This window comes from Odocoileus virginianus, chromosome 12 (assembly GCF_023699985.2).
Source record: "Odocoileus virginianus isolate 20LAN1187 ecotype Illinois chromosome 12, Ovbor_1.2, whole genome shotgun sequence".
Lineage (NCBI taxonomy): Eukaryota > Metazoa > Chordata > Mammalia > Artiodactyla > Cervidae > Odocoileus > Odocoileus virginianus.
This window is the reverse complement of record NC_069685.1, coordinates 56104538-56175087: the sequence shown is the minus strand read 5'-3', so window position 1 is coordinate 56175087 and position 70550 is coordinate 56104538. Positions and strand designations below refer to the sequence as shown.

The window sequence follows — 70550 nt, the reverse complement described above, 5'->3', positions numbered from 1 at the left end:
CACAATCACCCGCCACCTTTGCCTCTGATGCCAGGGGGACATGGATCCAATAAACCAGAGCCTGAGAGGAAGAAACCTAATAATCCAAATTTTAGAGCTGGGTTCAATGCCTTCCTTCCTGTTCTTTTCAAAGCCTCTTTTGACTCAAAGAGAAGAAAATATTAGTGGTCTTTTTTTTTTCACCACTAAACATGACTTATGAATGAGATTTGAGTCCCCTGGAGGGATTATCAATACCTCTAAATAGTTTAGTTTTTCTTTGGAATTACTCAAGAAATGTAAAAAAAAAAAAAAAAAAAAAAAGACAATACCAAGGCCAGAGCCTGTCCCCAAAACTCTGATTCCACCAGTCTGAGGCTGAATACAAATCTGATGTGTGTTTGTGGAGATGACGCTGTTCCAAATGAGAGGTTGTCATAGATGTGAAGTCATCAGAGATAATACATCTGCTGGATTTTCATCATCTCTGCCTGTGTTTTGATCCACACTCAACATTTGTATCCTCCTTTGAGCTTGCTGACTTGGTCTTGCTTTTTTTACTGAACACTGAGTTCTCTGGCCCTGAAATGGCTTCAGGTCCTGACATAAAACCTTGACCTTCCCGGCCCTTCCTTTCCTTATCTCTAAGTGAGGGGTAAGCCTGCCAACCTCCTGCTTCCCCGAGTGGCGTGAGCATCAGCGATAAATAAAGAAAAGAGGCAAGAAGCTTATGTCCTCGGGGGCTCCTGGTTCTACTTGTTGTCACCGGACCCCAGCTTGCCTTACTCCAGACTCTGTTTTCTTTTGAAGTAAACAACCGCTGTCTATAAAACTTTAATGCAGGGATTTCCCATTGTTGGGGTGTCCCTGAGGCTCAGCCTTTCTGATTCACTGTGTGTATATACTGACCGACCAGGAGAACTGACTGGGAGGTCTGGAAGTTGTTGGTTTGTTTCTGGAAATGCACGGGCTTATGTCCACTTTAGCAGACAGTATCTCAGACTCCATCCCTGATAATAATGGCAGGCGGGCATTGGACTGACTCCATGTCAGTCCCGCACTCTCTGTTGTATCTATATTATCTCCCAACAACCCCATAAAGCAAGGATTACTATCAATCCTGTTTTAAGAGCAGAGAAATGAAGGTTCCCGGAGCTGAAGCTTTTTTTTTTCCTCCTAAGGAAACTGGAAAGGGGGTGAGGTGGGGGGATGGGAGGGACAGTGGAGGGTTGGGAGGGTGGGGGGTGGGGAAAGGATGGGGGAGTGGAGGGTAAGGATGGAGGAGGGGACCAAACAACTCCACGGTTCATTTTCTTCTTCTAAGAAATTAGAGAAGGTTTATTTTCAGTTTTTAAAAACTCCTCTACCATTTCCTTCAGACAAATCCACATGATTATCGATTCCAGTTTCTCAAAGCCAAAACTCTCCTGTCTAAAGATGACAAGGGAAAAAAAAAGATCTCAAGGAAACTAGTCTAGCAAACAAAAAGCAGAAAAGAGAAAGAAAAAAGTCCTCCTTTTTGTGCCTAACGGGCGTGCACTCACTCAAACACAGAGGTGTGCGAACGCTGTTGTGACTTTGATGTTGCCTCTGTGGGGAGCGTTTCCACTGTCAAATTGCTAGGGGGTGGAGTGTGCCTCCTGGATGGGGTTTTGATGGAAACACAAAGGTTATTGACCTCAAACACAAATTGGCTTGGCCCTCTAGAGTTCGCCCGGCTTCTAGCCCGCTCTCCTTAGCTACCAGGGCCCTGTCCTACCCAGGACAAAACAAACAGGGGCTGTCGGGAGAATTGCCTCTTCAAGGGCACAATGAGGAGGAGAAGTGGAAACAATTACGCCAATAATTCAGACCGGGATGTTAAAACACTCACCACACAGCCCCGACGTTTACCTAAATTATCTGGGTAATTGCCTCCATTTTCAGCTTGGATTTGGGCTCTGTAAATCCTGGGGCTTCCAAATGATAAATAAGGAGGCTCTCCTTGAAGCCAAAGCTGACAGAGAGGGAGGCCTCTCTCATCATTGTAGAAGGAACACAGGAGGAGTCCCCGAACTTCTGATGAAGTCACCCCTTGGATGCAAAAACTTGGGCTCAACACTGAAGTTCTCGGAGCCTCTGTTTCCTCCCCTGACCCTCAGAATGAAGGCTGCTATCTGGAATAAGGTGGAAGGAAGGAAGAATGGGAGGGAAGGAGAGAGAGAAATGGTTGCAGCCTCTTTTGTGTTTTGAATCATTACAAGCTGTGGGGAGGAATAAACATGACCTTATGGCGCCCCCATTCATACCAAAGCAAAGCAAATCACAAAAAAAGTCATTCAAGGCGAGCCTCAGCCTTTGTCTCTTCTCCGAAGGCCTCCTGCTTTTCTCTTTCCTGAGTGTGAGATCTGAAACAAAGCTGATTCCACCTTGAGTGTACACAAGCCCGCACCATGCTCTTTCCTTAGACTCTGATGATCTGTTATTTTTAAACTTTGTCGGAGATTTTTAAAACCAAAACCGTCTTACTTCACTTTGTGTAATAGGCTCTAGGTTCATCCACCTCATTAGAACCGACTCACTCATATATCTATACTAATGCCAATATATGAAATCTAGAAAGATGGCACTGATGAACCTATTTGCAGGTCAGGAAGAGAGACTTGGACATAGAGAACAGATTTATGGACGGAGGTGGGGGTGGAGGGGGAAGGAGAGGGTGAGATGCTTAGACAGAGTAGCATGGAACGTCTATACACTACCATATGCAAAATAGACGGCCAATGGAAATTTGCTGAATGACTCAGGGAACTCAACCCGGGGCTCTGTAACAACCTAGGGGGGTGGAAAAAGGAGGGGAGGTGGGAGGGAGGGTCAAGAAGGAGGGGACATATGTATATTTCTGGCTGATCCGGGCTTCCCAGGTGGCTCAGATGGTGAAGAACCTGCTTGCAATGCAGGAGACCCAGGTTCCATCCCGGAGTTGGGAAGATCCCCTGGAGGAGGGCATGGCTACCCACTCCGGTATTCTTGCCTGGAGAATCCCATGGATAGAGGAGCCTGGCGGGCTACAGTCCAAGGGGTCGCACAGACACAACATGGCTAATTCATGTTGATGTATGGCAGAAATCAAACCAATATTGTAAAGCAATCATCCTTCAATTAAAAATAAATAAAACACACACGCGCGCGCGCGCGTGAGCAAATTAAGAAAAAAACAAACGGAAACCGTCTACATCTTGCAACTGGTGCGTTTTCTCCAGGATCCTGTGCCCCTGTCCCGAGGAGGTGACCTTATTGAGAACCTACTAAGTGCTGGGTGTCTCCTCCTGTCGCAGTTCATTTCTATTTCAAAGGGGTCACAAAGAGTCAGACATGACTGAGTGACTTTCATTTCACTTCACTTCAAAGTCCTTCAGACTTTCTCCGGATTTGTAGCACCATTTTCCATTTTGAAAAATGAGGGGCTAATAGCCAACCTTTCCTTTAGACGTGAGGCCAGAAAACTTTTTCTGCAAGAAGCCACAGAAGGAAGATTTCTGACTCTACAAGTCACACGGTCTCTTGTTGAAACAATTCAATCTGGCAGCTACAGAGAATGTGTAACTGAATAGGTGTGGCTGAATTCGATGAAACTTGATTTCTGAATACTGAAATTTGAATATCAAGTCATTGGCACACGAAGTATTCTTCTTTTGATTTCCCCACCCCCAACTATTTAAAAGTGCAAAAACCATTTCTAGCTTACAAGCCACATGAAACACGGGTGGCTCACAGGACCTGGTTCTTTCTTCTGACCTCTTTGTTCCCTCTGTATCTTATTTACAGGGGATGGCTATGAAGCTAGATTTTCTGGGATGCAAATCTGATGAGAACAGAGATCGAGTCTCAGACACAGCTACTTGCTTAATAAATAAATGGATAAAGAATGAATGACTCATCCTCCCTGAAAGTCTTGAAAAAGCGCCCTGCACTTCCCACAATGAGCCAGCAGATGGCGGCAAAGGAACGGCCAAGCAAAGGCGCTGGCGCGGTGGCCGTGAGCCGCTTCTATTTCTGATTCTCCCTCCCCTCATCTCTGCAAAACAGGTAGCTCGATTTTTTTTTTCCCCCCGCCCAGAGGAAAAACCAAGAGTTAGTGTTGATTGACTGTGCAGTCCTCCCTTCCTGTTTGCGCTTCCTCACCTTTGCTCTAACTCAGAGACCAGGGTGTATCAAGAAATCGGGGGAAATAACACTAGAGAGGCTTTTATGTCAAAGAAACCCAGCGCAGAAATGGCCTGTTTATTAACAAATAGAAAACAAAAACGCTGCGTCTTCATCTCCCTGAGTCAGGTCCAGGCTTTTGCCAAACGCTGGTCACACCATGCATACTTTTCTTGTTATTTTCCTGCGGGAAAGTCTTGGGGCAAAGTTTGGAGTGAAGTTGGGGCGGGGGTTGGGGGTTGTTGATTCAGGAGGGCTGAGCAGGCATGGGTGGAGAGAAGTAACGAGCCCTTGCTTATATCACCTCCTATGAAATCCATCTTGTCTTGACGCAGGGAGGAAATCCACCTCTAAGTGGCCAAGTACCACCAAAAGGCTTTTTTTTGGGGGGGGGGGCAAAACTTGGGAGTGGGGATGGGGGGGCTCCCCTGGAGCCCTATTTTATCAGAGAGGAGGAAACAGGAGTGCCCTCCCCTCTCTCCTCGAACATTCTGCCCTGTCTAGAAAGTTTCTTTTAAGTGCTTGTGAATTTTCATGTGTGCTTGGTGTGTTTGCCGAAATAAAACAAAAGAGGGAAGCATGACAGAGGAAAATGCAGGTGACGTTCGTTTTAAAATGTTTCCACTATAACCTCTGCCTTCTAAGTTAATGGGGTTCCTGAGCATGTTTAGGCTGGCCTCACACACAATTTGGGTAGGTGCCTACTTTGTTCTAGGCTCTGCTGGGCAGTAAAGATAAAGGGAATTTTCTGCAGTGAAAAGAGGTCCCAGCCTTCCCCTTGTCCATTATTTCACCCAGGGTGGGGGGGGGTGAGCTCTGGTGACCCCCAGATCCTAAACACTCAGATCCCTCCCTGGTCAACACATACACATCTATCTTCCAAAATTTAGGTCCCTGATTCCACCAGGTGTGGTTTTAATAAAAAATTTTTTAAAACACACACATGAAAAACTAAGCCCTTCGCAAGGTCTAAATAAAGATGAAATCTGCCAACTCCCCATGATGTACATGGAGGTGGCTCTAAGGGGGTGTAGATGCAGGGGGACTCCTAGCCTGGACCCCAGTGTCCTCTCCCCAAAGGAGACCCCTCTGCAGCTCCCCTTGCCCTGGATCTTAAGGTGGGAGGAGGGTGTGCAGTAAAAAGCAATTTTGTTTTATGAAAAGTGGTTTCCTTTTATTACCTGTGATAGTCCAGTGGGGGGTGACCTTAGCAACAGGAAATTAACACAGAATTCATTGGGAGTGATAATGACTGTTCATAATCATTGGGTTGATAAGTTAATATCATTAATTAGTCAGCTAATTAGACAATGCCTGAAGCCTTCCGGGTCTGGAGGCTCAGCTTCAAAATAAGCCAGGAAACTGTCCTTGCCGAAGGTGAGCAAGATGGACACCCAGAGAGATGGAGCTGGTCCCCAAAGCTACATTCCAAGTGACCAAAACCAAACTCTCCGAACAAAACCAGAGTCTCTAAACTCTGGAGGTTTTCCTCCCTCAAACCACCCCCCATTTCTTTTTGTCCCTCAAGCACCGAGTGCACCTTAATTTGCTTGGGTTCATATACCTCTGAGAAGCTGAGAAAAACTGTAGGGGTTTCCTCCCTTAAATCTGTATATATACAAAGTACGAAATTTTTGTATATGATTTCTGGGGATCGGCTGAAGTCAGGAGCCCTGGCCTCCAGTTAAGAGCCCTCACCCTAGAGAATGCCCACTAGCTAAATGGTGCGTGCTTTCTGGAGAAGGGGTGCCGGGGCAAGGCCTGGTGTGGATTGGGGTACACCACTGGCAGTCACATGACTAACAGGCTCCTACCCCGGGACTGGGGCGTGGGAGCGACTAAAATAACTGCCCCCGACAATTGGCGCTCCTCAGGAGCTCCCGAGAAAGCGAGGGGTGCCTGGTTCCGTCCGGCACAAAAAGAAGGGGGGAAAAAAAAAAAGAAAAAGTGACGTCGAAGAAGTCCGTGCTGGGGACTGGGGTGGGCGGCAAAGCGCAAAAGCAAAAGCGGGAGCAAGTCAGTGCCCCGAGCGTCAGTTCCGTGCCTGGGTGTCCTTGACACTTTGGGGACCGTGAAAGGAGCCAGGGGACGCCCCGGCCTGGGCCCCGCAGCGCCGGCCGCCGGCGGGAGGAGAGCCTAGACGGTGGGGGGCGGGGGGGGGGGGGGTTGGTTGCTGGCGCGGGCCCGGGAGAAGCAGCTCAGCTCCGGGTGCCATTCGCTAGCCCGAAACCAGAGCCCCGGTCATTAGCGGGAAACCGAAGTGGCGCGGGGGATCGCATTTCAAAAGCTCAAATTGACTGACTGACTCGGATCGTTGGACTAGGGAGGGCGAGGGGTTGTCGAGAGCCGGACGGCTCGGACGGGGCCAATGTCCCTTCTCTAAGTTTCCCCCCCCCCTCGTACCCCAAACTCTCACCCCCACCCTAACCCAGAACTGGCTCAAAGTTGCGGGATCCGAGGGACACAGGCCGCCAGACTTCATCCCAGCCGCGGGGGCAGAAAGCGCCTTGCATCTGCGGCGCACGGAAGAGGGGTCCTTATTCCCTACCCAAGCCGAAGGTGGGGGTGTTGTGTCCACCCATCACCCCCGCTCCTGACACGTCCTCGCCCAGCCTCCATCCAGACCCCTGCCTCGGTCCCCTGGGTGCTTGGGGCCTCCAGATGCCCAGGCTAGGGAACCTGGGCCACGCTGTTCCCTAAGCAGACACCCCCTTTCCTGAGCGGGGCCGTGCCCTCGGTAGTCCCCTCTCCCTCCTCTCCCCACCTGCCAAGCCCTTGGCTCCCACCTGGGGCCAAAGAGTTCAGAGAATGAGAGAAAGTAAATTTGCTTAAGTTCCTGGAAGTTGATCAGGATCGAATCAGGAAAGAACAGAAAATGATGCCAGCGCCGGGAGTGTCCCCACCTGCGGTCCCCGGCTTCGGCGCCCGGGCAGATGGAGCATCGCGAGGGCTAGGGTCGCAGGTGAGGACCCGAGGGCGGCGGAGAAAAGCCCGAGTCTCGCCCTCCCACCCGGCGGGAGAGGGAAACTGGAGTTAGCGTGGTCACCCCGGCGCACGACCGCGCGATTGTAACGCGCTGTCCCTCTGGATCCGGACCAGAGCACGGTATCCACTGGCGTGCCCCGCCTTGTGCGTCTGTAAGTGGGTTTCGTCCCCAGCCCACCGTCGCTGCATCCGCCTGGGAACCAGGGCCCCAAGCGTGCGGTCTCCTCCCTTGACCCGGGAGACAGGGCCAGAGAATGAGACCCCGAGATAGAAACTGCACTTTTGCCCTGCCGGACAGACGCCCGAAGAAATGTAAAATGGTCTCTCGTCTGAAAACCCGGCGAGACACACACCAAAATACTACACACACGCCCATAGATTTCTCTACATCCGGGATATACGCACACCTCCACCTGAACTAGATAGACTGAGTGGTTCAAGTGGATTCCCGGGCCCACTTGGTCTCAAATGCTGGCTCCACAGTTTCCCCGGGCGCTCCTGGGTCAGTGGTTTCACGGTTCTGAGCCTCCGTTCCCCCTACTTCGTAAAACAAGGCTAAAGGTCGTCCGCGCACACCATAGGGTTAATTGTGAGGCGGCATTAAAGGCGATCTCTTTTGTGGGGCGCTGAACCCAGTGTCTGTCTCTTGCACGTGCCCCGGTCTGCCAGCTCATTTTATTATTGTTGTTCCGTGTACTTTGAACGCCGACATCTGCAACATATACATCTTGATTATACGCATCTTGATTATAAAACAACCAAAGGCATCTACATCCGGAACTGTCTTGCGCAGCAACTTCGAAATACAAATTGGAAGAGACATCTCCTGGTGGGGCACGTACAAGTCCACGCGGGCGCACACGCATCTACTTCTAACACCTGTAGCTCCTGGCCCCAGAACGCCCAAAGAGTTACCCATAGGTACGAACTTTCTAGAGCTTTGTCTCTAAGAGCCAGGTCGCGATCGAGGCCTGGCATCTACATCCTAACAGCCACTCTCTTGGCTGGCTGCCGTGAGGTCAAAATTGGAAACCAGCGAGGCAGAAAAGCGCACGGACGCGAAGCGTTTCAAGCTTCTCGAAGAGCCCAAAGGCGGCTGCCTGTCTGCTGGCTCCTAGGAAAGGTCAGCACCAGGGTTTTCCTTTTTGGATGGAATTTTTGGAAGGGCCTACCCGCCGGGAACTTGCCCCACAAAGGAAGGGTGGGTTCTAGGACAGCTCAGATTCAGAGGGAGGCTCTACACAGAGACACACACACACACTAGCACACGCACGCCCGTGAGCGCACACGCGGTTCCATCGAGCTTGTTGGGACCCGGGAGGAAGGAGCGCGGGGTCGTGACCCCGGCCTCTGCTAGAGCGCGCCCTTCGGCCCCCGCAATTAGCGCCGGGAGGTCAGCAGGAACTCGGACGCCTTCACCCGCGGCTCGGAGCACAGCGGGGAAAAAAAAAAGAAGGAAAAAAAAACTAGCCTGCCCCCTCCCCCGCCGCCAGTCTCAGACGCCCGGGCGCAGCCAGGCTTGGAGCCGACCTTCCCAAGGGGCGGGGGCCGAAGGGCTCAGGCTGGCACCCGCATTTGTCACCTTAAATCTACAAATCACGAAATCGCTCGGCCCAGCAGGCTGCGGTAGCTGACCCCAGCCCGGGCCCTTTACGGACTGCTGCTCCCACAAGCCGGGTGCCCTTCGTCCCCGTAGAAGCGACCAGGGTAGAAACCAGGAAAAAAAAAAAATCCAGCGTTGTAAAGTAGGGAAGAGATAGCGCATCAGACACAAGGGAGTTGCGTCCAGGGGAGATTCTGAGTGGCGTGTACTGCGGAGCGGGGATCCTTTCTCTCATTATCTACCGATAAAGTGGTTCTGGTTATGCCCACTCCAACAGGGTCGGGGGAATTAGTGGAGATTTCTACACGAATCAGAAAGGTATTTGGCGAGAAAATAATGAGAGAGGGTCCCCTTCACTGAATATCCGAAGGCTCTTGGAAACCCAGAGTCGGGAAGGACTGTTTTTCTCATCTGAGGCCCAAACAGGAGTGAAAGTGATATTCAGGAAAGAGATGACGGCGGCTTCTTCCGATGCTGGGGTGTGGGGGGTGTGCTGAGGTGGGGGGCAAAGAAGGAGGGGAGCCCGGGCTGGGGGTGGAGAGAATGAGAAGGGGCAAAGGTGAAACGCCCCAGCTCCGGAACTCGGGAAGCTCCGGGGAGTCGAGAAAGCGGCCGCCACCGGGGCGCATTCGTGGGCCAGACAGATAGGTGGCACTCGAAGCTCGGGGAAAAAAAAAAAAGGCCAAGGCGCCGGCCCCGAGTGGCCTCCGCAGCGGCCGCCGCCACCATAAAGCCCGCGGCGAGATTGCGACCGGCGCCAGGTGAGTAATAGGCAACGAAATCCAGAGAGATTGCGAGCCGCTCACCCCCGTCCATCAGCGCCACAAGAGTTACTCATTAACATCACTATATACAAATAAGATACACGGGAGATTAAATTAAAAAAAAAAAAAAGGAAGCACTGAGGTAGAGAGGCTGGCCTCACGTCTGAGCACCGTCCGAGAATTTGGGGGGTGGGGTGCGGTGGGGAGGAGGTGAGCAAATCGGGACCGAGAAAGAAAAGCATTCGTTCCCTCTTGGGGCCGAAGCTGTTTTCTGCCTCTCCCCACCCCGGTTAGGGAGAGCGCCTCCCGGGCACCCCCAACTGACTGCCACTTTCCTGGGGCGCAGGCACTGCACTTAATAGTTGGGTCAATAAACAGCCCCGGTCAGCTGCAGCCTCTGCGCCTAGGGCGCGCGCCCTGGAAATCTTCCGGCCCTTCGGGGAGCTAGCGCCCCAAAGATCCCCGGGCCCCGCAGAGCTCCCCCACGCACCCACCTCCTACCCCGGTGGTTTTCCCTCCCACCCTGGGAGACAGCGCTGGAGAGGCTGTGGGCTCCCCACGTGCCTGGCTGGAGATGGAAGGGGCTATGCCCCCTCTCCAAAAGGTCTCGACCTCGATCTCCTTCCAAGTACAGGATGGGGCGGGCGGGGCGGGGGGGGGGGGGGGCGGTTCCTCCTCTCCGGCCATTCAAGAGGCCCCGAAGGTGACAGGGACTTGGGGCCGGGCTGGCGGGCTCCAGGGAGGTGGGGGGCGGGGGGGGATGGAAAGGCAGCCGCCAGGCAGGCTCCGGCTGCGTCCCCACATCAAGACCCCCCCGAGACAAGAGACAAGAGAAGGCCTGGAGAACCTTCCCGTCCTCCAACCCCCGCGACCCCCACCCCACCCGCCCCCCGCCCCAGCACACTCACTTACACACACCTCCGAGGCGAGGCTGGGGGTGGGGAGGCCAGGAGACCAGAGACTGTCACGGCCTCACCATTTTTTATTGAATGTTTCAAAGATAAATCGAACTTCAAAAGGCAACTCCCCAAACAGCCCCGGAGGCTGGTTGGAGGGAAGAACTGGAGGAGGGTGTCAGCCTCCTGGTGACTTTTCCCTGGGAGGGGGTCAAATATGTGCCCTGGAATTACCTTTTGGAAACTGCCCTCCTCCCTCGCGGGGCACGAAGTTTGCGCAGAGCTGGCCGCGCGTCGCACGCACAGTCCGGGCTGAGGACTCGGAGGGGTACCTTGGGTCAGCCTAGTCCAATCTGAGACACCGGGGACTCCAGGGGACATCGAGTTTGTCCCCTTCTCGGGCGGCCTGGAGGATTGCTCCTTGCCAGGCCGGAGCTAGCCGCGGGGAGATTCTGCTAGTGTTTTTTTTTTTTTTTTTTTTGCACACTGGGGCAAGAAAAAATTGACTTGGATGGCTCAGATTGAAGCGCAGAGAAAGAGCGAACCCCAAACGAAAACGTTCGCGGTCCTCGCACTCATTTTTGATCGGATTCGGCTGGGAAACACTGACTTAGGGAGCGAACATTCTTTTTCCATTAAAACTTAAGTATCTGCAATTGCGAGTCTATCCAATTCTAATCAGCCCCCCTTCCGCCTCTCGTTTTGCTTCCTAATTTCAAGGAAAAGTAATTTCAGATTGAAGCGGCTCCCTTCCGCCGGCCGAGTAAGGGACTTTTGTTTTTAGCTTTGTAACTTGAGTGACATCTCTTTTGGGTTCAGTCGGGGCGGTCTTAATTATTTAAAGGCAAAGAGAAGGGTTAAAAAGGAAGCTAGGGAAGAAAGACAACTTCACTTTCAGGAAAGGTCCCTAAACAAAACACTTAACAGGAGGCCCAAAGACATTTCAATAAAAATTTATTGAAATTTCAACGAGATTTTTAAAGGGGGGGGGGGGAATACAGAAAACCAAAGAACTCATCAACAATTATAACACAAAATATACCTTCATGAAATTTTTGTCTTTAAACCATCTCTCAGCACCTGACTTTTTAACTGTGAATATTTCTCTCTAGAGGCACCAATTCAAAACATCAACACTGAAGACAGTAAGTAGTCAATTCCACTTTGTTTTGAAGAAATCAGAGACTAGCAAATACAAATAGGAAAGAAAAATTACAAAGTCAAACCACAGCCTCTGCACTCCCCTCCCCCCCACCCTCCCCAAGCAATCTCAAAAACACTCTTAGGAATTTCAGGTGGGGCTAGGAAGTGGCACCACCTCCCCAGTTTTCGGTAAAATAGGCAAATAGCACTTTTCCCCAGTTTTGGACATTAAAAAAGAAATTTTCTTTGCAGACGACTCTTTTGAAAAGTGTGTTGGTGTCGGTGCAGAAAGTGTGTTTTCTACTTTTAAAAGCGATCCTGTGACCTTGAAATAAAACTGACTATAGGAAAACAAAACCACAAAACCTGACAGCTGCAATCCTATTTACATAGAGCTATGTACAATGTCAATAAATTAAAGTTTAATTTTCCGAGCATTCATATTCCACCTATTTACAAGAGTTATCAAATAATTACATAAATACTTTGTCTAATAGTCTCGCTTCTTTATTTTTTTTTAAAAACCTTGTTATTGCATATACAGGAAACAGAAAAGAACTGCCAGAGGGACAACATGAATCCTGCTACAGAACTTAGATAAAATAAATTCATTTTTGGTATCTTCCCCATCCCTTCCTTTTAAGTCATCCCCCTTGGGGTTGTCAATGATCTAGGAAAAGATAAGGGGTCATATTTTCTCTCTAAAAGCAAGCATTCAAAAATAAAACCCACAAATACATTACTGTGGAACATGCAAGAGACCTAGAGCTCTTAAAACATCACAAGAATTATTAAAAAGACACAGATTTCCTTAATAGAGACTAAACAAGGATGGCAGAGACTTCCCTCCCCAAACAATGCTGCCCAGTAATTTATTTAGAACTGATAAGCACGTCACTAGAAAGTTTTTAATCTTCACGAACAGAATCATGTTAATGTATCCATTTGTCCCCAGTATTTTTTTTTTCAATTTTGTGTTTCCACTTGGGACGGTGAAGGAAAAAAACGCACACACACACATATATATAGATCTTCACTGGGGGAGAAACTTTTCAACACCTCCCCTCCTGGGGCCTGGCTACCTCGGATCTTCCCACAGCTTCCAGACCAGCCCCCAAGGAGGTGCTCTGGCCGCCAAGGCTTGAACTCCTACCCCCAACAGCTCAATGCAACTGGGACGTTTCTGAGCCAGATCCCGGATGTATAAACCACAGCCAAGAAGACAGGGCCTGTTTCTAGCACATTCTCTCCAGGGAGTCCAGCACCCCTTTCCCAGACAGGGCTGCACAAAAAAGGGCTGACCTCACTGCAGGCCCGCGGTTTATGTGACATCCAACAAAGTGCACTGCAGACTGGATTGGACTGGAATGAAGAGACTTTTCTGGGGAGGGGTTTACGGGGAGGCGCTGCGGGACCTGTCGGGCTTGGCCTCCAGGCCGCTGACCAACCGCTGGATGTTCTGCAGTTCGCTGGTGGCCGCCTCCTTCTCCGGGCAGAGCTTGGGCGACAAGGACACGGAGCTGGAGGAGAGCGTGGAGGAGCGGCTGTTGAGTTCCGAGCCCGAGTCCACGGCCACCGAGGCCGGGCTGGCGGCCAGGGCGGCGGCCTTGCCGTCGAGGGGGCCCGCGGCGGCGGCGGCGGCGGCGGCCATGGACGGCAGGGCGGTGGTGAGCAGGCCGCTGCTGTCGGGCACCGGCACGGGGATGGAGTAGGGGCTGTAGCGCAGCCGCGGGCGCATGGTGTTCAGGTTCAGAAACGGGTGGCGGTGCACGGAGCTGGAGGCCGCCGCCGAGGAGGCGGCAGCTGCTGCGGCCATGTACGTGTAAGGATAAGGAAACAGGCTTCCGAAAGGCGACATGGCCAGGCCCTGGGCGAGGAGAACAACAGGGCAGAGTGAGCAAGCGGGGTCTGCGCGGTGGGGAGGAGCCGACCTCCTCCACGCCCCCCTCCACCCGCCACCGTCCCCGAGGACGAGTCCTTAACCTCACTCCCTGGGGTGTTGCGGGCGAGGGGCGGGCGGCGAATAGGATGCAGGACGCTCCAACTTCTGCGTCTAGACCCAAATCTGAGCTGTGTTACCCTAAGCCAAATTACTCACTCCCTAGGCCTCAGCTTTCTTGTATGGCAAAAAACGGAAAAGTTCACCAGTTCATATTCTTTTGGGGGACTCTGGGGGTGTGAAATGAGCTGCTGCTGCCTGCAATATGCTTCACACAGGGAGCCTGGCCATCAAGACTGGAAATTCTCCCATCAGTCAGTTGTTCCACCTGTTAAATGGGGCTACAGTCTACCCCACAAAAGTAACTGCTGAAAAGCAGAGGGCATAAACTATTGGACATACATTTTCCCCCCCATTCTTGTTGCCCCACCTCACAGCCCTCCCATTCCATTTTAGAAGTTTCTAAAAAAATAAATAAATCTGGGGAAGATCCTTAGGCAAAAGGAAAAGGGGAAAGGGCAGGTTGGAAGGGGAGAGAGTAAAGGGTATTTGCTATAAACAGAGACAGAGAAATCACCAAGCCCCAGATATTACAAGTGGAGAGACTGAGGTAGGCCCCCGGGGTATAGGAAGTCAGTCAACTAGCAAGTGGCAGAAGTAGAATTAAAATCCTGGGGCCCTGGCCTGGGCTGGGCTAGCTCTCTTGGACCCACTGCCTCAAGTACTGTTACTACTTGTTGATCCAGGCAGCCCCTCAGCCACCTGTCACCTCCCCACCAGTGAGGTCTCCAGAAAGGGCTAGACCAAGAGATGGGAGGGATGGTGGAAGGGCAGAAGCCTTTTCTGGTTCCCTCCTCCCCAGAGGGGAGGAAGCCAGTCCTGCCTCTTGGCTCAGGGAAGGGAGACGAATGTGCTCAGACAAAACAAAAGGCAAGGGCGTGCAGAAAACCCCATAGAATCTTGTTGCCCGGGTTCAGAGCACTTCCAGCGGCCTGAAACGTCTCTCCAGCTGCTGGGAGCCCCTACACAGCTGTCTCAGCCTTACACAGGCTGCTAGGCCTGCCATAGCCCCAGTCTGTCCTCTGACATGTCCCACGTGTGCACAAACTATTAACCCTTTGGGGAGCAGGCTGGCCTGCTGGCAGTGGGGAATGGGAGGGGGCCGGGAAGTAGTCGCAGGGAGTCAGTTCCCAATCCCAGGCCGCGGCATCTCCCTAGTCTTGGGGGAGGGCTGGCTGTAAAACATTTAAGAGACTTTTCAACTCTGAAGCTAAAATCACAGCCCTGGAAAAGGCCCCCAGAGCCTGAGTGCCTAGGGCTAAGAGAGGTCCACCACCTACCTCCACCACCTACCTACCCAGCCGTGTGATCTTGGTTAAGTTACTCAACATTTCTGAGCTCTACTCTTTCATTTAGAAGGTGGAGGTGATCATAGGATCACCGAAAAAGTTAGAATAGATCAAGCACTGAGAAGAGAGTGCCTGGCACAAAGGAAGTGCTGTGAAGAGTTACTATTATTATACCACCTAGTTACTCTGCTAGACACAGCCCTTAACTTAGGGGAAATTTTAAGTTTTGAGGGGGGAGTATGAGTTTATGATGAATCAATGAGATAAGCCTTGCCCCTAGTAGTAATAATTTAGGCAGGGAGACTCGGTGAGGGTCTGGTTCTAAAAGGCAGGCAAAGGAGAGTGGATGGAAGGAGGGGCTACAGAGGCAGCTGATAAATACCTGAGAGGCCAGAACGTGCTGCTGGAGATGGAAGGGCAGGGTGGCCGACGCCCCCGACAGTCCCTGCGCCGCGGCAGCCGAGGCCATGGCCGTGGAATCCAGGCCCGAGACGCCGGTGGAGGCCCCGGACACGGTGGCCAGCAGGGGCCCCATGCCGGCGGCCATGCTGGAGAAGGCGCCCCCCATGGCGAACTGGCCGGGGTGCAGGAAGAGCGGGTGCCCATTGAAGAACTGCTGGCCGGCCAGGCCAGGGGCGAAGCCGAGGCCAGGAAGGGGGCCCTGGCCCAGGTGCGCGGCGGCCGGGTCCGTCTGCACGGTGAGCGGCGCGAAGGCCTCCTTGCCCGGCAGCGCGCGCGCCTCCTCCGCGGCCTTGGACGTGGCCGCGCTCTCGCGGCCCGGGCTCCGGCGCTCCTCGGCGCCCAGGCCGCGGGTGCTGGACGAGATGGTGGCCGGGCTGTGACGCGAGTCGGGCGATGCCTTGTCAAGCCGCCCGCTGTCCCGGGGCCGCCCGCCGGGCTCGGCCGCGAAGAGGTGTGCCTTGACCGCCGGGCTGCCCTTGTCCCTGCACGGATCCTCCGACGTGGTGGTGGATATCTTGGCCGCGTCACAGGCCTCGGGGCCGTGCTCCTCTTTGCTGTCAGCCTCGGCGTCGCTCTCCCCCTCGCTGGGACACAGATCTACCGCGGGAGGGGGAAGACAAGCCAGGCGGAAGGGCGTTAGCTCTAAAACCTGGGCCAGCAGAACTCCAATGCCCCACTTGGAATCCCCAGCTCGGCCACTTCCCAGCTGTGCAACCCGGGGAAAGCCTCTTAACCTCTCTGCACCTCAGTTTTCTCATCTGCAAAGTGGGAGTGTGACAATACCTCAGACTTTAGAGGAAGGGTTCCACCAGCTAGTCATGTATTTCAAGTCTCTAACTAGAGCTGCAATCCTCCCTGCAACCCTCCCCAACGGAGTAGGGAATTTTACTATTTTATACATGTGGACTGATCTACTAGGTCAGACAAAGCCTTTACTGTCCTTGTCCCCCCACTGGATTGCAAATTCACTTAAAAAAAACCAAACTGATTTACACTAAATCTCAGGGCAGGAACACCTTCTGGTTACCAGCTTTGTTCCCTTAATGATTGATTTCAGTCCCTTCCACAGATTTGTGGACTTTCAGGAAGACTTGTTTGGAGAGAACCCTGAGGTCTGAATCGTAGTGGCAGACATGAACTCCCCTCCCCCAACACACACACACACTCCAAGAGCCTTGTCTGTTTGCCTCTGTCTCTGCAGACAGAGATGGGTGATGGTTGGGGGCGGGGGGGGTGCCCACTCACTGCCTGGAGACAATCATAGATTCTCTTTTGCTCTCACCACACCCTCTGTGGGTGTCCTACCAGAAAAAAAAGAAAAAAAGAAAAACCAATCCCATTTTGTGTTTAAAGCTTAAACAGATTGAAGACATAAAGGACTTTCATTTTATTTCACTTAAAAAACAGGTTTCTTCCCCTTGAGAGCATGTGTGTCTTTCCAAATAAATAGTTCTTGCTCTTTAAACACAGGAGATCAACTGAGGATCTGGACAGCTCCTCCCCTTCCACCCCTGCCCTCCCCAGCTCCCACTCTCAGGGCTCCATCTCCTATCACAGGTCTAGGGTGGCTCTAGAGCTGAATTTTTCTCAGCCCCCTTCCCTGTTCCAAGCGGCAGAGAATCACCTGCGTTCCCCCTCACCAGTCCAACACATTTTAAGCTAGAGTTCAAAGATATTAAAAAAACAAAAACAGCTGTTACTTGGTTGGAGGTACAACAGAGAGGGATGCTCCAGCCCCCCACCCCCAGAGGGGACACAGGAAGAGAGACCACCCCCTCATCCCTGCCAGGCCAATGTCTGGGAGAAAGGAATCTGAGAGCTCAGACTAACTTTGAGGGGCTGGGGGCACCCCTGATCCCCCTTGGTGAGATTTGGCTTCTGTTTTACAAACTTCTAGAAGGATCGGAAGCTTTGCAGGGGCAGGTTCCCTGGAGGATGCTCCCAGCTCCCAACTCTTCATTCAAGCCTCCAAGACGTGGAGAAATCTGAGGTCAGAGGTGGCCAGGCTCACCTTTGAGGTTGGATGTCCCTACGGTGGACACGGCCGGGGAGGAGGACTGGGCGAAGCAGTTGAAGGCGGCCTGTTCGCTGGAGGAGTCGTCTGAGGTGCCGTTCTCCTTTTTGTGTCTGTCATCAAACACCCTCATGGACTGCAGGGTGAGTTGCTTTCTGTGGCAGAAGCCGACACCCAGCATTATACAGGATGTTCCCCCCTCTCCAAAAGGTTCGGGCACACACACCTCACCCGCCCTGCATCCGGGATGACACTAATTCCCAGAAATCTCTATGCCCCGGGGGCGGCCACAGGGATCCAAACCTTGCTCTGGACCCGGGGATGGGGACGGGCTGAAGACTGTAGCCCAGGGGGAGGGAGGAAGAAGGCTTGTATTCCAGACCAGAGGGTTTCCCTAGGAAAGGGGCGGCTGGCTGGGGCTTGCTCTTTAAAAGCCAAGAGCAAGAGGGGAGATGGGAGCTGGCCAGAGATCCGCTGAGCAGCCAGCCTCACAGACCAAGGAGAAGAGAGGAATCAAAGTAGTGAACACAAACAGCAGACCAGCTCTGGACTGGTTGCTAAGATTGGGAGGAAGTGGTTATTTCATGGTGCACTTTACTGTAATCATTTCACCAACACATTAATCGGACTAAAAAAGAATCTATTTCCAGGTGAGAAATTATTTTTTAATGCCCACCCACTCCCCCAGGGGATAGGTTAAAAGTTGGGGCTGATTTTCTAGATTTTCAAAATTCTTTGAAAGCAAGTGGAGGAGGGGAGAGCTTCTTTTATTTACCATCCAGCTGTCAGCTTAATGCAAAATGATACATGTCCCCACAGAAGGAGGGAGCCATATATGTCTCCAGGGGCCTAGTTTCTGTCTGAGGGTATTTGCAAGACAAGATTGCAAAAATTCCAAAGCGTTTTTGTGAATGGCTTAGTCCTTTCCTGGGACCTGCCCAGAATAAACCTAAATTAATTAGGAATTAATAGGCGTCTGTATATAATCTGTTATCCCTGATACTTTTCTTCCAGAGACATCTATGGGGGTGGCCTAGCTGACTTTCTTTAAGGTAATATGGAGAAAGAAGAAAAAGTAGTGTAGTGAAATCTGTAGATTCTTGATCAAGGGGGAGTACATTGTTTTCCACCCTTCCACCAGCCTTCTCAAGATAAGGGTCTGCATCCCACTTTTAACAGCTGAGTCCTAGGACTCAGAAAAGTGATTTTCTAAATTGTCTGAGAAATGACTGCCACAGCTCACCTTTTTTCTCTCCTGCCATTTCCAGTGTCCCGGAAACCTTTTGCAAAAGGGTTGTTGTCTATTTTTAACTGAGTTATCTAGAGGAGACACAAGCAAGAAAGAAACATTGGCCTCATTTTCTAGAATGTTCCCAGAGTGTTGTCCCCCAACTCAAATGATCCACGCGAAATCTGACTTCCAACTGGAGAAGTCATTTGGACATGCCAGGCTAAAGAGAGAGAGGAGATCACAGCAGAAGTTTGAGGAGGCCTGGGGGGAAAAACCAAAGGAAACTGCCATGGCTGGCGTTGCCCATAGGAGGCCAAACCAGGGATTCTGGGCTGCAATGATCCTGCCTGGGCAGACAACAGCATGGGCTTAGAAATGGAAAAGTTGTCAAAAGGGCAACCTGTGGATCTTAAAATTATGCCTTCATTTTGATTTTTATATATATATATATAGTGCAATTGATCATAAAATATGTTATGGTATATTTCCTGCCCAAACACGTGCACACACATTCACACAGCACACCTTCCAACTTTTTCTGTACATCTAATAAAATGATTTATGGGGTTTCACTACCTTTGTGCTGGACTGGGTTTGATTTTTTTTTGCTGGGTGTTGGGGATGTTTGAGGAATTACAATATTGACAATTACAGATTTAAAAGGACAGAATGACCGCTGGAAACATTTGTTTTCATTTATATGCCCCTGCCACCGCCATTAGGTGGAGAAGGCCCGTGGCTGCTTTGATCAAAAATGCTATATTTTATTATTCCATTAACAACTTAGATTCACAGGGTACTGGGTCTAGGATTGTGCATTTTACACACTAAGGAAAAATCGTATGTCGTCTCTCAAATCCCTTTCCAGGGATGGAGGCAGAGGAAGGGGATGATGTATACAGAGTTTGCTGGAGGTGGAAAAAGGGCCCCCTGGATGGATTCTTGCTCTTGGAGTCAATTCGTCTGCACTTCTTTCAGGGAGAGGAGACCCTGATGTCTTTAGTCTTCAGATGAAGGAAACATACCTGGAACACCCCATCAGCAGGCCACAGAGGACCCACCCATAGTGAGAGTGAAATCAAAATGTAGGGCGGCGTTGTCCGGTGAGCTGGATTGGCACTGAGGGCCAGGGTTCAGAAGTTGAAGGGCAGGGGTCTTCAGGTGCCCCCTGCCGCCCTCACCCCTACCCCCAGTAACTGCCTGCTAACAGCCATGCTGGAGACTGGTGGCCTGGCAGAACTTTCTCTGTGTTGCTCTATGCACACACCCATGACCTTCAGGCCACTATAGCTTACATACCAGGTGCTGTCTGCTCTTCCATTTGGGGGTACTCCTAATCCCCGGCCTCAGGCCCAGGGAGGGGAAAAAAAAAGCCTTCAAATGAAGTGGTGACTTTGGTCATCTCATCTCAAAAGACTCAGACAACTCAATTAGCATGACCCTGTGATCAGAATAGGTTTTTTCTAAACACACACACACACACACACACACACACACACACACACACCATAAAAAACACAGCAGCATAAAAGGTAATAAAAACCAGACCAGCTACTCAGGATTTCTGGCTAGGGGAGAAAATCTGGTCTCCGCTGAGACTCCCCTCCCAAGATCCTTACTGGGTTTTGCCTTCAATTTTTAGCTGGTTCCCTTCGAACCTGATTTCTGGATCCTTCTTCCTGAATGCAAAGAGGATGAACCTTGAAACAGACAGGGGAAAGCTCGGGGTGGGGGTGGGGCAGGCAACCTTAAGGTGGTTACAGGAGCTTCTCACTGGCAGCGTTAGTTTGGCCTTTTTTTTTTTTTCTCCCCACTCAGCATTGGATCCCTAGCTGGTTAAATTTTTTTAGTTTTCCTTCTGCCTCTGCTATGTGCCAGTGCCCGCTTTCCCCCAAGCTCCACTGAAGGTCAAATCACAAAAGAAAAATCAGACTCCCATGGCAATGCTCCAGTAACTTTCTCATCCTCACCCAAAAGCAGCTTAAGGGATGGAGGTGAGGATGGGGAGGTGTTAATATCACCATTAAAAAGGAAAGCAACTTTGGTTACCTTATCATTCTGGTATGCAGTCACAGCGATGAATTCGGTTTCGGGGAACAAGTATGTCCGAAAAGTACTATAAGGAAGTTTTAAGATGTCATTGGCTCTCACGATGTGGAACCGGGGCTGGTATTTATGCATGGAGTTCAATATAGTCTGCAGGGGCCGGAAGAGGAGAGACACACATCACAGGAGGATTTATCGGGGGACCAATGCGTTCCTAGGACCCCTGCCAGGCTGATGTCTACCCCACCAATGGCACCGGGGAGCCCACCTTCTCGGAGTACCTCGGTGGGAATCTTCAGCTCCCCACATGTTACATTCTGGAGAATCCAAATTGCTCCTCAGTTTCCACAGGGTGCCCTCCCCCCCCCACCCTCACCATCTAAGGTTGCTTTGTTGAACCCTAGCCTACCTGAGTACCAAAACTATAATTCCCCTGCCACGTTGCTTGATCACTTGGGAAGGCCAAAGTCTTAAAAGATAGAGAAAAACATGCATTTTAATTTACAAAATGATTCAGTCCTTTAAGCGCCCACTAATTGATGAGCCCAATCCACTTAAAGCCCTGAAAGGCTGAACTCTAGAGAGGAATATTTATGCCTTAATCAAATCAAGGGCTTCAAATGCAATTCCTGCCCGCTGAAGATATGTCCGTGCCATTCATGTCTTCCTGGGCCTAATCTTTCCGCTTATTCCTCACTTATCACTCTGTTTATTTTATTGAAATGTTGGGGAGGCGTAGGGGCAGGGGGCAAAAGGTCCCTTGCTTGACTTTTATAAGCAATCTAAGTTCTCTGAAAAGTTTCTAGGGACTCCCGTGCTAAATCCATACATATACTCGCAAACACATGCAATTTTTGTACCGGGAGATCTAGGTCTCATTTCAGGTAAACCTGACCTTCACCTGAGCCCGATTCCTTTTTAGTCCAAGGGAAGAAAAATCTTTCAAAATCTGTACCCACACCGTCTCACCAACGCAGTCGAGGTTTCGAACTTTAAAACCCTCCCAAACAATAATACTATGACTGGTTTCAAAATAGAATTATGATATCGTAAAACAAATCCTTTATGAACATCTAAATTTAATGTTGATTTTCCATCTTCACGATGGGTTTTTAACTTTCCCGTCAGGTCAAGCAGTCACCAAGACCTGGCCTCGCCACAGAACAGGAGCCGATAAAGTTCTCTCGCCCCTCACTAATTTAGAATGCCAGGCCTTCTATTATCCGAAGAGAAACACCCCGGAATTCTCTGTGGATCGAACAAGTTTTCTACGCTTTGTAACTGAGAGTGAGGGAGAAACTGGATTTTACCTGGAAGCGGAAAGCACTGCCTTTGCTAGGGAGAAGACAGGAAATTTTAGGAAGGCAAGCAGTGAAACTTACAAATCCATGTTTGTCCGAAATGTTGTTGGTGAGTTTCAGTTTGTGGAAAGTGACAACTTTGGACATCCACTGTTCCCCAGTAGCAGGGCTGTCCGGGTGAATGTACATTCTCTTCGGCATTTCAGGATCAGCCTTTCCTGCTACCATCCACCGGGAATTGTGAAATTTATAGCGACAGTCATCCGCAGCGATAATGTCCATCAACAAAATATATTTGGCTTTTTTATCCAGCCCAGAACACCTCACTTTAAATGGAGGAAACATTCGCCTACGAGGGAGAGAGGAGGGAAGAAAAGAAACGGGAAAAAAAAAAAATCACTCAGAATTTTGGGTTTGATCCCCTATGCTAAAATACTTCAATCAAATTTAAAACTTTGTTACAATTGATGATCTCCTACCAGTTCAGAGAAGGACGACTGGGTGCAAAATTGCTTCCTTCAGCAACAGAAGGATTAAATACGCTTCAATATCTCAATTTTAAACAGCCCAAGATTCAAAACAAGTGAGTAAGGGCACTGGGTTTCTCTACATTGTCTAATAATTTCTTTATAATTTTTTGGTCTCTTGTATGACTTTTTAGGTTGCCCTCCTTAGAGGGAAATTCTTGCTTCTGTCTTTTCCTGCGGGTGTCTAGTTCTAAACAGCTTGGGGCAGGATTTTAGTCAACTTTGGTTAATCAAGGCTAGAATTTTCCACCAGCCGTGGATGAGAAAATGTTAAACGGATCAAGAAAAGAAATGTCAAGTCGGGACCCCTCTCCGCTGTGGAACAGTAATCCCGCTGCTGGCGAAATGAAACTACTTCGGTGAGTTCTCCAAACGAATTCTGCAGACTGGGGTGAACTCAGAGGCCTCATCACCAGCCTGCCTAGCTCGCTGCTAACCACGTTCCCCCCACTGCTTGGGGCCAGACCCAAACTGCAAGACTTCACCACCAAACTGGTCTTTATTTCCCTGAAGTGTTAGCATTCGGTACTTTTGACTTAAAAGGGAGCAGGGAATGCATCACTGTGAAACTGTCTTCTGGGCTGGAGGATAAGTGGTAAACTTTGGCCTCGTTCAGCTTGGAAAGACAGAGAGCTAAAGATGAGAGGGATTTTCCTTTTATGCCTTCAACTGTATGCCTTGATAGACTTCAATGCCATTAAAAAAAAAAAATCAGTGACTTTAAATGACAGGCACGTTTCAGTCAGGCCAGGACCTCTAAACAGTATGTAAAATATAATCGATAACATACATGAAACAGCAGTACGTGTCTCCCTGCTGGCTCGCTGGGTCTGCAAACACAATCTGAATCATCCAGAGTTGCCTGTTGAGCTCTCCCTTTGATTACAGACACAGGAACTAGCATGGACAAACCCCAAATGCCCTTCGATTTCTCCCTAACCCTGGCAGGGGGCAGGCTCAGGCCCCCTCCAGATCCAGAAGCTAGGCTGGAGGGTTGAAAGGGCAGGGCAGTTTCTGCCAGGCCTCCCACTACCACACAAACAAAAAGAGCTGTTCAGTGTTTCTCTCTGAAAACAAAATGAAACAGACAAAAATACAACATCTACAAAGACACAGGGATGGTCCAGAAAGGTTTGCACAGTGTTTTCCTGCAATGGGGGTGCTTTTCTTTCTTCCTGCAGAAGATGTGTGTGTACCACTGAAAAATTCTATCTATCCCATAGAGAACCCAGTATGCAGACCAGGTAGGAAAAACCACAGGCTGCAGACGCCCAGGTAAGCTGAAATTTCCTATCACTGGGGCAAGGCCGGGGAGCTTTCTGTACACAGTTCTGGGCGGGGGCGGGGGGGAGTACTAAGTTTTCCTCTAAGTCAAATAACTGGCAAACCGACTGTTCTGGGAGAAGATAAATAAAAGGAGAAAAGAAACCTCCAGTCGCTTAGGGGAGCTGTGGGGGCGGGGAGGGTGCGTGGCTTGCTTACCTTCCCGACTTGGTAATGACCATCTCCGTGCCCCGCTTGTGGAATTGATCCCAAAGTTCTTTGGCCTCCAGGTGTACCTTGGGGTCATCCTCTACTTCTTCTTCGGGTTCCATGGTCTTCAGGGGCCTCAGATGGGTCTGAGGTCCCAGGGACGAGAATGGGATGCCGGTCTCGGCCGCCCCCACCAACTGATCCATGATCGGCTTGGCCAGGGCGCCGGGCAGCGAGAGCGCCGCCGCGCCGTTGGGAGGCAGCGTCAGAGCGGGGAAGAAAGGCGGCTGATGACCCAGCACTGCGCTCATGGCGAAGTCCGGCGCCCGGTGAGGTAGGAACGGATGGTAGGCCATGCTTGTCCCAGGAATGACCGGATCTCTCATGGAGAGGCTCATCCACTCCAGGCGGGGCGCTGGGCTCCAGCCGGGGACAAGTCCGCAGCTGCTGTTTAGTTTTGGTTTGGTTTGTTTTTTTAACAGCAGCGCATAGTTTGGAGGGGGTAAAAAAGCGAAAGAAAAAAAAAGGCGGTGGGAGGATCACAACTAAAGCACCTCAAAGTGAAGAGGGGGAAGTGTCTTTGGGGCAGGGGAAGGCCGCTTTTAAAGAGGGCAAGGCGAGAAATCAGGAGACATAGTCGCTTGGGTGACTGTCCCGGTGTCTGGCGTTTCCAAAAAGCCACTCCTGGAAGTCGGTTTCCGAGGCGAGGGGAACGAGCAGGGTCTGGACTCGCGCCGGAGCCCAGCCGCTCGGCTCGAAATAGACACGCCTGCCCTGGGTCCCGGCGATTGCTCCCCAGCCCCCAGTTCTTTGTTGCCAATGCGGACGGCTCTCCTAGGAGACTTTTTTTTTTTTTTTTTACCTTTTCTTCTTCTTCTTCCCCCGCCCCCCCGTCTCTAGCCTTTCCCCTCGGCTCGCGGGAGGCGTCTGCAGTTGCGCTAGACCGGCTGGAACTGCGAGCGAAGAGAGCGAAAAAAGAAAAAAAAAAAAGTCTCTCTCCTTAAAATAAAAAAAAATCTCTGATGGAAGCCCTCTTCTACCAGCGCTATCAAAACTTGAACTGCAAGCGGGCTTCCGTTCGCCCTTCTCCTCCGCCTTCCTCCGCTCCGAGCCTCCGGAGGGTGTCTGGGTTTCAATCCGAATCTTGCTGTGTGCTCTGCTCCCGCGCCTCTCTTCCTTGTCCTAAAACGTGAGCGAATTCCCTTCCTAAATCTGCGTCCAGACGCGCAGGGCTGGGAGGATTTAGAGGTGGGGGGAGGAGGAGGGGAATGAAAAGAAGGGAGAGAGAGAGAGAGAGACGGAGTGGGAGAAGGAGCGCCAGGAGAGGGAGGGAGCGAAAGAAAGCCAGCGAGAGCTCCTCGCCACCCTCCTCCGCCTCTAGAATTCCCCGGGCGTCTGCTCGGCGGTCTAGAAGGTCGGGCTCTGCTGTGGGCTGCGGGGAGCCGGAGGCCTCTTGATTGGCTCTTTGACGCTTTCGGACCAATTGTGTTGCTGCATAGGCGTGGTTTTCACAGGTCGAGTGCTGGGGGATAGAGCCGAGTTATAAAAAGAAGGTGTCGGAAACTGTAACGTCGCAGCGCCGCAACGGTACTACTGCCTGTCCTGTGAATATGTCAACATGATCAGAGGGAGGGCGGGAACCACTGGGGAGCGCGCGCACAGAGTCGCCTCTAGGTGGCTTATCGAGAGATCGCCGCAGCCGCGGAGCTCGCTCTCTCGCTCTGGCTCAGTCCATGTCTGAAATGCCTCAGTCATCCAGCCCGGGATCGAGGGAGGAGGCTGGGCTGGAGGGAGCACGGGGGAGGGAGGCGGGAGCTAGCGAGCCTGGCCAGGAAGGCGGAGAGCGCGCCGGGCGCCTGGCAGGGGCGCTCGCCTCTCGCGCGCTCGGCTCGCCTCTCCGGCCGCCGCGGCCGTTTCCCTCTCCCGTTCACCCTTTTAACCCGGCTCCGGGCGAGCCGAGCGGACGGCCCCGGCTTCCGTGAGCTGCCATCCCGCCGCCGGGCGCGACAAAAGCCGGGCGCCGCGGAGAAGCGAGCGCCGCCGAGTCTCCAGGCTTGTGCGCGCTCTCCAGCCCCACGTGGAGCCAAGCTCCTCCCGGCCGCCGCTCAAGGGCTCCCGAGCTCGGGTGTTTCTCGTTGCCGGTCTGCCCGGGCAGCAGGGCTCGCGCGCGGGCTCCCGAGCACGCGGGTGCGGCCAGATCTCAGCCCACGCGGGTGGGGGCTCCCTCCCCACCGCGCCCCACCCGAAACTATGCGCGGAGACCCAAACACCCCCAGCACATTTGTACGCGAACACGCAGCAGTCCACTAGGGCTCAACCACCCGCGAAAACCACATACACGCAAACACTGACCCAGCCTGCACGGCAGTCCCGGGTCTGCGCTCAACTCACTCCGGAGGCGGACTCGGGCTTTTTTCAAATGCATTTACCAGCCCTTTTAGATAGATCTCGTCTTCCTTTTGGACTCGGACTCCCGGTTTTCCACCTGAATGTGTGTGTGAGAGCAAAGGGGGTATCTGAACAAAGTGAGCAGAGCGAGGGACTAGGTTCTGGGCCTGTCCGCGTCCAGCCGCCGTCCTCCCCTCGGCGGTCGGCAGGGTGAGGAGCTGCTGGAATGGGGTGGGCGAGCTGGTAAGCGGAGGTGCTCCAGGCCCGTATCTTCTTCAGGCATCGCAATTATCTCTTGGTGCCTCAGTTCTTTTCTCCACCCGGGGACTTATCTCGCCAGAAGTCGGGGGTGAATTTGTAAAACAAACCGTGAAACGCCCCCACCCCAGAGGCGAGGTGACTGGCTCCATTTCAGGTGTGTGTGTGTGGGAGGGGGTTTGCTCAGCAAGGGTGAAGGGGAGGGACGCAAACCGGATCTTACCCACCAGACCTGTCGCCGAATTGGTAACAGTTACCGCAGGTCCCTGTCCGGGTCAGAGGACTCCCCAGACCCACATTTCCCGATTCTAGGGGCCAGTGAGTCGGGCCATCCGTGCTTAGACCGAGGAACGTCTTGGGGACAGTATTCTTTTACCCTTCCTAAGCTGGGAACCAAGAAAGGACTGATTGCGGGGCCTAGGGGGTTAAGAACCGCCAGGCTCGGGTTGTTACGTGTGTGACTGTGTGTAGGTAACCAGCAGAGCCCTCATGTACCCCCTAAACCCCCAGCTCCCAGATTCCGAAGTGGGAGCAAGTGGGGGGGTTGGGTGAAAAATGCAGTTCCATTGTGGGCCAACCGCGCCGAGATAGGGGCGGAACTTTTGAGGCGACGAGATTTTTCCAGCCTCGCATTTTTGACGCACATGGTTAAGAGCGCTTGGCGCCAGCGCTAAGAATTCCCTGAAGTCACCAGAGAGAATAAGAGTGGTTCTGCGAACTCCGTCTGGCTTGCCATCTCGCCCCTTTCTCTCCCTTTCGGTCTGTCTTTCTTCTGGCCGTTCTCTCGGCCTTTCTCTGCGGTGATGGAGCAAGAGCGGCGAGGGGTCAGGGTGTCGGCTCACGATGCCCCCTCCCGCGTCCCTGGCGGCCAGACCCCGGAGGGTGCGAAAAGCCCAGGCCTTTCCCCTTCTGACACCGACCACCGAGGTCACCACAGGGTTTTCACCAGTCTCCGGAGGCAGAAACCCGCCCTTCCCCCACTCTGCTGGCTGCCGGAGCCTGGGGCCGCACCGCTGTGCTTTCAGCAGCGGCCCCAAACCCGGGGTCTGGTTTTGCCTGCACTCGCCGGCCAATCTCTGCTCCTACGCACCGAAGAGAAGGAAAGTAATTCTGCAAGCACGAGATGACCCCCCCCACCCATACCCACACCCACATCCACCCAATCGGTGTCCTAAGCGTCCAGATGCCCAGGAAGAGAGACATTTCACTCGGTCGTCCGCATGCTGGCCTCCCTTCGGTTTCGGACTGTGTGGGAGGGGAGCTTGCTGATTTCACTTGTAAATATCTCGACTTGCCTTTGGCCTCAACGGTGGAGGTGGACTTAACCGCGATTTCGGCCCCTTCTCTCACGTGCCTGTTTTTGCCCATAGCTCCACCTTAACCCTGGGGTCACCCCAGTTGCCACTCCAGCGCGCCAGAGAGGAAGGCGGGAGAGGAAAGTTTGTGGGGTTCTGAATCGAAAATGTCGACATCTTGCTAATGGTCTGCAAACTTCCGCCAATTATGACTGACCTCCCAGACTCGGCCCCAGGAGGCTCGTATTATGCAGGGAGGCCTCAGTAACTGGGGATCAAAAGCGGGAAGGTGCGAACTCCTCTTTGTCTCTGCGGGGCCGCCGCGCCCCCCTCCCGGTGGGTGATAAACCCACTCTGGCGCCGGCCGTGCGCTGGGTGATTAATTTGCGAACAAACAAAAGCGGCCTGGTGGTCACCGCATTCGGGTTAAACATTGGCTAGCGCGTTCCGAAGACTTGTGCCAGGCCTGGCGCCTGGGACAACTTGTAGGCCAGCGCACCACGGCCCGGGCTTTTGGGCTCTAGCTGAGGGCTCTACCAAGGTCATTTTTTACCCCCCTCCATGCATACCCCCTCGATCTTCTCGGTCTGTCTCCCCCACCTCATGTTCAACAAAAGACAGACGGGGAAATACTGAAGCAGCCTAGCTTGCCCCTGGGCAGAGCCTGAGAAACGGTGCTTTAAAAGAGCGGGAAAAGGAGGCCAAAATTTGAATCCGAGAGGATGCGCCGAACTTCTGGTATCCCTTCAATATTCCTCCGTCTTTTGCAAAGAGTATTCACCTAATTGTAGCCCTGATTTTTTTTTTTTAATCTCTGCAAATCTGGGATGTCTGAAGTGTTTAAGGTGAAGAACAGTATGAATGTGGATTTTAAACTGGGCAAGGGGCGAGGAGGAGCCTCAGAATAAATGTATGTGCACACGCGCACACACACGCACGCGCACGCAACCAAATCTTCTATCCTCAGGTCAGGCCACGCAAGAGGCAGAGAAGCCCCCCCTTGCCGAAGAATCTCCCCCAGGAAGCCTCTGAGGCTCCCACTTTTCCCTAGAGCATCCTCTGTCTCCCACTCGAAAGGGGGGCAGATCGACCCTTTTGTGACCTAATGGTGTTTATCTGGAGTTTACAAAAACCCGGGGGGGGGGGGAGGGGCGGTGGGATGGAAGGGGAAAGGATGGTGGGTAGGCGGGGTCGTTTACTTTGGCAAGTTTGCTGTAAATATTCTTTTCAGCATGTGTGAGGTCTGGCGAGGGACTATTACACGCTTATTCCCCCTTAAACTTTCACCCACTGTTTGCTGCGCAGAGCTGTTTTTCAGTCCGAGGTGTCGCTGAACTGGGAACTCTGTTGACAGAAAGACATCCAGGGGTTTCTCCGGGAGGGTCTGGGGTCTAATTAAGGAGTTTACTATGGAGGTCGGTCAAAATGTAAACTTTCTCTGGGGAGGGGCTTTCTGGGTAGAGACGGCTCCGTTTCTGGCCAGGGCCCCTGCCCATGGGATCCCAGGCTCTTTTGATAGTGATAGACATTGAAACTGACTAGGTGTCTGCTTCAGAACTCCCATCATCCTTTGTATTCAATTCCCCAAACCCAGGAGGTGATTTTTTTAGCGGGCACCTCAGGGAGGCAGCTCCCTGGGGTGAGTGCCTAGGTTAAGTTCCTCCAGCAGATAGCAGCCAGCACCGTCCTTTCCACATTAGCACCCCTGTGCCATCCCAAACCCTGACTCACACGCAGCTCTGAAGTCAAAGGAGGACTTCATGGACCTGGGAGGCTTGGTTTTCCTCCTGGAGTTTCGCATCTTTCCCTGCCTTCCCCCTGCAAATTTGCTTTAAGAGCCTAGTGCCTCTCAGGTCTGGAGGCTTCAGTATCAATCTTTTTGATGGAGAGTCAGTTTCTCCATCTTTGTTTTCCTCCAGAGGTAGGCACAAGAGTCTTGGTTGGACCAGACAGGACACCCATTTCTGTTTCTCTTTCTTCTGCTTGGGCTATCCTCTCTCTCTGTCCATGTCTTTCAAAATTCCATGACTGCAGATCTGTGTTCTCTGTTCTGTTTTCTTCTACTTTCTCTTCTCTTTCTGGCATCTGTCTAGTTCTTGGCTTCTGTGACTCCTCAGTCTCTACCTCCCAGCCTTCACTTCTCTCATTCTTTTTTTTTTTTTTAATTTTTATTTATTACCTTTTCTGTTCTTTCTTCTCCTCTTCCCTTTCTATTTTCTCTGGCTTTCCTGGTCCTCTCTGAATTCTCTTCTGCCTTTCTGCGTTTCTGTATTGCCTCTATCCACCCCCAACTCTTCCTCTTTTCCAGAAATCAAGATAGGCTGGAGTTACCTCTCCCTGGGGTTCAAGCAGACACCTTCCCCTCATATCCCTGGTTAGGACGATAAGGTGCCCTCCAAGATAGAAGAATGCTGGGCCCATTTGTGTAGATTTGAAGTCTCACTTTCTGCTTTTAGTATTCCCCAAACCACCCTTTACCCAGGGCTGGCCTCTCACCTCTACTCCTATGCTCTAACCTCCCATCCTTTCTCTCTCCCTCTCCTTTCCAAGGCAGGAGCCCAGGGTGAAGGGCAGCATGGCAGGTTCTAAAGCCCCAGTTCCTAGCCTCTGTCTGGCCCCAGCAGCACAGGGCTTTCCTGTAAGGCACATTTCCCTGTCCTCTGACAGCCCTCTAAATTATTGATCAGGGCGATTCAGTGCAAGAGCCTGAAGCACGTGTGTGTGTGTGTGTGTGTGTGTGTGTGTGTGTGTGAGAGAGAGAGAGAAGAGTGTCAAAGTTGTCTGGCTTGGGGGGGGAAGCAGTATTTTTAGTACAGAGGTTGACTTTGGCGCCAGTTGGTTTATGCTGTTTCTAGAGCATCATTCGTTATATACTTAATCCATGCTTATCATACCTCCCTTTAATGTAAATATGTTTTTGGCAGAGGCAGAATGAAAAGATTTCACCCTCTGCATTATTCTTATTAGCACCCACCTTTCATCAAAGCAGATCGCTCTGCAAAATGGCAAATTTGTAAACGACCAATGATTTAGAGAAGTTGGAAGGGAAGCAAGGAGGGAAGGATGAAGGAAGTAGTGTGTGTGTCTGGGGAGCGTGCTTCTTATACATCTGCGAAAGGATTTTTCCCTCTCTCTCTCTGTCAGGAACAGGAACTAATTGTGGTTTCCTAATTTCAAACCAATCTACATCTTCAATGCTCTCTTTGTGTGTTTTACCCCGATTACTTAAAAAAAAAAAAGAAACCCAAGATAATGCAATGGATATTTCTTAGTCCAGCAGAAATGAGTTCACTGGGAAGAGGCTGGGAATTTTTCCTCTCATCTTATCTGATTCAGCATCTGCAAGGCGCAAAGCCAGAGCTGACTTCGGCCTCAGGCACCGGGCACTGTTGACCACCCAAAATCTTTCTTCTTTCAACATCCTCTTTCCAGATGTCTCAGTCGAGACAGGTAAGGGTGTCAATGGCACTTCAGCAATCTGTCCTAAGAATGTAGCCTCAGGGAGTGGTGGGAATCTTGGGGACAGAATATTTCAAAGGGTGAAGGGAAATAGACCGATGTATTCTCCAATCCCCAGTTGCAGACTGAGGGTGTCCACCGACTGAACAGGAGCCCCTAATTCTGTGACTTTCTGCTTTTGCTTCTGTCCATTATGTCTGGTGTTGTTGTTAGGTGCGCCGGCAGACACGGCGGAGGGAACAAGGGACTGGGTAAGTGAGAGGGCATGGCAAATCGGATGGCTGCTACTACTGTGAGGGAGGTTGACAGGGCAAAGAAGGATCAGCTCCTCTAAAGCTGCTGAACTAACTGTCCCTGAGTAGCCTCAGACACGTTTCCTCAATTTGAGCACAATATCCATTACTATTTCCCGTACTGGGTTTCAATTAAAAAGGGTGAGAGCGGAGAGGGAAGGCTGGAGATCAATGAAAGGGACCAGTGAGCACCCAAGTTGTGTGTGTGTGTATGTGCGTTTTTCCTCTTTTCTTTCCATTTCTTTCTTGGAGCCTCTCCACTGTTTCTCAACAGTCAGCCAATCTGCCTGTGTTCCCACAGGTAATGCCTTCCTGTCTCCCAAATCGAGTAGGTGAAGAGACGGGAAAGGAGGTAACACCGACAGAGAATCTTTTATCTCCAGTGAAGCCGCAAGAGATATAGTTGTGTGTGTGGAGTGCCTTTGGGAAGGACTTTGCCTCGCCTATGTAGGCATGGGGTTTCAGATATGGGAGGGATATGGGCACTGAAGGTTCCAGCCTTTTCTGTCATATTGGAAACTAATCAAACGCCTCCTTCCTTGTATAGTCTTAGGGGCAATCTACCCTTTTGCGGTTCTAAGACACAGGGTGTTTGGCAGCTGGTTTCACCTGCTTCTCTGGCATGCCTGGCAGGTAGGGGGCCTGCTACCCCAGCTTTCAAGGCCAGGACTTGGGTTGTGGATGCAGAGTCCTGACTCCAGGCCTTAGCCCGGCTGTCACTCTCCCACCGAACACACCTCTCAGAATTGGGAATCAAGCACCAGCTCCTTTTCTGCCTCTGTGTTCTGTGATCACTGACCCTCTACCAGGGCCCCTCAGATCACTGGGCAGGGGTCGCTGCACCTCTGTGTCTTAATTACCTGACAGTCTGGGGAACCTTTTCCTCTGTGTCAGTAACAACTAGATACCTCAACAGTGGGACTTCATTTTAAGTCAGAAATGTCTTGCTCCTGATCTAGTCATCCTGTCCTCCAAATAAGACATAAATCCTGCCCGAGTTTTTAGCATATTCAGGGAATGAACCAGTAGGAGTCAGGGCAACAGTTCTCTGGCTCTCAACCAGAGCTGAAGGCTTGGGTGAAAGTTTTGGCCTTAGAGATGCCAAGAGCCTTTAAACCTCTCCAGCTTGGCCTTGGAATACAGAAGGGTTCCAGAAGTTTCTCTCTTTTTCTTTTTTTACTTGCAAATTATCTTACTGTCCTTTATTAGGACATACAAGAACTAATGCAAATGTGATGAGAAATAGCTGTCAAGTTTGTAAAAGCAATTTTTAAACTGTTATTCTCTTTTTGGATTTTCTTTCTTTCTTTTCTTTTTGTTTTTGAACTTTTAATTTTGTATTGGGGTAGAGCCGATGAGGTGTGAAGGACTGGGAAGCCTGGTAGTCTACAGTCCATGGGGTTGCAAAGAGTCGGGCAACTGAGCAACTAAACAACAAGAGCTGATGAATGCTGCTGTGACAGTCTCAGGTGACCAGTAATGGGACTCAGCTATACAGATGCATTCTCTTTCTTTTTAAATTTGTATTTCTGTTTTAGGGGAAGAAGAGAGAGCGAGGGAGGCAGGGACACACACAGACATAGAAAGAGGGAATGTTTGGAATTATGAAAGAGCTTTTCCTAAGAGTTGCTTTTGCTGGCGCCCAGGCCTCAGTACGTTTCATCTCCAAGCCAAATACTAAAAATCCTTCTGGCGGGGCGCTTGGGAGGGCAGACAGGAGCGGCCTTCCCGATCTAGAAACCAATCTGTCCCCTACCTTTCCTCCGATGCCCTGTCCTCGCGCTTGGGAAAGGAAAACTTCGGGCCCCAGGACGGAGGGGGAGAGAGTGACAGCCCAGGGCTCCCCCTGTAAAGTGCTTTTGGGCGATGGTTTCTCCTCCCCTTCCCTCCAGGCGGGGGGTTTTCACCCCCCTTCCCCTTACCCGGGTTCCAAATACGGAAGCTGGACGTGCTTCGCTGCGGCTCCAGGCCTCGCCTAGCGCGGTACCTGAGAAGACGCTCGCGGCCTCGGATTACGGGTGGAGGGGGCCCGGGGCTGCGATCCGGGGTCCCCAACGCCCGCAGCGGCCGGCGGGGAAGCACAGGGGTCCCGGACGAGTCTGGTCCGCCCCGGGTCTCGGTGGCGACAGGGTCCTGCCAGGCACTGGCTCCCCGCGCGGGTTACCTGCCTTTCCTCTGCGGCGGCCGGGGCGGGGCGAGTCGGCTTCCCGGGTGGGAGGGCGGCCGACCTTGCCCGCGGAACTCACAGATTCCCCCCCAAACTGAGATCGCGGGGATTCAGTTGGGAGCCCCTCACCGCGCACCGGTCCCCCCCGCCCCCACATCCGATGTGTCTTTCTGCAGCCTGGGTTCCTAACTCCCGCCCCGCTCCGGTGGGAAAGGATTAATGGGGTGGGTGGGGGGATAGTAATGACCTTGGGAGGGGGCACTAAAAAGGAAAGAGTCGCGTAGCATTCTCTGTCTCTCAAAGGGGTGGAAAAACCATTGCAAGGGAGAGAGCCTCCTGGGAGAAAAACCGGGCTCGGAGGGAACCAGGCTGAGGCTGGCGAGATTTTCTGCGCGCGAAGGGAGGGTGGAGCGGAGGGAGCCATCTACTCTCCCGCCGCTGGGGTGTGTTTTTACATGTTCTCTCGGCAGCAAGTTCTACAAACAGGTCAGCCCTATGCTGCCAGGGATCTCTGGCTGCCAGTGTGGACGCCTCTCTTTCCCCCTCGCCCCCTCTGCAAGTCAAACGCGCAGGAGATGCGGGTGGGAGTCCGGGCGGGGGGTGGGGCACCACCTTCCACTTTTGACTCGGAGGGTATATCTGCTTTTGAAATAGCTTCTCTTGTCTTCAGAGGGTAAAATATGAGTTCCCCGCATGTCTCAGTCTGGTCTTCTGGTACCTCAAGCAGTATTTGGGGAGGGAAGGGGGGCTGTTCTAATTACCTCTGAGCCGAGCGGGGGTGGGGCGGGGGAATTCTGTCTTTTCAGTCTGGTCCTGCTGGGGTACCCCGGCGTATTATTAAACCCAGACGCTCCGTCCAGAAGTTGGGGCCATGCGGAAAAGATTTACAATTAAGCCAATTGGGGCCGAATACAACCATCCAAAGTTTGCAGGTGTAAATAATGCCTTGCTTTTTTTTTTTTGGCATTCCAAGCGACTTCATTTCAAAACCCACCCCCCTTGCACCCTACCCACCCACGGCTGGGCTCTAGTTCTTTTGGGGGAGAGGGGGAGAGAGTGTAGCAGAGTTAGGCTTTTTCTATTAGACAAGTTAAAATATGATGTTGCACTCACTTTTATGTCCATGTACTGATGTCGTGGATAACCAGGATAGGCTCCTCTATTTCATTTCTCTGTCTAGAATTGAGAACCGTTGGAGTCAATGAAAGGCCTTTTGAGAGTGGGTTATGAATTTTTTTTTTTTTTAAGGAATGGAACAGATTTTCATATGACAGATATTGGGGTTGGATTATTTTACAGATTTATTTATTTATTTTTTAGGTGTAGAAATTTGAGTGAGAGAGGATAAGAAAAAAACAAGGAAATTGCCTTTAGTTCGCATATCAGAATATTGCCCCAAGCTGCTTTTGGGGAAGAGGTGGTCTTTCAGACAGCAGAGTCAGATGCCTTCTAGAGCTTCAGTTTAGATCTTCCTAATATTTGGAGAAGGAAATGGCCACCCACTCCAGTACTCTTGCCTGGGAAATCCCATGAACAGAGGAGACTGTGGTGGTGTACAGTCCATGGCGTCGAAAAGAGTCGGACGTGACTTAGCGACTAAACAACAGCAGCAATTGGAGAGCTAGTTAAACGATGAATGGGCCCAACTTCAAGGCTATACTCCATTGCATTATTTAAACAGAATAGGATATTTGTGTGTGCTTCTAGGATGTTCTATGTGGGTACAAGTGTGTATATGTGGACTTCCAAGTAGCCCCAGGTGGGAAATGAAATCTCGGATTTAAAGATGCTTTGCAATCACACCTCAGGGGCAGACTCCCATTTGATCAATATAGACAGAATTAAATTTGTTTTGCTGCTACGAAGTTACTCCTTTTCTCTTGGAGCTATAGTCTGTTACAAATTACCAGGAAATTGGAGAACGCGCCCCCACCCCAACTGTTTTTCAGTGCTCTCAGTCTTGCACTAACCCGCTCAGTAATATATGTAATGTGTGTGTACACAGGCACTTTTCCAAAAAATTAGCGATAACATTCCAGCTGTATGAAGAGTGATGTTTTTCTCCCTTTCCAAGTAGGACTCCATCTGTAGCTGAGTTGCCACTCTGAAGACCTATTCCCTGGGGACTGACACCCACGAGAATCTAGAAGTAGGAGGCTTTCCAGCCCCGGTTGCATGCAAAGGCAGGGAATCAAGGCGCCTGACTCCAGCCAGTATAAGGTCATAGGTGTAGAATTAGGAAGGCAGGACTTAACATGCCCGCAACAAAAAGAGAGAAAGCGTCAACCCAGCCTGGGGTGAAACCCCTGAGCCGGCACAGGAAAAGTTTCTAAGCAGTGGTGGAGCAAACACTATTTTTTGCCTCCTCTTTCCTTTCCTTTCCCTCCCCCCTCCTTGAAAGAACTTCCCTGTCCAGTGCATATGTTGAGCATAAATAAATAAACAGGGGCAGTGGGGGGCGGAATTATTGAACACTGGGTGAACCCGAATCAGCCTTAAGCAACAGGGGAGTGTGTGAGGCGGGTAGAAGATAGATGTGTCCTAATTTGGAGTGAGAGGGGGTGGATGGAAGGGACCGATTCCAGCTTGGAAACCTCTTGGATCCTTGCGGCCGGAGGGACTCGCCAGGACCCTCTGCCCAGGGTGCCCTTGCTGTCTTGCCGCTGGATGGCGCTGGGAGGAGACGAGGCTGGCAGGCACTCGTCCTCCTGTGCCCCCGAAAGGTCTGAGCAAATCTCTGCAATGAGCGGGGTTGGGACTGTGGTTTTGAGCCAGCGCAGTGGCAGTCCTGATGCACCAGGAGGTGGGAACTGTTTCTGGAGTTGGGGGCGGGAGAGGGTCACCCAGAGACCCACCAGGTCTGGAAGCTGGACAAAGAGAGTATGGGCAAGAATGGGTAGGTGGGAAAAGATGGTTCTCAGGGCAAACTAGTGCCTCATTTCTTAGGTGTCACCCGTTTACCTAGAAAGGTGTGTGTGTGTGTGTGTGTGTGTGTGTGTGTAGACAGGGGAATGATCTGGACAGGAGGTCAGCTAGATAGGTATGGAGATTTGCAAAGGGTACAGGCTTTGCAGAACCTCATTGTCCAGTGTCATTTTTTGCAAAGGTCAATCTAATGGCCCCCCTCCCCCCACCGCAACCCCCTCCTCCGGCCCAGGTATGCTCCGTCTAATTGGAGTGGCTGGCCTTCCTGACTGGAATTGTATCTGGGATTGAGAATCTCAGGGCTGGGGTGCAGTCCGATCTCAGGCTGCCTGGGGACGGGGCACTGCACATTGCCAGACTGACCTGAGTCCTCATTTGGGAGTGTCTGTCTAAAGGCATTTACGACCTCAGGCTGGCTGTTCCGCAGCCAAAGGAGGAACTGCGGGCTACAATTTGGAGAAGAATAAATTCATGTCGAACTTACTGAGCACTTACTATGCACCAGGCACTGCGTTAGATGCTGTGATCTTGTCAAAAGTTACTTACAGAGCTAGAAAAAAAAATTAATCAGAGAAGTTAATCAGTCTGGGTGTGTATCACTCAGTCGTGTCTGACTCTTTTCGACCCCCTTTGCAAACTGTAGCCTACCAGGCTCCTCAGTCCATGGTGTTCTCCAGGCAAGAATACTGGAATGGGTTGCCATTCCCTTCTCCAGGGGATCTTCCCGACCCAGGGATTGAACCTGGGTCTCCTGCATTGCATGCAGATTCTTCACCCTCTGAGCCACCAGGGAAGCCCAATCACTCTGGGTAAGAGTGTCTAATATCAGTTCTCCACCTTGAAAGCTCCTGGAGGGATAAGACTCCTCACATCTCTAGCTCTGTTTGGGAGGTGCTCAATAAATCATCTTTCAATACAGGAATGAAAATGAATGAAGAAAAGGAAAGAAGTCGAAATAGAGGTGATTTTCTGTGCGTATGAAAAATAAGTGAACACTTCAAAGAGCACTTTAAAAAAAAGCATCGAATTTGTAAGCTGTTCTCCCAAACAGATCCTGACATGAGACAGTGAAAAGATGGCAGTGGGAAGAGAAATTTGGTGTAATCGACAGAACCATCCACTTGGTCATTCCACAAAATCCTGACCAAGAGAGACTTCTCTGCCATGCACTGGAGACATGGGTGAAAACATGGGTCTTCCCAGCTTGATGCTTATGGTCCTGAGTTTTGGTCACTGTGGTTTAAGAGAGAGAGAGAGAGAGAGAGAGAGATCATTCCCATTTTAAAGATCAGGAAAGTTGAGGCCAAGGAGAGATGGTGTCGGGAGAGGACTCAAGGTCTTGAAGCAGGAAGGCTGAACTATCGGCCCTCAGCTCTTCTGTGCTCTAGGGCGGCAGAAGGCTGGGTGATTTTTGCTCCTGGGGAGTGTGGGAGCCCTGCTGATGAAGTCACCTCGGGCCGGCTTGGGGGGGAACGACAGAAGTTTACACCCTGATGAGGTTGCAAGGACCACCCCAGCTCTGCTTGTCCCACCTCCAACCTTGGGGCTATGATGAGGTATCTGACCTCTGAACTCTCCCATCCGTTGTTTCCTGTTTAGCGCGTTCACCTAGCCTAGGATGGAGCAGCTCTGCTGCTTTTTACAGACCAGAATTTGTGGGACAGAAAGCTAGGGAGTCCCATCCAAGGTCGCCTGGCTAAAGAATGACAGCAAGAAGACTTTACGACGACCCTTCCCCGCCAGGGTTTTTCGGAGTCTGTCCAAACCCCTCCTCTCATTAGTACCCCAATGCCCTGTGCAGTTGGGGCACCTGCGGTGGGTTCATCAAGTATTGGTTGGTTGAATAAACTTAATTCTTACTTGGTTCTTTTGTTTTAAAAATCGCACAAACCAAAAAAAAAAAAAAAAAACGGATCAGTGATCGAATAAAGGGGAGTGGGTTGAGAAGCTCATTCCCCCGACTGGCTGCCTGGCAGTGGGACAGCCTTGAGTCACGGGCGCGCCCTCGCAGCGGCAAGGCTACTTCCCACCAGCTTTACAAAGACGGTTGTGATTTCATTCGGTCTATTTTTTCGTCCTAGACTTCGTTGGGGTGATGGATGGAGGAGACAAGCTGACCCACTGTGAGGTCAATACAATCGATGCAGTCCTCCATGGACGACCTCTCGGAAACCGCTCGAGTGGCTGCGTGCTGGGTTCCACCCAAAAGCTTTCGGGATTTCGGTTTCTCACTCCCACACTGAAGTTACCGCACTGACGGAGGATGGGGGTAGGTGGGCAGGAAGAAGCCTCCAGTCTCACCCGAGGGAGCCTCTGGGAACAGCGGGTCGGGAGAGTGTCTCCGCTCCCAGGCAGCTGGCCAGGAGCTCAGGAAAGTCTGGTAAATTTCGTTCCGGAGCTTCCTGGCCTTGGAATCAGACACCCACCAACTTTTCCCAGCGGGTCGGCTGTCCTTAGCCCTCGGTTCCTCATCTGCGAAATGGGTTTGTTACGAAATACTGTTTATTGGAGAGAAGTCTGTGAAATCCCCTTGGAGGATGATACTGTTCTAAGACCTTTCCCATACATCGGCTCAGGGAATACAACAATCTGAGGAGGCTGGCTTCTTTCACGGGTCTCCATTTCCCAGATGAGGAAACTGAGGCATGCAGAGAGATGTAGACTTGACCGAGCTGGGACAGCCGGTGAGCCCCTCCTGGAGCTGAGATTCAACCTGGGGAGGGTCTAACTCCTTGTCTGGCTTTTAACAACAAGGTCAGAGGTGCCGTGTGCGCGTGTGCACGCACACGCACACACAGTAGGTACACAAAGGCGATCTTTTTCTTTGCCCTTTAGGGAGCACACACTCCATGGAACCCTTTCCCAAGCACATCTGTAAACTGCTTTGATCCGTAGTCTCTTCTGGAAACAAATGCAATGAGGGTGGGGGGGGGAATGTTCGAGTCTGACAAATCTTCTTAAACTCGGAAATCCAGAGCTTTCAAGACAATTTCTTTTTTTTGTACGAAGGAAGGAGGGGGACGTGTGTGTACGTAGAATCAATATGGGCCAGACAGCCCTTCACAAAGGGACTCCAGGCGGGCGCCTCGGCCGCAAGGCCCCCGCCCCACCGCCCGCGGCGAATTAATTGGGCCCTGAAAGAAGGGGCAACGTAGCTTCCAGTTAATTAGTCAAGAAATGAAGCAAGCCCCAGCGGCCTGGCAAAGGCCCCTGGGGCGCGGGTTTTGTGCAAGCCAAATTGGTCGGTGGGGCGCTCCTCTTTGGGTCGGGTGGGGCGCGGCGGGGAACAAGGCTTGGGCGCCTCTGGCTGCCCGGCGCCCGGCGCCCTGCACCCCGCGCCCCCTCGGGCTCTCGCTTTCATCGTCTGTTTCCTTTTTTCTGAATCCCTCCGTCCGCCTCTCCTTTCCCTTTTCGTCTTTGCCGTAGCCCCTTCTCCCGGAACTTTGCTCGCGGTTTCCCATCCCGTCTCCCAGCTGCGTCTGGCTCCAAGCTCTCCGTTTGGGGCATCTTCCTCTAAAGCCCCTGCCTCCGCCTAGCACATCTGGGTCTGGGTGGTCTGGGAACGGCGCCGGGGATGTGGAGAAGTTCGGACTTAGGGGACACAGGGTGGAAATGAGCCCTGGCTTTGGAGCCCTGAGGCCTGCTGTGTGTTCCTAGGTACACAACTCTTCATCCTTGGGTCGCCTAGGATGCAGGTTCCCGGCTATGGTTAGGAGAACCCTCTGAGATAATGCAGGGCTTTGAAAGGGTTCGATAACCCATGACCCGTGTCCTCAGGCGATGAAGATTGAGGCACACCTGCCACACAGAAGCAACTGTTGAGCGCCAGCGGTATGCTTTCCTTATTTCGTTCCGCCACGCCTCCTCCAATCACTCTGGGTAACCCAGGCAGCCAAGATCCCGGGTGTTTTCCGCCAAAGCAGCTCTGCTGGAGAGGAGACAGGGGAGACACAAATCGTTAAACTCAGTTATTTCCAGGTCTTTTTGTGCCACGTACCAGCGGCCTCTCCTGAACTAAAGGGACGGAACTGGGGGCTCACAGATGTGGACTGATCCTCCTGGAGTCACACAGCAAAGGGGAAGCAAGGCTGAGACTTTCACCCTCAACCAGGCTTGATTCGGCGCTGCCCTCTGAGCCCGCGAAGAGCTCAGGGGATCCTCAGAGGTCCTGCTGGCCTGGCCCGGGCTCCGAACATTTATGTACAGGAGGAGGCTCGCCAGAATCACCTTGCCTCCTCCAGCTTGGAGCTAAGGCCCGAATTTCTCTCCAACTCTGCATTTCTTTCCCGTCTTTCTTTGTCTTTCGAGGTCCGTCTCTACTTTGGTCTCCCACCCACCAGTCTTTCTCTGTCCCCCTCGACCCGCCTTCGACTGTACGGGGCTGAGGTCAGAATCTCTCCCACTTTCTTCCAATTATCCAGGTAGCTGCTCACATCTCACGGCTTGGAGCGGGGTCGACACCCATTTGCCGCCAACCGCCAGGATCGGAGCCACAGACGCAGATTCGCAGACTCGATTCGATTCCATGCCCTCGCGTCTCTGCCGCTCGCCCCCCATCCCCAACCCCTCCCCCAACCGCAGCCACCCGGTCCTAGGAGAGACCCCAGCGGATGATTCGATGAACGCCTCAGTTCCACACAGGAGCCCGAAACCGCGTTTTTTCTTTCTTACTTTGCTTGCTTGACCGGCTTTGGCTTCGCTCAAGGCCCCTAGGTACCTGCACCGCGCTAGGCTTTGCTTCCTGCCTCTCGAGGCAAGCCGGGGACTGCGGTTTCCGCTCGCCACGTTCCTGCCAGGCGCGCACGCAGGGGCTTGGCGAGCTTGGCGCGCGCGTTTGGCGCACACTGCTTTGGGCCTCAGTTTCCCCGCCCCTTTCGGATCAGTCAAGCGCGAGACGAAACGGCTGGGACGGGAGGCATGGCCAGCGGATTGGGTGGTGGCGGGCGCCGCAGTTGCTGTGTGTGGAGTTAAGCCTGGAATCACGGCCGCCGCGCCTTCCCTATTCATCCTCTCCGCGGACTATTACTCACCTCCACGACCCTAGTCTCCTTCAAGTGCGACCAGCAGTCTGGTGGAGCCCGGTTGGCGGCATAGGGATGCTGGCTACCTCAAGGCGAAGGCGAGCCAGCAGGTGCAGGCAGGGCTGGTTCCCTGCAGTTGCCAGCTCCACAGTCATTGCTGGTGGCCTTGGGTACACAGGCGGCCTCAGACAAGCTTCGTTCCATCAAAGTGTTGGCACACACCTCCTGCCGAGCTTTAAAAGGGAGGCTGTTAGAGCCTTGGAACTTTGGAAGAGTCCCCTAACTCTTCTGAGCCTCAGTTGCCTCCTCTGAAAAATGGGGACGATGGGTCCTGCCGCAGAGGACCAAGGCAAGGAGTAAATGAGACCTCTTGTGTACATCACTCAGTCTAACCCCTGGCACACAGTAAGTGCTCATTAAGCATTAGCTGTTTGGGCACCCTAATCTCTGTCTCTATATATCATACAACTATTTTGGTAAAATAGATACACTTAGTATCTACTTAGTATATATGCATTTACTAAATGTATAGACTCGGTGCATACTTAGTATATCACCTAGATGTGTGGTCAGTCACTTCAGTCCTGTCCGACTCTTTGCCACTCCATGGAGTGTAGCCTGTCAGGCTCCTCTGTACTTGGGATTTTTCCAGCAAGGGTACTGGAGTGGATTGCCATGCCCTCCTCCTCAGAATCTTCCCAGCCCAGGGATCGAACCCCTGTCTCCTGCATTGCAGGCAGATTTTTTACTACTGAGCCACCAGGGAAGCCCAGTATATCACATATACACTTAAAATATATACTATGTATATTTAGAGTATCTTCAAGACATATTCTTTTTTTTTTCTTAGACCACTACCTAGCATATATTAGGCTCTTTCTCTATTAGCATTGCTTTTACCCAGTTCTTTAAACAAATTTTCTTTTGGCTACACGACATGGCATGCATAACCTTAGTCCCTCCATCAGGGGTCCAATCCGAGCTCCCTGCTTTGGGAGTGTGGAGTCTTAACCACTGGACCGTCAGGGAAGTCCCTCTTATCTAGTTCCGTTTACATCTCAGCCTGAAGTCCCATTCCTTGTCCTCTCCCGAGTTGATCCTGTAGTGATCAAGCCTCCAACCCCAGGCTTCATTGCGTTGCAGGCTACTTTCCAGAATCCCAGGATCTCAGAACTGCAAGTGACTCCAGAAAGTTTGCTCCCTTCTTGCCCTTGCATGGGAGTTCAGGCCCCAGAGGGGCTTGGAGACCAGGTTCCAATGCCTTTTCAGCCCCGGCCATCTCCATCTCCTGACAGGAGAAAAAAGTGTCTCTATCTATCTCTTGGGATCTATTGAGGGAAAAGCACTTGTGGAAAATAAAGCACTTGTGGGTGCCTGGAGCATCCTTGGGCAGAGCCCCCAGGGCAGAGAGCTCTGTAAATGAGGAGGGGCCTATGTGTGACCTGGGATGGAAGGGATGTCAGGCCCCTGGGAGGGTTCCTGGATGCCTCCTGGTTCTCAGCACAGCTGTGTGTGGCTGGCTACTCTCAGGCCCAGACTGCAGCTGCTCAATTGCCGGTCAGCAGCAGGAGCCCACAGTCCCCTTCCTTGGTCCTCGAGGACATACTGAGACTGCTTCTTTTCAGCCTGAGAGTGAATGGCATGGTGGGGAAGAGAGAGATGAGAAAGGAGAGATGGAAAGATGGAAAAGCAGGGTGACTGCAAGTGTGGGGAGAAGCGAGTGAGAGCAAGAGAGAGAAGGGACGCTTGGGGAAAAGGGAGGACGGAGAAAACAGAGGGAAACAGACACCCACCCGGAGGTGGACAGAAACCCTTCACACCTGGAGAGACTGGGAGAGGCAGAGAGAGAGAGAGAGTACTCAGGAGACAAAGAGAAACGCAACGAAGAGGCGCAGAGAGGGGAGAAGAGAAGGAAGGAGCTTGGAAAGGAATGTCCCAAAGGAGACAGAAGCGAGCTGGTAGGGAAATTACAGCCCAGGGAAGCTCAGCCACACCCCCCGGGCCCGCCCTCCCGACATATTACTTAACTTGCCAGGAGATTATCTAGTAGAGTATAAATGCCTCCATTAAATCATGATTGAACTCCTCCAACCGAACAATTCCCGAAGTAGCCTCCAGCCCTAGGGGAATATGGTTTTCAAAACCCCTCGAAGCATCAGATACCAGCAATTTAGGAGATAAATTATCATTCACTAGGGGTTTCCAGGGGCCCCCTTACAAGGCCTTTGGGGTGGGGGTGGGGGAGTGTGTGGCTAAGAGTCTCCCAGTCCTTGCAGGAAAAGTCGCCGCATTTCTCTCTTGGCTATCGGATTTGCCTGGAAGCCTCTCTCCTCCCCCAGTGCACAGCCACCCAAGCCCACAAGGATGGTTGGGCCGGTAGGGTCCAAGGTTGACCAAGAAGAGGAAAAATTCTGCCGGAGTCCTCCAGATTCCCAGAGTGCACTGGGCGAGATGGAGAGGGGCTGTGCACGCAGTTGCTTAGCTGCTCCCTCTGGAGAGGGATGGATGGAGTGCTGATGGAGAATGTCCCCAGTGACACCTGGGAAAGCAGACTTTCGTTCAACCAGGTGGGCGGGGGAGGGGGAGCAGTGAGAGACAAGGAGAAGGGTTAGATACTGGAGAAAAGCCTGGTTTAAGGCAAAGTCTCCCCACTTCCCGTCTCATCACTCCAACTAGTTGACCAAATGAAGTAGGGCTCGTCTTCCCTCTCACCCCACGTGTCTTCCTCACTGGTCTCCCAGTGTGCTGAGAGAGGTATTTTCAAAGGTAGCAAGTAAAAAGATTTCCTTTTTATTCCCATTCCTCCCACTGTTTCCACCTCCTCTCCTTGCAAGGCTTGTTTGCTTTGCTTTAACAAACAGCTTCTAGAGTTTGCTTTAAAGGAGCACTTAAAAAAAAAAAATTGTACCCCGAGGGCAGGCCAAGTGTTAACTGCTTGTGTGTGTGTGTGTGTGTGTGTGTGTGTGTGTGTGTGTGAGAGAGAGAGAGAGAGAGAGTATGTATGTGTTAGGCCTCCTGAGTGGGCTTGTAGTTAGAAAGGGGACCTGCTTCAGGTGCAGAAAGCTGGGCGGGGGGAGTGGCGAGGAATGCCTGGACAGATTTACACCTGTCCTTACAGCTGCCATCGACAACACTTACAGCCTCCAGAAATGACCCTTGGTGCCGACTTGTCTGGAAGCCATCAGGGTTAGTTTTGAAGCAGGAGTCTTCAAGTGGACCAGAGGGTAAAGCTCTGCCCAGCCCCTCCCAGCCCCTCCCAGCCCCTCTTTTCTTGCTATCCTCAAGTGCTGCCCCCTCCCCCCTGCCCACCAGCCCCCCGACCCTCCCCCCCACCTTCTCTGTTTCCTCTGTCAGACACATATCATCATTTGACTTTCTGATCCCTTGGTGCTACCGGCTAATGAGGCCGGGGCAGGGTGCGGAGCCTGCAGCCGGTGCATCGCGGCCATCCCCCTGCCTCCCCGCAAGGAGCTGGGTCTGGCCCCAGGAATCTGTGCCGGGGGTGGGGTGGGGATTCCTAACTCTACCCTCCAGCCAGTTCCTGCCCCCTGCCACCAGCCCCACCCCAGCCCACCGGCCAGACAGTTTGAGCGACTGACTGATAATATCCAGACGCCTCTGGAATCCTGCTTGCAATCCTCCCAGCGCTGCTCGACCTGGTCGGCAGAAGTGGGGGCAGTGGGCAGCAGGCATTCTGCGGTGACACTTGTTGCCACCTCTCAGAGGCTGATGAAAGGCCCACTCAGCCGGGCCCTTCAGGACGGGGGACCCTGGAGCCAGGGCACTCAGAAGACATGTTTGACACCCATGCTGGGAACTTGAAGTCCAGTCCCCGACTTTCTCCGGTTGGCCCTGGCCCTGAAGAGGTCTAGGAGGCTGAGAGGCGGGCAGATTGCAGGCCACTGGGGTGGGGGGTGGAGGGGTGGGGAAGTCCCTCCTTCTCCACCCTGAGAAGTAGCAGGCACTGAGCAAGCACCCAGCCTTGGTTCCCTCACTGACAAAATTGGGTGGAGGAGAGAGATGTGAGAGCATCTTCATGTTTATATATCTTGGTCTAACTTTCACAATGATTTCCTTAACGTATATTTCAGGCATCTTCTCACTTTTTTTTTTCGGCCATGCTGTGTGGCCAGCAAAATCTCAGTCCCCTGACCAGGGATTGATCCCAAACCCTCTGCTGTGAAACCTTAGTCTGAAACCACCTGACCGCCAGGGAAATCTCCATCTGCTGACTTTTTCAAAACACCTAACTTGTTGAAATTGAAACCTTTATCTGGGTACCGTAAATCAAATTCGTGTCTCACTTACCAGAAGTAGAATGAAAGTGGAAACTGGTGGAAAGAAAGCAATATGACAAGGCTCTGAGTAGGGCGCTAATTGTTAGAAGGGTGATCGAGACAGGTAGGTGGGTGCTCATTTGAGGCTGGACTTAGTCTGAAGGTCCCAAAAAGAACTGAAGTGGGACAGGGCAGGAGGGACTTCCCTGCTGATCCAATGGCTAAGAATTTTCATTTCGACTGCAGAGGGCATGGGTTCAATCCCTGATAGGGGAACTAAGATCTTGCATGCCACAAGGCACAGCTAAAAAAAAAAAAACACAAAAAAACAAAGGAATTGAAAGAGGACCGGTTCTTTTTCCGGGGGATTTAGTCCCATATAATGCCACTTTCAGTACCCTCCCTTGTACCCTTTTGACATTTTGGAGATTACTATTCCGTATGCTCTCTTTTTAATGGTACCGAAGCACAAAGCAGTCTTCTGCTCTGATTCAGGGTTTCTAGATTCTGCTGTTTTATGAGCCTCAGAATCATGGCTCAAGCCCTCCCTTCATTTTCTCCATCACCACTAATAGCTTTACCACCTTTCTGGGCCATGGACTCCTTGGGCAATCTTGTGAAGCCTGTGGATACCGCCTCAGAATTCTTTTTTCTTTTACAAGAGATGGAATAACAATTTTGAAGAAAAGAAATATTAAAAATATAAAAGTATTGAGACTTTCCTGGCGGTCCAGTGGCTAAGACTCCACACTTCCAGTGCAGGGGGCCTGGGTTTGATCCCTGGTTAGGGAATTAGATCCCGCGTGCCACCACCGAGAGTTTGCATGCCTAAACTAAAGGTCCCTCATACTGCAATTAAAGAAACTGCATAAGATCCCACATGCTGCAACTAAGACACTGCATCCAAAAAAAAAAAGCATAGTAATATATGTGTACCAAATTCATTAAATCAGACAATCTAGCCATGGCTCTGATATCGTACATTTGAAATCAGGATGAGCAAAAACAACATTTGGGGGGTCTCGGTCATGCCTGTAATATGCTTATGAAAATATCTGTGATGCTATTGGCGACCATGTCACAGCCAGTGTGAGTCCTCCTGGGGGTGGTCACCTGGATTCACAATGGAAGAAAATACTAATTTCACTGTAAGTCACCCAAGTTCACAGATCCCGGAATTCCCTCTGGGGACACCCCTGGAAGAGTTCATTGGAGGACACCAGGGTAAGCACCCCTGAAGTGCAGGGGGAATAACTTAGGCTCTTGGTTTCTGCAAGGGACAGAAGAAGGTTCTCATGGGAAATAGGCCAGCTTTGAGAGCTGATGCAATCGCCAGATACCACGAGCTCGGGCAGAAAGGAAAGGCATTATCAACAACATTTCAAGAAATATTTCTCAACAGGCCCAGAGGGAAGAGAGAGGTCTGGCTTGGGATGGTTTGTCTCAGAGAGGGGAATTTTCTCCCCAAAGAGGCCACCATCAGTGTCCCCATCGTAACATACCCACGCTCTGCCCCTGGGATGATGTTCTGGGCAATTCTGTAACCTCCAAAACGTCTGCTTTCCCACCTACTTAACGGATTGCTGCCTTTCCCCCTCCACCAACGCTGTAATACCCACACAGCTACTTTGCCCCAAAGGATTTGCGGACAGGTCTGACCTTAACATCGGGTAACCCCTTCATAAATGTTAAGACACAGGACTGGTGCATTTTCTGCCTTTAGACAAAGCACTTAGTCAAACCTCTGTGATCAGGGAAGAGAAGTTGCAAATGGCCCCAGGACAGTACTTGTCACCATCCTTGGCGAAATACAGCTTAAAGAACTCGGAGTTCCTGGGACAGGCACTTGGAGGCCTGTTTATGGGATAACCACAAACCGGAATGCTGGAAACCGTCAAAACACCCTCACATAAATCAAGTGTAGCTTAACACTGAACAAGGGAACCTCAGCAGATCCTGGGGTCCCAGCAAAAGGAGAACAAAAGCATTTATGGATCAGCTACTCTGTGCAAGACCTATGCTCTATTCCTGGCTTGTGTTACCTGAAGTTCCCATTACAAGGTCTAATATTCATTTTTTCAACTCATTCCTTCATTTAGCAAATATTTACCAAGCGTCCACTATGTATGTGTCTCAGGCTAAGGATATAGCAGCAGCCAAGCACATAAAAATAATTGTCCCCGAGGACCTTCTATCAGGAGAGCAAATGAAAAGAAACAAAAACAGACAGGGAAAATAAATGTCTGGTAGTGAGGAATCAAATGAAAAACAAAAACAAAAAAATCAGAAAAAGGAGTTGTGAGTGGGGGGTGGGGGCTTCATTTTTATTTTAGTTATTTATTTTTAAAAAAGATTAGCCATGACATGCAGCATGTGGAAAGTGGGATCTTAATTCCCCAACCAGGGATCGAACTCATGGCCCTGCATTGGAAGGGCAGTCTTAACCACTGCCAGGGAAAGTCCTTATTATATTTTACTTTTTTTTTTTAAATTTCATTTTGTTCTTAATTGGAGGATAATTACCATATTGTGATGGTTCCCGCCATACAGCAACGTGAATCAGCCACATTTACTTTTTATTTACTTCTCTTTTTTTGGCTGCATTACGAGGCATGCAGGATCTTAGTTCCCTGAACAGGGATCAAATCCATGCTGCCTGCAGTGGAAGCTCAGAGTCCTAATCACTGGACTACCAGGAAAAGTCCTGGGGGCTTCACTTTTAAAGGAAGTATGAGAGAGAAGACAGGTGTGGGAGACCCAGCTCTACCTGAACACCTGGTGTATCCTGGATTCTGAGCCGGGTACCTCTATCCATCATCTCCATCATTCTAGGTCTTTCTTATTTTCATCCCTGTTTTATTGTTGGGGAAGGTGAGGCTTAGAGAGGTTAAGTGACTCACGAAGGTCTGCCTATTGCAGAGTTAGAATTTGAACCCAGGACTCAATTGCTCTTTCTTCTATCTCAGGCTGCCTCAGACACATTCCCGGTAAGACAGAAGAAAGGAAGAAGCAGGAAGGTCATGGAGGAGTAGCAGAAGACCAATAGGTAAACTTGACCCTGTGAATTCTCAGCTCTGTCTTTGAAGACTGGGGAAACTGAGGCCCACACAAGAGAAGTAATTGTCGAAGGTCACAGAGGAAAAGAAAAATTCCTAATGGCTACACGACTTAGCTCATCAGCACCTGTTCTTCTCTTGGGATCATATGGCAAGTCAGTTTGGTGGTCTGTGCCTCAGTTTACTTATCTGAAAAGTGGAGCCAAATAGATCAGTCACCCGCAGTTGATCAACAGGAAAGACAAGATTCTTCAGGAGAGATAATTTATCCTAATACTTGGCACAGAAGTGATAAGCAATAAATATTAGATTTCTTCACTCCTTCTCAACCAGTCTGATCCTTGGCACCATTTGGTCCAGAGTAGGAGGTCCAATATCTACTTGTTTTTGTGGTGGTCTGAGTTAGTGATCTCTAAACTTATATATATATTTTAAAAATTTTTATTGGAGGATAATTGCTTTACAGTATTGTGCTGGTTTCTGTCATCCATCAACATGAGTCAGTCACAGGGATACACATATCCCACCCCTCTGGAACCTCTTTCCAGCCTGCCACCCCATCTCACCTCGCTAGCTTGTCACGGAGCACCGGGTTTGAGCTTCCTGCGTCATACAGCAAATTCCCACTAGCTATCTATTTTATATACGGCAATAGATGTTACTAATCCATGCTACTCTCTCAACTGTCCTACCTTCTCCTTCCCTCACTGTGTCCAGAAGTCTGTTCCCTATGTGTCTCCATTGCTGCCCTGCAAATAGGTTCATCAGCACCATCTTTCCAGATCCCAAACACATGCATCCAAACATTTTTAATGAAAAATTTCCAACACAAAAGAACAGAGTGACTGCAGCAGGAGCTCCCAAATACCCACCACCAGTTCAATAATTATCAACTCATGGCCCATCTTGTTTCATTGATATACCTTCCCTGGATTGTTTTAATGCAAAAGCAGACACTGTATCATTTCATTTCTAAATACTTCACTATGCAGCTCCAAAAGACAAGAATAAAAAAATTTAAAAAACAGCCACAAGACTGTTATCACATACGGACCCCATAAGCAATCACTGGGTTTTTTTGTGAAACAAAGTGTTAGTGCTCAGTGTTTCTCAACCATCTCCATCCTCCTTATTTTATTGCATTTGGACTGTTACAGTTGGGTTCAGAGTTGGGTCTACACTGATTCTGATTTTATATCTCTCACATCCACTTCCCATTTTTTTCCCCTGAAAAAAATTGTAAATGGAAATAATGGAATCATTCTGGCTCTTACCATTTGCCCACCCATAGTATCATTTGCTACATTTCTCTGTCCCCTGCATTTCCTGTAGACTAGTGGGTAGAAAGAGATATTTGGTGAGCTTCAGAGTTGAATCTTTTGGCAACATGGATGACAGCATGTACTTCTGCTTTTACTATTTATTTTTGGCCATGGTGCGTGGTTTGCAGGATCTCCCTGACCAGGGATTGAACTGTGCTCACTTCCGTGGACGTGCAGAGTCCTACTCGCTGGACAGCCAGGGGACTCCTGGTGGCGTGTACTTCTACCAAAAGACTCACAAAACCACTTGTCTCTCTTCTCGGTTTGTGAGCAGCCGCTGAAGACCATTTTCGGCATGGATCCGTCATTTCTTTAAGGGTTTGCACAATAGTGATATTCATTTCTTTCATTTCATCTTCATTATGTGAAATACTCCCAAATTTCTCAAGAGGACACCACATCAGTAAATGCTAAGGTTTGAGCAGACATCGTCCACTATCTACATGTTCATGCTTTTCAATGATAAACCTCTTCGACTGAATTTGACATATGATATATAATTGAACTGCACTCAACTGGAAATTAAAAGAGATAACCTTTGAAAACAAATGTGCCTAGAATTTCTTCCTGCAGTCGGTGGTCAGTCCATTCCTAATCCCTAATGGCTGTAGGCAACTTTGTCAGGAATTTCTTTTCCCTTTTAAAAATTTTATTGGAATACGGTTGATTTACAATGCTGTGTTCATTTCAGGTGTAAGGAATTTATTTCTGCATTCAGTCAGGAAATTCAGTTTGCCTCTTGCAAACAAAATGAAAAAGGAGCCCGTGAAGCTCTCTGAAAATGTTGATCAATCTGTGGGACCCCACCCCAGCACCCCGCCATCACCCCCTACTTTTCACCAGTGCTGGGAGAAGGGAAGGTCGGTTTGGGAGAATCCTGAGCACAGAGGGTTTACAAACTTGAAGCTGCTTTAGGGAAAAGTGCATTGTTTCTGCTTTCATTTTTCATGTCAAAGTCCTCACACCATCAGAGCACACGGGAGACTTTAAACAAACCACATTGCCCCCAGGTCTGCTTCTTGAAGGAGAGGATTTACTCTTTACCCCTCCCCCTGATGAGTGTTAACAGCAGAATTAAGGCTGGGGAATCTGGCAGGGGCTTGCTTGCAGCGGGGAAGGTGTGCCTGGGCTTTTTTGCAAGGCATTAATCACTTGTTTATAGAGGGGGAAGAAAAAAAAAAAACAAGAAAGAAAACAGGAGGAAGACAGTGGGGGCTGTTCCCTGTTCTGGGTTCCCTTCCAGGCAAACCCTTTTACCGCCACAAGTGAAAGGCGCTCAGTCTTGTCCTTTGAGAACCCATGAACTATACATATAGTCCATGGAATTCTCCAGGCCAGAATACTGCAGTGGGTAGCCTTTCCCTTCTCCAGGGAACCTTCTCAGCCCAGGGATCAAACCCAGGTCTCCTGCATTTCAAGCAGATACTTTACCAGCTGAGCCACCAGGGAAGCCCAGGAATACTGGAGGGGGCAGCCTTTCCCTTCTCCAGGGGATCTTCCCGACCCAGGAATCAAACCGGGGTCTCCCGCACTGCAGGTGAATTCTCTAGCAGCTGAGCTATGAAGGAAGCCCTTGCACCCGCCCTCCGTTCTCCGGCGACCAGCTCAGCTGGTCTTGGTCCTGGGGTCCCGGTTGGTCCCCTACAGAGGTGAGCGTGGAGGTGTATCAGTGGTGAGGGCTGGGCTGCCCCACTGTGCAGAGCCGCAGGCCTGAACTACCTTTAAGTATTTCCAGTCTCACCTCCACCTCCCCACACACGTATACCCCTTTCCAAATGTACGTTTAATCACCATATTTCCCACGTTGACACTCCAGACCCATGTTCTGAAAACAAAAACAAGGACACTATTATTTTCACATAAATATTTACCTAAAGACACTGTTTTCCTATGTGGAATTGAACTTGGAAATCAGAACTGGAGGTGAATCTACTTGCAACTATAAATTATTTGGAACTGTGTCATCTATGGATGCATTAGTTACAAGGGGGCACAGGTTTTTTTGTTTGTTTGTTTTTCCTGATAAAAAATTTAAAATATGTTTATGGGATAAATCTGAAATCTAGAGAAAAACTTAGTAACAAACTCTGATAATAATCACTTTCCTCTGTCCCCTCCCCCCATACATATTCTTAGAATAGATAAAAGTATTGTTTTCTTTGAGTGGGTTGTGTGTATATGTGCATGCCTTCACGCATGCTCAGCTGTGTCCGGCTCTTCACGATCCCCATGGACTATAGCCCGCCAGGCTCCTCTGTCCATGGGATTCTCCAGGCAAGAATACTGGAGAGGGTTGCCATTTCCTCCTCCAGGGAATCTTCCCAACCCAGGGATCAAACCCACGTATCCTGTGTCTCCTGCATTGGCGGGGCGGATTCTTCATCATTGAGCCACCTGAGAAGCCTTGTGTGTATATGTTACAGGGTATCAAATCTAGGAGGTACGAAACAGGAGAGTGAAAAGTAATATTCTCTCCCATAACTCTCTCCATAACTCTCCTATTTCCTCTCCTCATAAGTCACCATGGTAACAACATGTATCCAAGTGATTAATACACATGTGTATATATACATACACACACACACACACACACACACTAGTGTATGCATAATTTTCACTGATGTATCACTTTTGTCTGTTTTTTAAAATATATTATTCATGCCAGAATATCTTTTTTTCAGGATCCCTTTTAAATACATTAATATAGAGGAATGTTTTCTATTAATAATTTGTATTTCATTCAACACAGAAGGAATCATCCTTATCAAAAAAGAGAGAGTGAATTAGATGAAAATGGGCAATCCGCAGGGAAATGATAGCACGTGCAGCGAGAGGTAAATCACAAATATGCACTACGTAAACAGTAAACCTGTTGGGCCAGGTGTTACCCAGACACAAGCCATTTTTCCTTTGCTTTTATCAATAATATATGCAGTCCCCCATCAGCTGGACCTCCAGACTTTTGCCTGCATTGCAAGCACATCTTGCTAAGTGGACAAAAACTGCCAAGCTGGGCAAGCGTACCGAGAACATTTACATATTGAAACCCTCAGCAAGTTGGCTCCGTGTTTAACAGTGCTGGTCCCGGAAGGTTCCAGTTGAATCCTTCGTGCTCTTTACTGACCAGGAGCGCCTCTTTATTGTGCCTGTGATGCTGGACAGGCCTCAAAACGAGTCATGACGGTGACTTCGTGGTCAATGCAGTCTACTGTTCTGCTGTCTCAAATCCATTTGCGATGGCTGTAAAACGCCGCCCGCCGATGCTAGCCGTAAATCTTGCCCTCTCATTCAAATAGGCTGACAAGAGGGAAACAGCTTGAGTTTTCACCCCAGCCTGGCAAAGTCGAAATCCTGCTGTGCCTGCTTGTTTCCCAGTGCATGATCTTTTCTCGCCCTCCGTGTCCCTCCCTGATGGTGGCCTAGTGAGGACTTAAGCCATTGAGTCTGAAGTGTGGTCCTGCAGTGATGGAAGAAGGTCGGATTGTATTCCCTGCCACTCAGGCTGACGGCTGTTCAAATCACATGGCCCCCTCTCTTTCTGTGTCCTTGTGAAAAATGATGAAATTTTGCTGGCAAACAGGTTTTTCTGGCTGATTACCCTTAAGATGGATGTTTCCCTTGACTGAGGGAAGCCAGGGACTGTCAGGAATGTTTGAAGGTGTTTGGATGAACCCTGGGACTTGGGTACAGACCTGTTTCTGAACACACCTTTTAGAACAGCCACTGCCCCACCTGGTCAAACAGTCCTAGCAAAACAGCATTGGCTGGACTTACTGATGGGAATATCATCACCAGGTCAGACAGGGGAACTGGCTGAAAACCAAGCCATGGGTTTTGAGAGCAAACCGGCTTCAGATTCATCCATTCCCGATATTGTGAACAAGTCAACCAGACAACCTCCCCGACCCTCAGCGTCTATCAGAGGGGGCTGAAGCTTCCTGCCCTGTCTTCTGGGGCCTGTGGATAAAATCTTAAACAAACTTAAGATACAGAATGTTTGGAAACTGGTATTGTTATGACAGCAATTACAATAATAAGAGACATACTTTTTGGGAGTGAGATGAACTGACACTTCTAAGACAGGTGGAAACCTTCCTGCCCTCCATGCTGTAAAAGTGTGACTCTCAGGGAGCTTGTGAGATGGAGCCATAGAATTGTTGTACCAGTTATGGGACTTCCCTGGTGGTCCAGTGGCTAAAACTCCATGCTCCCAATGAAGGGGGCCCAGGTTCAATCCCTGGTCAAAGAACTAGATCTCACATGTCACAACTAAGAGTCTGCATGCCAAAAGATCCCATGTGCTGCAACTAAGACCTGATGCAGCCAAATAAATAAATAAATAAATATTAAAAAAAAAAAAGAATTGTTGTTACCAGTCAATGTATAGATAAGCTGTTCTTCAGATGTGTGGAATGATAAATCCTAGGTTACCACCTTCTCCAAGGAAGAACTGGGTATGCAAATATGGTGGCATAAACACTCCCACATATTCAAACACACACAGGATCAAAAGCTATAGGGCATATGGAATTTTTATCATTTCATCCCTTTGTCCAATCTGCTTCCTTATAGCAGCCAGAGGATGACTTTAGAATCCAAAGTGTCTCATTATTCACCATCACACTATATGTATTTCCAATAGCTTTCCATTATTCTTATGAGAAAGACCAAATATTTTCAATAGACCCTCAAGGTCCGCTCTGGCTCAATTTATCTCAAGTTCTCAGTCATTTTTTTCCTGCTCTTGCCTTGTGGTAGATTTAATTATTGAACCAGAAGCCTCCACACTCCTATATCCATGCTCTTTGCTTGTATCTTGGTGGTTTCCCTCAAGAATAAAATTTCTTCCTAGACCTTGAGCTTTTGGTGACCTGCCCAAAATCAAAAGTGGGCAGAATTGACAGTGGGCAGTGTTTCCACTTGTCCTCTTGTGTGTCAGTTACCACTGACTGAAGAACTTTCAGGTTCTGCTCCTTCAGGCTGACTCCCACTCAGACTGAACAAACATGGATGGATCTGCATGGACCCCAACATGGGTTTGGGAGCTAAGAGCCCTGTCAGACAGGTAGCTTGAAGCTGAGAAGCCTAGCTGAGCCTAGCTAAGATCAGCCAACCTGAAAACACATGAAAAACCAAGGCTTGTTGGTGATGCCAGTGAGACTTTTGTGGTTGCTCGTTTCACAGCAGCAGCTGACTGATACAAGATACAGAGCAGTCCTCCTTGCCAGACTTTCTTGGCTGCAGGCCCCTGGTGTTCCCCTCCTTATCACTTGAGTAACTCCTGCTCAGCCTTCAGATCTCAACTCAAAGCGATCTCTTGAGAAGGCTTTTCTGACCCTGCAGATTAGGTATAAACCCTCTATTATATAACCTTCATGGCACTTATCGGAGTTGTACCTTTATGGGAACATTCAACTGTTATCTGACTTCTTCCCTAAAGTTCTGCGAGCACACAGGAAACTTTTTTTTTTAATTCACACTGTATCCCCAGTTCCTAGCACAGAGCCTTTCCAGGCATGTAGTAGACACTCAATACATTTTGTGGAATGAATCAATGAATAAAGGAGTTGGACACAATTTCTCCAGATTAAAAATATAAGTCTAAGACAAACAGCTTATGCAGTCTAAAAGACCAGCACAGAAGGAAAGAATGAAGACACGAAACAAAGAAAAATATGTACACAGCACATTAGTAAAGGTGACTGAAAGTGAGATTGGATTGGTTACATTCATTCATTCAGGTACAGGGCTTCCCTGATAGCCCAGTTGGTAAAGAATCTGCCTGCAATGCAGGAGATCCCGGTTCAATTCCTGGGTGGGAAAGATCCCCTGGAGAAGGGGTAGGCTACCCTCTCCAGCATTCTTGGGCTTCCCTTGTGGCTCAGCTGGTAAAGAATCTGCTTGCAATGCAGGAGACCTGGGTTTGATCCCTGGGTTGGGAAGATCACCTGGAGAAGGGAAAGGCTACCCACTGCAGTATTCTGGCCTGAAGAATTCCATGGACTGTATAATCCATGGGGTCACAAAGATTCGGACACGACTGGGTGACTTTCACTTTCATTCAGGTACATGCTAGACTGAGAGTCTCCTACACAATGTCAGGGAATACTTCTAGAGTGAGTGATCCTTAGGCTGAGTCCCGAAGATTCTAGTGTCAAAACATGAAAAGCTGTGGAGATCTGAAGGAGAAAATGATGAACTCTGGAGGCATAATGGAATGCTTTGCTTGAAGGAGACTTTTGAACTGGACCATGTAAGTGAGTCAAAGTCCCCACATCAGATTGGAGGGGAAGGGAGATATTCAAGACAGAGGGAACAGCAGACAAAAAGGCAGATTGGGGTATGAAGATTTTTAGAGGATAGCAAATTGTTTAATCATCCACTTCCACCATCAAGGAAGTTGGTCCTGTCATATACCCGTTTTACAGATCAGTAAACTAAGGCACAGAGAGGTTGAGTAACTTACCCAAGGTCACAAGAGGAGGAAGTGACAGTTTAGTGTCATTAGACAATCCCACAACAGCCTGTGGATTGCTGGGCTTAGCAGTTAGGATGGTGTCCTCCTGAACCAAAGCAAACCACAGAAGGTTTTACACAATGAAGCATGGTGGCCGGCAGAAGCACCAGCGGGAACTCAGTTAGGGACAAAACCTCAGGGGATGCACTGGTTAAACTGAAACAAACAAACAAAAAAAGGCAGTTCAGTGCAGGAAGTGTTGACTCAACCTAGTTTCAGGTCAATTTCACCAGTGTCAGAGCTCTCCTGGAAAGTTCTAAGAAATGGGAGAGGAGAGGTTGGCAGGTTGTGGGAGAAAATGAGAGAAACAATGAGATGCTTGGGAAAAGATAAGGAGGATCTTAGTAAATATTTGGATGCTGGGGTGGACAGAGGGGTATGGAGTGTTGGGGAGCCCAGTGATTTTTTTTATGCCCAGATCTCAGAACAAGAGTTATTGGGAAAATCCATAACCTGGGGTTATGGAGTAAGGGTGGGGAGAAGTCAGATGGAAAAGATAGAGGTATCAAAGGGAAGGGCTAATGGAACCACACGGGAGACATTAAAAAGTAATAAATCTGGCAGCCTGGATGGTATTTACCCAGAAATTCTGCAGAGGATGGTTAACTCTTAGAACCCTGCTCACCTGGAGTTGGAGCTGGAAGGGACCCATGAGGGCTTCCAACAAGGGGTCTGGATTCACCCAGAGAAGAATCAGATCCGAGAAGAGGTGTGTTTCTAGGCTGAGCGCCACCCAGGGAGTTCTTGGAGCCAGAAGGGAGCTCCAGCTTGTGGGATACTGGGCTGGCAAAGGGGTTCCATCACATCACCCTCTGGGGAACACTCTGCCGAAGAGTTAATCAGCCCGTGGGAAGGGAGAACCACAGGATATAATTTATTTACCTACTCCCCGCCGAAATCCTTCCCAGAAGACCGTGGAGGCTAATTCTCTGTAATTATATCTCCTGCGAGGTTCTGTAGGCTCTGAGAGACACGTTAACTCATTAGTGTTCATAGCACACCTGGGACAAAGGTGTGGGGAGAGGCAAGGACTGACTTCACCAGCCAGAAGGGGGAAACCGAGGCTCCCCATGGGAGGAGCAGAATTAGAACTGTGATTCCCTGAGTCCCAAGGGAGAAGAGAAAGAGATCAGACACCAGGGCTTGAGTTCCATTTCTCTTTTTCTCTGTGTGATCTGGGTGAAGTCACTCAACCTCTCTGGCCCGTGGTTTCCTGATTTATAAAAGCAGAGAGCTGGGTGCCATGAGCTATATGGTTCCTGATTCAAATGCCCATTTGCTTCTAAGTTTAACCTCCCTGAGTTATGAAGAAACAGCGTTTGTTGTGCAATAATGAGGGTGGATGTAGGTTAGACTGTAGGCTGAACTGCCACGTTGTCCATTGTTCGTCATTTGAACTACACTGATGAATTCCTCACGGCCTTCAGAGGTTCATAAATCTGAGATGAGACTTTCCCTCACTTTGCGACCAGTGAGGGACAGCAAAGTTGGGATGCCAGCCTGGGTGGAGGACCAGAAGAGGAACCGGTGGATTTCAAAGTTGTTTGCAAAAATTCCTCCCACAGTCCTTTGCAGTGTTTTTTGCCACTTCTCCTGCTCCAAGAGGCAGGAACTGCTGCCCTCCCCTTGAACCTGGGTGGATCCCGTGACTTGGTTTGACCAATAGGATGTAGCAAACATGATGCCCGCACACCTCTGAGGCTGGGCCTTTCAAGAGTTCTGTTCTCACCGCGTTGTGGCCCAGGTACCATGGAAAGAAGTTCCCATGAGGCTTTTGAGAGCACTTGTGAAGGAAACAGCCTTTAGCTGTTGCTGCCAAGCTCCAGATATATGAAGGAAGCTGTCTTGGGGGACCTCACCCCCTGAGACTCTTCATCCCCAGCCCACCCACCGAAAGTAATATGCCATGGTCCTTTGAAGCTGTTACATTTCTGGTGGTTTGTTTCAAAGCTATGAGTAAGTGATCAGAATGGGTAATAGAGGTTTTTCTGGTTTCTAAAAACCCTGACTTTTCTGGCTGTTTGATCTAAACGCTGATGCCTCCTGCTCTTGATTCAGTTGCTGGAGACAATTGTAAGCTGTGTCCTTTCACCTCTGAGTTTCAACTTGCCTGAAAGCATAGCACAGCAACCCTGTAAGTTGTTCTTCAACCATGATGCAATCCTAGTGTGTTGATATGATTTTTTTCCCCTAGCCTCCTTACTGATTGGTTAAAGGGGAGGAATTTAGGTAAAGGAACAGGGAAGCCAGAGAAAGAGGATGAGAAAGAGACCAAGAATTTTCCAAGCACCTATCTTGGTACTAACTAGGAACCATGTGATTTGCTTTCCATCTGCTATCCTGTCAACCCAACAATCCTATGAGGTGGACGTTATTCCCATTGTGATGGTGGTTGAGTCTGTAATTTGTGTCCAACCCCATGGGCATGCAGCCTGCCAGGCTCCTCTTTCCATAGGATTTCCCAGGCAAGAATGGAGTGTGTAGCCATTTCCTTCTCCAGGGGATCTTCCCAACCCAGGAATAGAACCCATGTCTCATGCATTGGAGGTGGATTCTTTGCTGCTGAGCCACTGGGGAAGCCCCTATTCCCATTGTACAGATGAACAAACTGAGGTTCTGGGAAGTTAAGTGGCATGTCTGAGGCTTCCTAGCTAGGCTGTGACAGAGGCCGGATTTGATCTAACATCCTTCTGTAATAGGTACAATGACCATATTTAGTCCGTTCTCTCCCTGGGTTGGGAAGATCCCCTGGAGAAATGGCAACCCACTCCAGTATCCTTGCCTGGAAAATTCTATGGACTGAGGAACCTGGCGGGCTACAGTGCATGGGATCGCTGAGAGTCGGACACGACTGAGTGACTTAACTTTCTAACTTTTCTTTCTATGCTGGCCTGAGCTTGTCTGAAGAGAGCTGGAGGGAGGCGGTGCCTGAAGCCATGGAAGATCTTTTGACTTCTTCTCCTTTACCTTCACCTGAAACTGGCTCTGGAGAGACAACCAGAAACCAGGAACTCTTCCGTCAAGTTCCACCCTTGATTTCAGATCCGGCAAGGTCTTTGTAGGAAACAGAACTCATCCGAGACAATTCAACCAGGAGGAGTTCAATACACGGGCTATTTACAGTGGGCAGGGGGATGGTGAGCAAGGTTAAAGAAACACAAAGGATGCTGAGGTTCTCAGGGGCTGGCCACAGTGGGAGCTGTCACCACCCTTGGGGCTGCAGGGGCCGGGGGGAGGCATATGGAGCCAGCGAGGGCCAGAACCATGGAGCTGGGCTTTCCAGCGTGAGCTCCGGCCACAGCAGGTCACTTTCAAGAAAGGGCAGGGAATAGATACCCAGACAGGACCTCTTAACCCTCCTCCCTCCTATCTCTACCAGTGCTGCCCAGAAGGCAGAGGGCAAGGAGCTGGCACTCTATCTGCAGGGGTATTGGGCAAAGCAGAGAAGGTAGAAGGTGGATCTGCGCGTGTGGATGGGGCAGGGGGTACAGAATAAGCAGCACAGACCTGACCTCAACTCGGTCCTATTTCACCCTCCAAAGGGGAACACATTCAGTGACCTTGAGACTGTTTTCTTCAAAGAAAGGGGACTCTTGAATGCCTTTTAGTAGGTGCGCTGGGAATTTCCTGGAACGGTTGCATGCTCACCGAGCCCTGCACAAAACACTCTCTCCACCTGTCAGCACCCAGATAGGTTCAAGTGTGCCTCTGTCGCACTTGGAGAGGAATTTGGAGTGTGTGTGTCTTCCAGCCACCCTCCAGTCCCCCTTTAAGGGGAGTCTTATTTTAAAGGTAGTGTTTATTGGCTTAATCTGTCGACTGTGTTGTTTCCCAGCTGTGTTACTTCAAGGATGTCAGTGATGTCTCTGGGTCTCAGCCTTCTCATCTGTAAAATGGGTTACTGAGGAGCATTGAATAAGAATCTCCGTGGATAACACTGAACAATGCCGGGCGCCTATCAAGCACATAGAGGTTGGTAGTTCTTTTTCTTCTTTATCTTCTCCTCCTTTTCCTTCTTCTTCCATCACAGAGGACAGACAGTGTATATCAGGACAAGAGAGAAGCCCTATGACGGATATTCTTTCACCAAGTTGGAAAAACACAAAATCAAAAATAACGGAATTCATAAAATCATCAGATCTTTCCAAACATGCTGTGAACTGTGATGAGCTCTGGGTATATTCAGTTTCTATCTTTCACAAAGCTTTGGGAGGTAGATATTTCCAAGCTTCTGGGCCAACCAAGAAACAGAGGCTTAGAGATTGAACTTGCCCAAGGCCACCCACCTAGGAAATGGCAGGACTGAGATGGAAGCCCAGGTCCAGCTGAGCTGCAGTAAACCCTTTACTGACCACCTACTATGCGCTGGGGGAAGACCGGTGAAGCCACGGGAAGCTGGGACCCTGTTCTTTGGATTTGAACATGCCTGTGACAAGACAGTTGCCAACACCACGCCACCTTCCATATGTTCCACGTGACTAAAGATGCTTCCTGGGTGTCCTCTTCCGATTTGAGATGGGCCAATACTCCACGTATTGAGTACTGGAGGGACCAGGGGGTGAGCGGGACCACATGAGGCAGGAAGTGGGGCTTGAATGAACCGAATGGAGTGCAGACTTATGAATCACTCCTCGGAACTGTGGCCGTCTTTTTTGGAATAGTGTATTTTTAAAAATTGGAGTCATGAAAAGGAAGTTGAAAATGAAATTAAAAAGGGGAGCTCCCTGGTGGTCTAGTGGTTAGGACTCCAAGTTTTCACTGCAGTGACCTGGGTTTGCTCCTTGGTCTGGGAACTGAGATCCCCCTGAGCCACAGGATGCAACCAAAAAAAAAAAAGTGTATTGTGTTCTGATAGTCCAGTGTGCTTGGGCTATCATAACACAATACCACAACCTGGGTGGCTTAATCAACAGAGACTTATTCTCTCATAGTTCTAGAAGCTGGAAGTTCAAGATCAAGATGTGCCTGGCTCACTTTCCTCTGGGGCTTTTTTCCTTGGCTTCCAGGTGTCTGCCTTCTCACCTCTTACATGGTTGTCCTTCTAAGCCCAGGTGCCCTGGTGACCTAGTCTCTTTTCTAAGAACACCATCCATAAGGATTAGCATCTGCCCTGAAGACGTCATTTAATTTAATCACCTCTTGAAACACCCTGTCTCCAAGTACAGTCATATTCTGAGGTCCTAGGAGTTAGGGTTTCAACACAGGGAACTGGTGGTGGGGGAACACGCGACTGAGCCCAGAACAAAGTCTTTGTTGTTGTTGTTCTTCAGTCGCTCTGTTGTGTCTGACTCTTCACCACCCCGTGGACTGAAGCAGGCCAGGTTTCCCTGTCCTCCACTATCTCGCAGAGTTTGCTCAAGTTCATGTCCATTGAGTCAGTGATGCCATCCAACCATCTCATCCTCTGTCACCCCCTTCTCCTTTTGCCTTCAATCTTTCCCGGCATCAGGGTCCAAACAATCAGTTCTTCACGTCAGGTGGCCAAAGTATTGGAGCCTCGGCTTCAGCACCAGTCCTTCCAATGAATATTCAGGGTGGATTTCCTTTAGGATTGACTGGTTTGATCTCCCTGCACTTCAAAGGGCTTTCAAGAGTCTTCTGCAGCACCACAATTTGAAAGTAACAACATCTTTATTGTTTTTTCTTTTTTTTGAAATTCTTTTTAAAATTAATTAATTTTATTGAAGTATAGCTGATTTACAGTATTGTGTTAGTTTCAGGCATACAGCAAAGTGATCCAGTTATATATACATATATATATTTTTTTCAGATTCTTTCCCCTTATAGGTTATTACAAAATTTTGAGGACAGTTCCCTGTGCTATGTAGTAGGTCCTAGAATTATTATTATTGTTTTTATAGCTAATAAAAGGCTGAACCTCTTACGAGATTGCTGATAATCAATGCTTTGTGACCTGGAACAATGAAGACTTCATTCAAAGCCTGTCCTGCATTTCCAGTGGGGAACAAAGGCAGTTGCATGCCCTCCTGGCTGTGGTAACAATGCAGTGTCACTCCGAATACAACAAGAAATGAGCATGCAAGAAAATGGCATGTGGAGAAAGAAAACCAGCTAGGAGCTCTCTCAGGTCTCTGGGTCTCTCTTGACTGTCTCATATGCAGTTTTTCTGGGCTTGCAAACCCCCTTTCTTGTCCTACACTTGTGTACAGCAGCCTATCCAACCTGTGTTTCCTGCCATATGGCAGTTCACTTTTCGGGGTAGGGAGCAGAGATAAGTTGGGAGTTTGGGATTAACATATACACATTAGTGTATGTAAAATAGGTAAACAGCAATGACCTCCTGTATAGCGCAGGGAACTATCCTCATTATCTTTTTTTAAACAATTTATTTATTTTTCATTGAAGGATAATTACTTTACAATGTTGTGTGGGTTTCTGCCATACATCAACATATATCAGCCGTAAGTACACATATGTCCCCTCCCTCTTGAACTTCGATCCCTCCTCTCCAGGTTTTCACAGAGCACCAGGCTGAGCTCCCTGTGTCTTAACTGCAAATTCCCACTGGCTATCTGTTTTACATGTGGTAACACATATGTTTCCATGCTGCGCTCTCCTTTCGTCCCACCCTCTCCTTCACCCATGTACTCAAGTGAACTTTTTGGCCAACCCAATAAATATATGTATAAGTGAATCACTTGAAACTAATATAACATTGTAAATTAAGCATAGTTCAATTAAAAAATGCATTTAAAAAAATTCAAAGACGCTCACTTCCTTGTGAGTTCCTTCCTCTCTTCCCCACCAGGTTAATCTGTGTTCCACCAAAGATTTCACTATGGGAGAGTCAGCCAGCTTACTCACAGAGCAGTGGCGGTCAGGGTCCAGTTCAGTTCAGTTGCTCAGTCGTATCCAACTCTTTGGGACCCCATGGACTACAGCACGCCGGTCTTCCCTGTCCATCACCAACTCCTGAAGCTTACTCAAACTCATGTCAGTCAAGTCAGTGATGCCATCCAGCCATCTCATCCTCTGTTACTCCCTTCTCCTCTTGCTCGACATCTTTCCCAGCATCAGGATCTTTTCCAATGAGTCAGTTCTTCGCATCAGGTGATGCAAGTATTGGAGCCTCAGCTTCAGCATCAGTCCTTCCAATGAATATTCAGGACTGATCCCCTTTAGGATGGACTGATTGGATCTCCTTGCAGTCCAAGGGACTCTCAAGAGTCTTCTCCAACACCACAGTTCAAAAGCATCAATTCTTTGGGGCTCGGCTTTCTTTATAGTCCAACTCTCACATCCATACATGACCACTGGAAAAACCATAGCTTTGACTAGACGGACCTTTGTTGGCAAAGTAATGTCTCTGCTTTTTAATATGCTATTTAGGTTTTGTCATAGCTTTTCTTCTACAGAGCAAGCAACTTTTAATTTCATGGCTGCAGTCACCAGCGGCAGTGATTTAGAAGCCCCCAAAAATAAAGTCTCTCACTATTTCTAGGAGAAATATCAATAACCTCAGATATGCAGATGATACCACCCTTATGGCAGAAAGTGAAGAACTAAAGAGACTCTTGATGAAAGTGAAAGAGGAGAGTGAGAAAGTTGGCTTAAAACTCAACATTCAGAAAATTAAGATCATGGCATCTGGTCCCATCAGTTCATGGCAAACAGATGGGGAAACAATGGAAACAGTCAGCATCCAAGCGTCTAGAAAATACAAACAACTTCTTCCTTAGGGTAACTCTAAAAAGGGGTGTGTGGCCCTTATCCCCATTTTACAGATGGGGAAAATGAGGCATTGAGAGATTGTATCAATACAACTTCCCTCCAGTCCTACATGCTAGCAAGCGCTAACCATTGTGATCCACTGCCTTTGGCAGGATGGGTAAGTCCAGCTGGGGCCATCGGAGTGAGTACGTGATGAGCTCTAGCTCAGGCAGGTCATGGAGGCAGGATCTTCTCTTTCCAGGGTCCATTCAAGGAGCAGAATTCCGTTATCTTAGACCCAGATTTCCTCCAGTGCTTACTGTCTCTCGGGCAGCCTGTGTATCTGTGGCCTCTTAGCTAGGGGACTGGAAGTGACAGCCGAGACTTGCTCTGTGATGTGACGTCATGGGAATCTGAGAGCACAGAGGCTCTGAGGTTAACGCCGTGATAGTAATTATTGGCCTCAGAGCATGACGGGGAGGACGGGTGAGATAGCACAGGAGAGAGGTTGGCACGGTGCCGGGCACTCAGAAGGCACCCAGCATCGTGGTGACGGCTGGTCTCGTTTACTGTTTTGTAATCTGTCAGTTTGTAGGACTAGAACGCAAATTCTATACTCCAGGGGTACCTGATGGAGCTGGTTCTTGCAGGAGGGGAGCAGAGATGAATTAAGATTTGCAGAAACATGTAATGCAAGCCAGGCACCCCGGGAAGCACTTGATACATACCATCTCAATATCTTTGCTAGCAAGTCTAGGACCACGACACCCACTTGACGGATGAAGAGACTGAGGTTTCGAGATAAACTTGCCCAAGGTCATGCAGCCAGTAAGTAATGGAATTGGGTCCCATATGGTTTCCTGGTTTCTCCTGCTCCTCTCCTCTCTGTTCTCAGAATACCAGCCACAGGGATCTTGAGAGTGTAAATCTCGGCCAGGTTATTCCCCTACAAAAAATTCTTCTGTAACTTTCCTTGGCAATTAAGGTACAATTTAGATCCCTCCATGTGCCTAGCAAGGTTTTCCATGATTTGGTCTTTGCTAAGCCCTTGGTCACTATCTTATGCTTCTCTTTCCCACACAGACAAAGGTCAAGTCTTCCCCCCCCCCCTCCCGCTTCAATAATAATTGTATCAGTTAGCTATTGCTGCATAATTTATCCAGCCAAACATAACGCTGGATCAGTGACTTGGGCATGGCTTAGCAAGACAGATCTGGCTCAAGATCTCGTGAAGAGACTTCTCAGGTGGTCCAGTGGTTAAGAATGCACCTTGCAATGCCACGGACGTGGGTTTGATCCCTGGCTGGGGAGCTAAGACCCCACATGCTGCAAAGCAAATAAGCCCACATGCCACAACTACTGAGCCCATGCGCCACAACTGTAAATTCTCTGCCACAACGAAAGATACTGCATTACGCAATGAAGACCCAAGGCAGCCAAGTAAATATTTCTTAAAAAACGATCTCTTGAAGTTGCAGCTACCATGTCCACTGGGGCTGCAATCACCTGAAGGCTTGACTGGGACAGGATCCAATTACAAAATGGCTCACTCAAACAAATGATAAATTGGCACTGGTTGTTGATCGGAGGGAACTCAGTTTCCCTCCATTTGAGACTCTTTATGGGTTACTTGTTTGTGTTTATGACAACAGGCAGCTTCCTTCTGGGTAAGGAATTCAAGAGGGAGCGAGGTAGAAGCTACCATGTCTTTTATGACCTACCCTTGAAAGACATGGTCAGTCCATCCTTTCTGCCATATTCTAGTCTCAATGCAGGTTGGCCTTATCTGATGTGGGAGGAGACTCTACATGGTGTGAATACCAGGGGCTACCCTCTTCCTAGATCCCTAACCCTCTTTTCTTTGTGTGTCTTACTCATCCTTTAAACCTCAGCTTTTTTTAAAAAAAGTATTTATTATTTATTTATTTATTTGGCTGTGCAGGGTCTTAGTTGTGGCATGTGAGATCTAGTTCCCCGACCAGGGATCAAACCCAGGGCCCCAGCATTGAGAGCTCAGAGTCTTAGCCACTGGACCACCAGGGGAGTCCCTAAACTTCAGCTTTTGAGCTCATCTCCTGTAAGAGACCTTCTCCAACAGCCCAATTTATTCATTCCACAATTATTTACTGGACATCTCTCAGGTAGCAAACACTATTCCAGGTGCAAGGATATAGCAGGCAGAGGTCCCACTGGACCTATTTTCAAAAATATCGTATATTCAGAACTTCCCTGGTGGTCTGATGGCTGGGAATCCACCTGCCAAGGCAGGGGACACAGGTTTGATCCCTGACCTGGGAAGATCCCGCATGCTGCAGGCAACTAAGGCCGTGGCCACAACTGCAAAATGTGCACTCTGCAGTCTCTGAAGCCAGCGAGCCTAGAGCCTGTGCTCTGCAACCAGAGAAGCCACCGCGATGAGAAGCCCGCACACTGCAACTAGGGAGTAGCCCAACTTTCTGGAACTAGAGAAAAGCCCTTGCAGCAATGAAGACCCAGCACAGCCAAAAACAAACAAACAGCCCTGGAGTAAACAAACATATCCCCTTCTCCCTCCAAACTGGGTGCTCTTTCCATCACACCTGAATTCTTTTCTGAGCATCACACGCTGTATCTTTTCAACGGGGATGGATTACATCATCTCAGTCAACTTCTTGGGCTTTCTCAGCAGGTCGCATGCAATAATGGATGTAAGTGGGACTTCCCTGGTGGTCCAGTGGTTGACTCTGCGTTTTCAAAAATGGATGTAAGAGCGTCATGTAACAAAGTGTTATGCCAGTGACCATGAGGATGGTCCTTGTTTTCCCTTCCCTCAGTCCTAGGGAGGGGTACCCCTCTTGGCTTTCTTTTCTGTGTTTCTCAGTCTGGCTGGTTTCCGTCTCCTTTCCTCCTTGGCTTTCAGGGATGCCATGTGGCTGCTTCATTATTCACAGTGGCGGCTGAATAATGGGATTGGTATTGGTTTGGAGGGAGGATGGGAAGGGGAGAGAAGTTTGCTACACCGTTTCTCTTTGCCTATTTTCATCTCCCTACCCCCCACCCCAGTTGTGATTTATTTCTGCTGTTGGCAGTCTTGCTTTCTGAAAATTCTTTCACTGGCATGGAAAGGGAGATTGATGATGGCAGGGTGTGTACATTTTGGGGGGTCCTTTTTGGATGTGGAAGCTAGCTGAACCACTGACTGCATATGGCAAAAGGGGGTAGGTAATTTGGGTGTTGAGAATTTCAGGGTGCCCATCTGTGCTCCCAGCCTCTGAGTTGAACAGTTATAATCTCTTAAACCTAACAGGCTTATGAACCTGCTATTCGTGCCTGCTATTTGTATGAACACATTCACTCCCAGGATCACCTTTAAAAGGTGTTCTTATCCACATTTTGCAGATGGGAAAACTGAGGCTTAGACTGGTGAAGGGCATTGTACGATTACATGGTTATCTATTCCTCCCTAACCAATTACCCCAAATTTAGTGGCTGATAGGCAACTGCTTTATTATGTTCACAGATTCTGTCGGTCAGAACTTTGGCCTGGTTCTGCTCCATCACGTCTGAGGCCTCAGCTTGGATGACCTGAACGGCTGGCAGTCATCTGAATGTCTAGGGGCCCAGAAACATCAAAGGCTGCTTCACTCACCTGTCTGGCACCAGGGCTGGGTGACTCAAAGGCTGGACTCACTGGAGACAGTTGATTGGAACAACTCCACATGGCATCTTCCTGCAGCTTGGGCTTCCTCACATCATGGCAACTGGGTTTCGAGTAAGACTATCTTAAGACTGAACACCTAGAACAAGAGAATCACATGGAAGCTGAATGGTCTTGTATGACCCAGTCTTGGAGTAGCCTGCATCACTTGCTAGAATAGAACGCAGGTCTAAAATCAAACTGGGATGCACAGTGTGGAAAAAGGACTAGGGCATTTCTAGAGGAAAGTCATCCCCCACTCCTACTTACTCTGCCGAAGGATGTTTATTGAATAGGCCACCCTAGGGATACCCCAGTCAAAATCACTCTGTGGGACTTCTCTGGTGGTCCAGGGGCAAAGAATCTCCCGCCAAAGCAGGAGACATGAATTCGTCCCCTGGTCTAGGAAGATCCCACACGCTGCAGGGCAACTAAGCTTGTGTGCCACAACTTCCAAGCCTGAGCGCTCTAGAGCCCATGAACTGCAACTACTGAAGCCTGTGCTCTAGAGTCTGTGCTCCGCAACAAGAGAAACCACTGCAAGGAGAAGCCCGCGCACCCCAACTAGAGTGTAGCCCCCCCGTTTCTGCTGCAACTAGAGAAAGTGCATGTGCAGCAACCAAGTCCCAGCACAACCGTAAATTAAAAAAAAAAAGATAAAGATCACTCTGAGATAGAAGTGTATCCATTACACACACACACACACACACACATTTTGTGGCAGGAAATAAACCCCAGTTCAATGTAAATCAGTAATGATGGTGATGTAATTCAGTCCCGATCCAAAGGTCTGAGAATCCGGGGGTGTGGGGGTCGGGGGCAATGATGTAAGTCCCAGTCCAAAGGCCCAAGAACAAGAAGCATCAGTGACCAAGGACAGGAGAAGACAAATGTCCCAGTTCAAACACAGAGCAAATTTGCCCTTCTTCCACCTTTTTGTTCTATTCAGGCTCTCAGTGGATTGGTTGAAGCCCATTCTCACTGGTAAGGGCCACTACTTTACCCAGTCCACTGGTTCAAATGTTAACCTCTTCCAGAAACACCCTCATAGACACACCCAGAAGTAATGTTTTATCAGCTCTCTGGGTATCCCTTAGCCTGTCAAATTGACACATAAAATTAACCATCTCTCTCTCTCACACACACACACACACACACACACACACACACACACAATTAACCATCACACCACCTAACGCTAGGTCATCATTCCCTCTTTTAAAATTTTTGGTTCCTCAACCAGGGATTGAACCCAGACTATTGGTAGTGAAAATTCAAAATCCTAATCATTGGACCGCCAGGGAATTCCCCATCATTCCAGTTTCATAACTTTTGCTTTTTTTAAAAATACTGCCTGAAATAAACAGGGGAAAATATATCTGCTGGAGGAGAAATATGCAAAATAAATGCAACTGGGCACTGAATTGCTGCCGGGGACCTAGAGATGAGGACTTTCCAGGTAGCTCAGTGGTAGAGAACCTGTCTGCCAATGCAGGAGACCGGGGTTCCATCCCTGGGTCAGGAAACTCCCCTGGAGGAGGAAATAACAACCCACTCCAGTATTTTTGCTCAGAAAATTCCATGGACAGAGAAGCCTGGTGAGCTACCGTCCATGGGGTCACAAAGAGTCGTACATGACTGAGCGACTGGGCACACACACTTCCAGGGACCAAGACAGGATACAAACTCTGATGTCAGATGGCTTCCCTGATGACAGTGATTTCATTCCAGAGCAAGTGAGGGTGGTGACATGACCTTAGGCAGCTGACCCAGAGAGGAGCAAAGCCAGGGCCTCACGGATGGGACCTGAAGAGGTCCAAAAGAGGAGTGCAGGCCTCAGGCAGTGTGGATAGTTGGCCCCTGGGAGAGGAGAATGGAGGGTGAGTTTACCTTCCATCTCCCCTTCCCCTACTGATTCCCCAGAACAGAGAAACAGGCCGGTGGGTGTTTTCATTCCCCAAGCCCACCCTCCGCTAGGGCATCTCTTGCTGGTCCTAGTGAGGGCCACACACAGACACAGAGATCTCTGAAATGGACAGTTAATTATCTCCAGGCCAGGGAGACCTGCAGAATTAGAGTTTTTCCGGACTGGACCAGGGCACAGGGGAGGCAGAGACCCTCCCCCACTGCCCCCTTAGGCACTCTCATTTCCTTGCCAGTTTTCTAGAAATCCAGGTCACTTTCAAAGCCTGGGGCTGCAGGCTGCTTGAGCATGGGGTCGTTTCCGAGGTCACTGGCTGGACAAGCAGGTCAATTTTAGCAGGAAATCTACATGTAAGTGATGCTGGTTAAGTGGGGACCCTGAACCAGGGAGTTCTGGCCTCTGTC

The 70550-nt window shown here is 49.9% G+C and overlaps 1 protein-coding gene and 1 long non-coding RNA gene across 3 annotated transcripts; one reads left to right on the top strand and one right to left on the bottom strand.

Moving 5' to 3' along the window:
- Positions 1-11349: 11349 nt before the first annotated feature.
- Positions 11350-24802, bottom strand: TBX3 (T-box transcription factor 3). Of its 2 annotated transcripts, XM_070475323.1 has the most exons (8): positions 23907-24802; positions 21979-22246; positions 21006-21065; positions 20600-20746; positions 18563-18639; positions 17317-17474; positions 15226-15902; positions 11350-13422 (listed from the first exon to the last, which is right to left on the bottom strand). In XM_070475323.1, exons 1-8 carry the CDS (start codon positions 24293-24295, stop codon positions 12949-12951), a joined length of 2250 nt encoding a protein of 749 aa, XP_070331424.1. In that variant the 5' UTR covers positions 24296-24802; the 3' UTR covers positions 11350-12948. The 2 variants fall into 2 exon arrangements, with proteins under 2 accessions (XP_070331424.1, XP_070331425.1); XM_070475324.1 differs by lacking the exon at positions 21006-21065.
- On the top strand, positions 23314-49354 carry LOC110135520 (uncharacterized). The gene is made up of 5 exons (XR_002313394.2): positions 23314-23555; positions 23648-23699; positions 23978-24231; positions 24798-25086; positions 48947-49354. It is a non-coding gene; the product is annotated as an uncharacterized lncRNA (long non-coding RNA).
- Positions 49355-70550: the final 21196 nt, after the last annotated feature.

What these genes read in the sequence shown, in the direction of transcription:
- TBX3 (XM_070475323.1), bottom strand. Translation starts at nt 24,295, where the DNA reads ATGAGCCTCTCCATGAGAGATCCGGTCATTCCTGGGACAAGCATGGCC. An exon ending in TTTCGGACAAACATGGATTT is followed by an intron (nt 21,066 to 21,978) that starts GTAAGTTTCACT and finishes CTATCTTTTAAG; the next exon opens with ACTTTGGCCTTCCCAAGTGA. An exon ending in ATTATAGTTTTGGTACTCAG is followed by an intron (nt 20,747 to 21,005) that starts GTAGGCTAGGGT and finishes CGGCCCCTGCAG; the next exon opens with ACTATATTGAACTCCATGCA.